At 38.5% G+C, this 72089-nt stretch overlaps 2 protein-coding genes across 2 annotated transcripts; both read right to left on the reverse strand.

Annotated features, from left to right (window-relative positions):
* Positions 1-25067: 25067 nt before the first annotated feature.
* Positions 25068-29215, reverse strand: LOC122026892. Its single transcript, XM_042585621.1, has 6 exons — positions 28993-29215; positions 28691-28909; positions 28455-28558; positions 27839-28015; positions 25844-27615; positions 25068-25506 (listed from the first exon to the last, which is right to left on the reverse strand). Exons 2-6 carry the CDS (start codon positions 28858-28860, stop codon positions 25357-25359), a joined length of 2373 nt encoding a protein of 790 aa, XP_042441555.1. The 5' UTR covers positions 28861-28909; positions 28993-29215; the 3' UTR covers positions 25068-25356.
* A 15949-nt stretch (positions 29216-45164) lies between these two features.
* Positions 45165-58972, reverse strand: LOC122026151 (oxysterol-binding protein-related protein 4C-like). The gene is made up of 7 exons (XM_042584792.1): positions 58817-58972; positions 58052-58225; positions 47020-47265; positions 46172-46268; positions 45773-46067; positions 45593-45695; positions 45165-45518 (listed from the first exon to the last, which is right to left on the reverse strand). The coding sequence occupies exons 1-7, from the start codon at positions 58817-58819 to the stop codon at positions 45261-45263; spliced, it is 1176 nt and encodes a 391-aa protein (XP_042440726.1). The 5' UTR covers positions 58820-58972; the 3' UTR covers positions 45165-45260.
* Positions 58973-72089: the final 13117 nt, after the last annotated feature.

Raw genomic sequence — 72089 nt, forward strand, 5'->3', positions numbered from 1 at the left:
CCAAGTCTCTTCTATAGTCCTGGCATCACACTCCATCCGCGCCACCTTGTCGCCTTCCTTTGCTAAATCTTTTCCTTTCCTTTATCTGCAGTAAGAGGAAATGCAATCTATAAGCAAAATGCTTAGTAAGCACTATCTAACTCACAAAAATCTCGATATGCATGTACATATATCTATAACATGAACTAACTGAATGCTTACTGAAGACTACTCATGTTCATTCAATAGTAAAGGAATCAAACAGGCTGAAATGCTAAACATGTAAAGCTACTCATGCTCTTCTAATAACAAAGAACAGTAAGCTAATCTAAATAACATGCTAGCATAAAAGAAAACTAAACTTGCTGATTTAAAACAAAATGAAACTTATTTCATTTGTTCTAAACTTATTCTTTTATTCCACTTGTTTAAAACTTATACTTTAATACTTTTATACTTATATGAAACTTAGTTTACTTGTTCAAAAGCTTATACTTATAATACTTCAAAATAGTAATCAACTTCTCTTGGGCCCAGGTGTAGTACCATCTTATGCGCGTTCCCTAATAGGTTAGGGTAGCGAGCCACCAATCCTAAAAGAGCAGACCTCGGACTACCAGGGTCAAGACCTCGGAATTGGACACCTGGATTTGTTTAACGACAACCTCGGAAGTCGGGTGCTAGCCTCTTCAAAGTAAAATATCTTATTTACTTAATTACTTCTTCTTTAAATGCCTTGGCATTTTAACAAGCACCTTGTGTGCCAAAATCTCTAAAGTCTTGACTTTGAGATCTACTTAAGGCCTTGGCCTTTTTCATTCTTATACTTTATCTTTCTTATACTTGTTAATACCTCTATTAAAAGGATGTCTCATACAAAACTGCACTAAAATGCTTATTAACATTGCACTGAAATGCTTAACAGAATTGCATTGAAATGCTTAATAAAACTGTACTGAAATGCTTAACAGAATTGCATGAAAGTACTTAATACAACTGTACTGAAATGCTTAATAAAATCTACTCTAAGATTTGAGTTCTGCATATAATACATATCAAAATCTGCAAGCAATACTTATAAAAATCTGCGTACAATACTTATAAAAATCTGCATGTCATACTTATCAAAATCTACAAGCTATACTTATAAAAATCTGCGTACAATACTTATATAAATCTGCATGTCATACTTATCAAAATCTGCAAGCTATACTTATAAAAATCTGCGTACAATACTTATATAAATCTGCATGCCATACTTATCAAAATCTGCAAGCTATTCTTATAAAAATCTGCGTACAATACTTATATAAATCTGCATGCCATACTTATCAAAATCTGCATACTACTAATAAATTTCTGCACATAGGCTTGATAAAAATTGTCATCTACTAAAATAATTCTGCTGCTATCTAAAGTTGATACGTGAATATGATGATATACTAGAACCTACAAGGAACCAAAGCATGATTGTTCTTCTTGTTATGTGCCACGGCAACAAACTAAACGGGAATCACTGCTGTACAGAAAATCCGAAGCAAGGAAAACAAGGAACGATTGCTACTCTTAAATTCAAGCCATCCTAATGCTGTAAGTAAACAATGATACACTTGCTGCTTTTAAATTTCAAGCTATCCTAATGTTGTACAGAAGAAAATCTGAAACAAGGAAACAATGAAACACTTGCTGCTCTTTAAATTTCAAGCTATCCTAATGCTGTAAGAAAACAATGATACACTTTACTTACTTAGCCCTTTTTGTGTTCTTCCCTTGGAAACTCACGGTAGCAAACAAGGTCTTTAAACTTGTTACAGTGGATATGCAAGGAAGAAGGAAAAAGAATCTTAAATCTACCCTTAACCCTCCAACATACAGATTCTGTGCAACATGATCCAAAACAAATGAATTAGATCCCTAGCAAACATGAATTCGGCTCCAACACAAACCAACACAAGAACATGCTGTGGATGGTAAAGAATGAAACAAAGTTCCAAAGCTACTCTTACTGTAGGTGAGAAGCGACTTACACTCTGTGTTCTTGGACTTACAACCGAAGAAGAAAAAAAAAGACTCCTAGGGTTTTCGGGTGAGCTCCAAATCTCGACGATTCCTCTGTGTCCGCGTGCTCCCCTCGACGAGACGACCGAGAAGGTGTGAAAGACTCCCGGAAATCTCCCTTGGTCGGCCGTCGGAGAAGCCCTAGCTCCTGCTGTGGATTTTGCCCAAGTCACCGTCGTCGCACGAGCGAGGTGAGGAGAGGTTTCGGGAGAAAGAATTAGGTTTTCGGGATAATACCTAAGTTCTCTTTTTTTATAACTAGGTATTCTATTAACTATTACCATATAAATATATTTCTATCCTTCCTACATTAGCATAGCCCACTTGCACACTTGGTTAGCCGCGTTCACCGAAACTTTTGACCGGGTCAGGGGTCGCGGGTTCGAATCACGGCTTGAACATTTTTTTGTCGAAACTTCTTTCATTTAGTAAAAATACCAAACGATCTCCAAAAATTACATAAAAATACTCTAAAAATTTCTAAAAATCTCTAGAATATTTCTAAGGCATTTTTAAATATTTTTAAATTACTTTTAGGACTCAAAATGATGAAATTTGGGTTGTTACAATTCCCCATACCTTATAAAAAGTTCATCCTCGAACTTAGAATAACTCTTGATACTTCTGTCTCATACTGTTCTCACGCTCCCAAGTGACTTCCTCATGCTTCTGGTTCTGCCAGATGACCTTCACTAGTGGTACTTCTTTGTTCCTTAGTCTCTTAACTTCTCTGTCCACTATTTGTGTAGGTCTGCTCTCATAGCTAAGATCCTCCTGGATCTGCACTGACTGAGGCTGAATCACTTGGCTAGGGTCGTGGAGACACTTCTTTAACATGGAGACATGAAATACATTATGTATTGCTGACATGTCTTGAGGTAAGTCCAGCTTGTATGCTACTTCCCCAATCCTTTCTATGATCAGGTAGGGTCCTACGTAGCGGGGACTTAACTTGCCCTTCTTGCCAAATCTCATCACTCCCTTCATAGGAGCAACCTTGAGAAAGACTGAATCCCCTACCTGGAATTCAAGTGGCCTACGTGTTAGCTAGAGCCCTAGAGCCAATCATTTGATGATTGTATTTTGGACTTATTGTATCATATTCTATATAAATAAAGGCATTTTGATTTGGTTATTATACTTACTTGTATTGGTGTCAAATAAACTAAATATAATAATGTCCTTGAGTAGACGGTTCTCACCTATATCAATCGGTTAGTTGAACCGATAGTGAGATGATATAGGGAACACTACTCTTAATCATTCCTAGTCGAGTATTAACATTCAGGGACAATGTTAATGCAATAAGACTAGCATGTAGGTCAACTCGATGACTTGATCTCACAAGTCATGGATAGAGAGATATCAAGTTGACACATGGGTATACATTAGAGAATGTATACTGAATGACCCGCCATGAGAAAGTATCATGGATTGTTATATGAGTGTCATATACTTTCTCATGTGGCTATTAGTATGACTACTAGTCCTTAGACCTGAAGTCACCATAGATCCCTACATAAGGAGTTATGTATTTTGGTTTCGTCAAACGTCACCCGTAACTGGGTGGACTATAAAGGCGATTACTGGGTATATAACAAATTATGCAGAGGGATGTGAGTGATGTAGATGGGATCTATCCCTCCTATATGACGGGAGAGACATCGGTATTCTTGATAGAGTGAGACCACGAAGTGCATGGCCATGCCCAAATGAGTCAATATAGGATATTGAGCTCATTTGATTTAGTGAGTCTACTTGGAGTTCAAGATTTAGATTGGTCAGAGGATGACACGGTCTATGCCTCACATTGATCAATCTAGATGTCTAGGATAGAAGGACACTTGTCATATTTTGTGAGGAGTCACAATTAGTAGTCACAAGGTGATGTTGGATCTCGACATTCTTGTAACTTGGGTAGTAATGATGTGTTGTTAGATACCGCTCATTACTTATGCTCCTAAATGGGTTTAGGGCATTTTCAACGTTACAAGAACCTATAGGGTCACACACTAAGGACAATTAGATGGAGATTAGGTTCATATGATGAACCAAGAGGATTAGATTCATTTGATGAATCAAATTGGATTAAGAGTAATCCTAATTGGGCTAGCTTGAGTTGGACTCAAGTGGATTCATGTATTCAATGAGTCTAATTTAGATTATGACTCATTAAATAAACTTAATTTAATGAATTAGATTCATTATATTAAGTTGGCTTGAATCAAATGGTTAGATTAGATCAACCATGGAAGAGATTTGGTCAAGTTTGACTTGACTTGAGAGAAAGATTAAAAGTCAAGTTTGACTTGACTTTATGCCACCTCATTGGTGAGTTGGCATTGATGTGGAGCAATGATGTTACTCCACATCATCATGGGTGCCACCTCATGGAAGTTACAAAGTCATTCTCTTTAATGGCTTCACATTAATTGCAATTAATGCAATTAATTTGGGGTTACACATGGAGAAGTGGCCGGCCACATTTTTGAATGAAATGGATTCATTTTTCATTCAAGTGTGATTATTGCATCTTCTTCCTCTCAAGCTCTCCCTCTCCTCCTTCCTTGGCCGAACCACATAGGTGCTAGCACACCTTGGTTTTTTGGTCACCTCCACCTAGTGTGTTCGTGTGGATACGTGTAGAGAGTTGTCTACATTGACAACTTCGAGATCCGGCGTACCGAGGACGAGCGGGATACGCAAAAGGGCACGCAACAAGGGTAAAGATCTTCATCATGTAGATCTAGAAGTTTTTGTAACTCGTACTCGTATGTTTTCGAATTTTTCTTCGCACGAGATCTGTTGGCTAGGGTGATTCGGGGTTTTCGCGGCCCGAAAAACCCAACACTACGGCGTGTGTTAGCATAACTCTTCTTTCTACTCTGGGCAGTCTCAATCCTTTGTCTGATCTTCTGGATAGCCTGAGTGGTTTCTTCTATTATCTCAGTCTAAATGCCCAACTCTACTTCCATTTCTTTTCTTTCACCTGCTTCTTTCCAGCAAATGGGTGATCTGCACTTCCTGCCATACAACGCCTCATAAGGTGCCATCTTGATGGTGGCCTGATAGCTATTATTGTGGGCAAACTCAGCTAAGCACAAATACTTGCACCAACTTCCCTTGAAATCTAGCGCACAAGCTCTGAGCATATCTTCTAAAATCTGATTTACTCGCTATGTCTGTCCATCATTCTGAGGATGGAATGCTGTGCTGAACTTGAGTTTGGTGCCTAGTGCATTCTGAACACACTCCCAAAAGTGAGAGGTGAAGCGCCCATCCCTATCCAAAACAATAGATTTAGGAACTCCATGAAGTCTGATCACCTCCTTTACATATAGCTGTGCCAACTGCTCTATAGAGTGGGACACCTTGATGGCTAGAAAATGAGCAGACTTGGTCAATCGGTCCACTATTACCCAGATCGAATCATATCCATTCGTGGTTCTTGGAAGACCTGTTATAAAGTCCATGGATATGTCTTCCCACTTCCACTCTGGTATTGGAAAAGGCTGTAGAACTCCTCCTGGTCTCTGGTGCTCCGCTTTGACCCTATGACATGTCAGGCAGGTACTGACATATTTAGCAACATCTCTTTTGGGTCCAGACCACCAGAACCTCTGTTTCACGTCTTGGTACATCTTGGTAGAACCAGGATGCATAGAGTAAGGTGTTCTATGAGCTTCTTCTAAAATTTTTTTTCTCAGTTCTTCATCATTGGGGACATAAAGGCGGCTCCCCTGATAAAGAATTCCACTGTCTGATACTCGAAACTCCAAATTTTCTTCTTTTTGTATCCCTTGCTTGATCTTCTGGATGTTTGGATCTTCACTTTGCTTTCTCTGTATATCCTCAAGCAAGGTAGACTCTAAGGTCAATGCAGAGAGTTGCCCATAAATAATTTCCATTCCAAAATCTGACAACTCCTTCTGCAGTGGTAGGGCTAATGATGACATAGACATCAGGAGTGCACTGGACTTTCTGCTTAGTGCATTTGCCACTTTATTAGCTTTGCCTGGGTGGTAGAGGATTTCGCAGTCATAATCTTTAACCAACTCTAGCCACCTGCGTTGTCTCATGTTTAAGTCTTTCTGGGTAAAGAAATACTTTAAACTCTGATGGTCTGTGAAGATTCTGCACTGGACTCCATACAAATAGTGTCGCCAGAGTTTCAGTGCAAAGACCACAGCTGTCAGCTCAAGATCATGAGTGGGATAGTTCTTCTCATAGTCTTTGAGTTGCATGGAAGCATAAGCTATAACTTTTCCTTCTTGCATAAGTACAGCTCCTAGGCCCATCTTGGAAGCATCACTGTATATGTCAAAACTCTTGTCACTTTCTGGAACTATCAGGATGGGAGCACTGGTCAGTCTCTTCTTTAGCTCTTGGAAACTCTGCTCACATTTGTCTGACCATTCAAACTTCTTGTTCTTCCTAGTGAGGGTTGTTAGTGGAGAGGCTATCCTGAAAAAGTCCTCCACGAATTTCCTGCAGTCCCAGCTAAACCAAGGAAGCTTCTGATCTCCCTAGCGTTCTTGGGTCTGCTCCAGTTGTTGACCGCTTCTATCTTGGCAAGATCCACTTGGATGCCTTCTTTAGAAATAATGTGACTTAGAAACGCCACCTGATTTAACCAGAACTCGCACTTCGAGAATTTGGCATAAAGCTGTTTCTGATGAAGGGTCTGCAGTACTATCCTCAAGTGCGTGTCATGCTCCTCTGGGGTTCTTGAATAGATCAGAATGTCGTCGATGAACACGATGACAAATTTGTCAAGGTATTCTCTGAACACTCTGTTCATCAAGTCCATGAAGACTGCAGGTGCATTAGTCACACCAAAAGGCATGACTACAAACTTGTAGTGTCCGTATCTGGTCCTGAAAGCTGTTCTAGGTATATCACTTTCCTTCACTTTCAACTGATGGTACCCAGAGCACAGGTCTATCTTGGAGAACATTGTTGCCCCTTTCAACTGATCAAATAAGTCGTTGATTCTGGGCAGTGGGTACTTGTTCTTGATTATCACTTGATTCAGAGCCCTATAATCTATGCATATCCTCATAGATTCATCCTTCTTCTTGACAAACAACACAGGAGCTCCCCATGGTGAATGACTAGGGTGGATGAAGCCTTTGTCAAGCAGCTTCTGGAGTTATTCTTGTAACTCTTTCAGCTCTGCTGGAGACATACGGTATGGAGCTTTTGAAATTGGACCGGTACCAGGAACCAACTCAATTTCAAACTCTGCTTCTCTGTAGGGAGGTAGTCCAGGTAGCTCTTCTGGGAATACCTCTGGATACTCACAGACTATCTGAACTTCCTCCTGCTTGGGTCTTTTTTTGTTCTTCTATACTCACAATGAATGCAAGAAAAACTAGTATATCCTTTAGCTAACATCTGGTGAGCTATTAGGGAGGAGAAGAATTTCTGGGTCTTCCTCTTCGGTACTCCCGTGAACTCAAAGGATGGTTCACCTTCTGAATTCTATAAACTCTTCATAATGCTTATTGGTGATCCGTTGGCGGAAGAATTCTTCATGAAACTCTGTCTCGGAGTCAGTCCAGCTCATCTGATTGACTACTCTCTTGCTCTTACTCTCTCTCCCACCACGTACGAGCATTTCCTGATAGGCAGAAAGAGGCACACTTGACCTTCTCGACTTCTTGCCAGTCAAGAAGCTCCATGGTGCTCTCCAGTGTCTTGAACCAAACCTAAGCATCCCAGGGTTCAGTCGTGCCTGAGAAACTTTCTGGCTTCAGCTTCAGCCACTGTATCAGGTATGCTTCTTGCCTTTGAGGTGCTGTGACGACTTCCTATGTAACTGGTGGGTCCTCAGTCACCAATGGAGTCCCTACATTTATGGTTGGAGGAGTGGGAGGAACTGGCTGCTGATTGGCCATCAGATTGGCAATCACTTGTTGCTGCTCTGCTACTTGTCTCTGGAGTTGAGCAACAACTTCAAAAAGATTGGTCTCAGTTGTTCTGGGCTCCTCGTTCTCCTGAGCTCGGTTCTCAGTACGAGTGGTACGGGGACGCCCTCTTCTTAACATCTCGTCATGCAGAGGGAAAACTTGAAATTATCACTATACTTTCTAGATATATCTTACTTAAGCATGATTCCTGACTTTAAACACATATGAGCAGGTACTTCTAAACATTTCTCTATACTGCAAGCACTAAAGGAAAAGCATAAAAGAAAGTATAAATATATTCTTACTTGAAGACGGCAAGGCTGGTGCTGATGTGTGATGCTGGAGAATGGGAACTGCTCTGATACCAACTATAACGACCCACCTTCCTTACTACTCTCTAAGGTGACCGTTATTTAACTACTAACTCTACTTAACCGGTATGATCGAAACCAAGAGAAGTCTCTACCGAAAAATTTTGGCAACATCTCCCCTGTACCGGTGACCATAAACTAAGATACATATATAATATGCATCAGCCACAGGTGGATGGAATATATATCAAACACCCATGCAATTAAATAAGTGTTAAATACCAAAATATACCTACTTACTAAACAGAACTCATCTTAACATGCAATCTAAAACAAGAATAAACTCAAATGACATGGAGTATAAAATACAATCTCAAATGACATGAACTATATAGTACAATCTCAAATGTTTACAGCCCACTAAAACACGGAAAACTTAATAACGTCCCAAGTCTCTTCCATAGTCCTGGCATCACACACCATTTGCGCCACCTTGTCACCTTCCTTTGCTAAATCTTTTCCTTTCCTTTATCTGCAGTAAGAGAAAATGCAATCTATAAGCAAAATGCTTAGTAAGCGCTATCTAACTCATAAAAATCTCGATATGCATGTACATATATCTATAACATGAACTAACTAAATGCTTACTGAAGACTACTCATGTTCATCCAATAGTAAAGGAATCAAACATGCTGAAATGCTAAACATGTAAAGCTACTCATGCTCTTCTAATAGCAAAGAACAGTAAGCTAATCTAAATAACATGCTAGCATAAAAGAAAACTAAACTTGCTGATTTAAAACAAAATGAAACTTATTTCATTTGTTATAAACTTATTCTTTTATTCCACTTGTTTAAAACTTATACTTTAATACTTTTATACTTATGTAAAACTTATTTTACTTGAACCAAACCTGAGCATCCCAGGGCTCAGTCGTGCCTGAGAAACTTTCTAGCTTCAGCTTCAGCCACTGTATCAGGTATGCCTCTTGCCTTTGAGGTGCTGTGACGACTTCCTACGTAACTGGTGGGTCCTCAGTCACCAATGGAGTCCCCACATTTATGGTTGGAGGAGTGGGAGGAACTGGCTACTGATTGGCCATCAGATTGGCAATCACTTGTTGCTGCTCTGCTACTTGTCTCTGGAGTTGAGCAACAACTTCAAAAAGATTGGTCTCAGTTGTTCTGGGCTCCTCGTTCTCCTGATCTCGATTCTCAGTACGAGTGGTACGGGGACGCCCTCTTCTTAACATCTCGTCATGTAGAGGGAAAACTTGAAATTATCACTATACTTTCTAGATATATCTTACTTAAGCATAATTCCTGACTTTAAACACATATGAGCAGGTACTTCTAAACATTTCCCTATACTGCAAGCACTAAAGGAAAAGCATAAAAGAAAGTATAAATACATTCTTACTTGAAGACGGCAAGGCTGGTGCTGATGTGTGATGCTGGAGAATGGGAACTGCTCTGATACCAACTGTAATGACGCACCTTCCTTACTACTCTCTAAGGTGACCGTTACTTAACTACTAACTCTACTTAACCGGTATGAGCGAAACCACGAGAAGTCTCTACCGAAAATTTTCGGCAACATCTCCCCTGTACCGGTGACCAAAAACTGAGATACATATATAGTATGCATCAACCACAGGTGGATGGAACATATATCAAACACCCATGCAATTAAATAAGTGTCAAACACCAAAATATACCTACTTACTAAACAGAACTCTTCTTAACATGCAATCTAAAACAAGAATAAACTCAAATGACATAGAGTATAAAATACAATCTCAAATGACATGAACTATAAAGTACAATCTCAAATGTTTACAGTCCACTAAAACACGAAAAACTTAATAACGTCCCAAGTCTCTTCCATAGTCCTGGCATCACACACCATTCGCGCCAACTTGTCGCCTTCCTTTGCTAAATCTTTTCCTTTCCTTTATCTGTAGTAAGTGGAAATGCAATCTATAAGCAAAATGTTTAGTAAGCGCTATCTAACTCACAAAAATCTCGATATGCATGTACATATATCTATAACATGAACTAACTGAATGCTTACTGAAGACTACTCATGTTCATCCAATAGTAAAGGAATCAAACATGCTGAAATGCTAAACATGTAAAGCTACTCATGCTCTTCTAATAGCAAAGAACAGTAAGCTAATCTAAATAATATGCTAGCATAAAAGAAAACTAAACTTGCTGATTTAAAACAAAATGAAACTTATTTCATTTGTTCTAAACTTATTCTTTTATTCCACTTGTTTAAAATTTATACTTTAATACTTTTATACTTATGTGAAACTTATTTTACTTGTTCAAAAGCTTATACTTATAATACTTCAAAATAGTAATCAACTTCTCTTGGGCTCAGGCGTAGTACCATCTTATGCGTGTTCCCTAATAGGTTGGAGTAGCGAGCCACCAATCCTAAAAGAGCAGACCTCGGTCTACCAAGGCCAAGACCTCGGAATTGGGCACCTAGATTTGTTTAACGACAACCTCGGAAGTCGGGTACTAGCCTCTTCAAAGTAAAATATCTTATTTACTTAATTACTTCTTCTTTAAATGCCTTGGCATTTTAACAAGCACCTTGTGTGCCAAAATCCCTAAAGTCTTGACTTTGGGATCTACTTAAGGCCTTGGCCTTTTTCTTTCTTATACTTGTTAATACCTCTATTAAAAGGATGTCTCATACAAAACTGCACTAAAATGCTTACTAACATTGCACTGAAATGCTTAACAGAATTGCATTGAAATGCTTAATAAAACTGTACTGAAATGCTTAATAGAATTGTATGAAAGTACTTAATACAACTGTACTGAAATGCTTAATAAAATATACTCTAAGATTTGAGTTCTGCATATAATACATATCAAAATCTGCAAGCAATACTTATAAAAATCTGCGTACAATACTTATAAAAATCTGCATGTCATACTTATCAAAATCTGCAAGCTATACTTATAAAAATCTGCGTACAATACTTATATAAATCTGCATGCCATACTTATCAAAATCTGCAAGCTATACTTATAAAAATCTGCGTACAATACTTATATAAATCTGCATGTCATACTTATCAAAATCTACAAGCTATACTTATAAAAATCTGCGTACAATACTTATATAAATCTGCATGCCATACTTATCAAAATCTGCATACTACTAATAAATTTCTGCACATAAGCTTAATAAAAATTGCCATCTACTAAAATAATTCTGCTGCTATCTAAAGTTGATACGTGAATATGATGATATACTAGAACCTACAAGGAACCAAAGCATGATTGTTCTTCTTGTTATGTGCCACGACAACAAACTAAACGGGAATCACTGCTGTACAGAAAATCCGAAGCAAGGAAAACAAGGAACAATTGCTACTCTTAAATTCAAGCCATCCTAATGCTGTAAGTAAACAATGATACACTTGCTGCTTTTAAATTTAAAGCTATCCTAATGTTGTATAGAAGAAAATTCGAAACAAGGAAACAATGAAACACTTGCTGCTCTTTAAATTTCAAGCTATCCTAATGCTGTAAGAAAACAATGATACACTTCACTTACTTAGCCCTTTTTATGTTCTTCCCTTGGAAACTCACGGCAGCAAACAAGGTCTTTAAACTTGTTACAGTGGATATGCAAGGAAGAAGGAAAAAGAATCTTAAATCTACCCTTAACCCTCCAACATACAGATTCTGTGTAACATGATCTGAAACAAAAGAATTAGATCCCTAGCAAACATGAATTCGGCTCCAACACAAACCAACACAAGAACATGCTGTGGATGGTAAAGAATGAAACAAAGTTCCAAAGCTACTCTTACTGCAGGTGAGAAGCGACTTACACTCTGTGTTCTTGGACTTACAACCGAAGAAGAAAAAAAAGGCTCCTAGGGTTTTCGGGTGAGCTCCAAATCTCGACGATTCCTCTGTGTCCGCGTGCTCCCCTCGACGAGACGACCGAGAAGGTGTGAAAAACTCCCGGAAATCTCCCTTGGTCAGCCGTCGGAGAAGCCCTAGCTCCTGCTGCGGATTTCGCCCGAGTCGCCATCGTCGCACGAGCGAGGTGAGGAGAGGTTTCGGGAGAAAGAATTAGGTTTTCGGGATAATACCTAAGTTCTCTTTTTTTATAACTAGGTATTCTATTAACTATTACCACATAAATATATTTCTCTCCTTCCTAGATTAGCATAGCTCGCTTGCACACTTGGTTAGCCGCGTTCGCCGAAACCTCTGACTGGGTCAGGGGTCGCGGGTTCGAATCACTACTTGAATATTTTTTTGTGGAAACTTCTTTCGTTTAGTAAAAATACCAAACGATGTCCAAAAATTACATAAAAAATACTCTAAAAATTTCTAAAAATCTCTAGAATATTTCTAAGATATTTTTAAATATTTTTAAATTACTTTTAGGACTCGAAATGAGGAAATTTGGGTTGTTACATGGAAGACCGAAGATCAAGAGAAAAGTCCTGGGAAGCCGATCAAGGCTGAGTGAAAAGTCTAAACTAGATCTGGTTGATCAAAATTTGGCAGGTAGGTTGAGGTAAACAAACTGGAGGAGCGACAGTGAGGTCGAGTTCCCGAAGGGAACAACTTTAGGTCGTTGATCCAACTGAAGAAACCGGGAAGGTTTCAAGTTGAGATCAAGACAGTCCTACTGTCTTTATATTACTCATGCATTTTATTACTGTGGTAATCTCTGTTTTATAGGTTATTTTGGCTAACACTGTTCTGTAGGTCAGACATGATCGGTCGACCGAACCAGGTCAACTCAAAGCAGTAATAAGCACAGAATAGATCAAACCAAAGTCCGATCAAAACATGATCGGTCGACCGAACAGTAAGATCGGTCGACCGAACCTTAATGACTCATCACTGCCAGCTCATCTGCACCGTTCAGCAGCAAAGGAAAAAGAAGCTGATCGGACGACCGAACCCGGAGATCGGTCGACAAATCCAATCACCATTAATGGTGCAATAAATAAAGATCTCGGCAGATTTCAACGAACAAGGAAAAAGCTTGTTCGGTCGACCGAAAAGTTGGTTCGATCGATCGAACCATTAAAAGGCAGTTAATGTAGAAGATCGAGCCCGCGTCAGACTCCAGCCAGGAAGGAAGGGAGCGGGTTCGGTCGACCGAACAGTGGGATTGGTCGACCGAACCTTCAGTACACCTATAAAATGAGGTTCGAAGTCTGAGGCAGAACAACACTTTCTGATCCATTAAAGTTCCCCTCTGCAAGCTGCTCGTGCTACGAATTTTCATCAGTCTTACAAAGCTACTCCGTCAAAACGAGCTTCGACTTTAAATTTCTATTGTCGGTATATTTCATTTTTACTACACTTAATTTTATAAGATAGTAGAGTGTTACTATCTTACATCTTTGTACCTGTACGATCCACTTCTTTCCAAAGGTTTCGGAAAGAAGTGTTATAGTGGTTTGCCCATTGGTGCGGTCAAGGACCGCGGGTCTTCGAGTAGGAGTCGAGCTAGGCTCCGAACGAAGTAAACGCTTTTGTCTCTCTCCTTATTTTCCACTGCTTAATTCAGATTTTAAAAGATAAAAAGGAGTTTTAAAAAGAAGCGATATTCACCCCTCCCCCTCTATCGCTCTCAATCGATCTATCAGGCATAACCATGCCATTTGGCATGATCGAACCATGATTCAGTTCTAGAAGGTGGACACGACTGTGTGATTTCACATAGTCGCCCCTCAATTGGTTGTTGATGGGAGGCACGACCCGCTCCTACCTCTTTGTTGGTGTTGGGCATGGCTTGCACCTAGACTGGCATATGGCCGTGCCTCTAAGGCATGACTAGGTTGCTGATTTCCTCTATATTTGCTCCAATGTGCGTCTTTGCATCATTTCCGCTTCAAATTGCGTCCTGTCAATCAAAACAAGGAAAGAGCATATCTTCGAACAAATAGAATGGAAGTAAGACATAATAATAAAATAGGGTGCAATAAACATAAATTATATGCATAAAACTTGCATAAAATAATGTCTAAAAATATATATAATCTACGCACATCACCTGTGAAGATAAAGGAGCTTCAAAAGTAAGTTTAAGAGTTGATGAGAAAAGCATATGTATGAGAAAATTTGAGTCCTTGTGTAGTTCCTGTTTTGTTTGTGTCTAAGAAGGATGGAACTTGGAGAATATGCATTGATTGCAGAGCTATCAACAAGATTACGATAAAGTATCCACATCCTATTCCTAGATTATATGATAAGCTAAATAAATTACATAGTTCTTGTATTTTCTCTAAAATTGATTTGAAGTCTAGTTATCATTAAATTCACATACATGTGGGAGATAACTGGAAAACTGCTTTTATAACTAGGTATAATTTGAATGAATGGTTAGTCATATTATTTAGACTAACTAATGCACCTAGTACTTTCATGAGATTAATGAACTATATTTTGCGTGCTTATATTGGGAACTTTGTTCTAGTATATTTTGATGACATCTTGATTTATAGCAAAAATTTAAATGAGCATCTTAATCATTTACAAAATGTTCTACTTGTTTTACAAACTAAAAAAATTATATGCTAACCTTCAAAAATGTTCTTTTCCACTAATTAGATTGAGTTTTTTGGCAATATTGTTTGTGCCAAGGGAATAACAGCATGATGAAAAAAGGGTTAAGCCTATTCATAAATGACCAACACCAAAAATCATAACTGAGGTACGTAACTTTCATGGGTTGGTTAGTTTCTATAGAAGGTTTGTTAAGGAATTTAGTACTTTAGCTGCACCCTTGACTGAAGTTGTTAAAAAAAAATGTCAGTTTTTGTTGGGATAGTCAGCTTTCAACTTACTTAAGGATAAGCTAAGTTCTACACCATTACTTGTATTACCTAACTTTACTAAAACTTTTGAAATTGAGTGTTATGCATCAAGAATAGATATTAGAGATATACTAATACAAGAAGGTTGACTCCTTGCTTATTTTAGTGAGAAACTCAGTGAAGCGACCTTGAACTATCCACCTTATACTAAGGAGATGTATGCATTGGTGAGGGCTTTAGAGACTTGACATCATTACATGTGACCTAAAGAGTTTGTCATTTACACTGATAATGAATCGTTGAAGCATTTGAAGAGCCAAAGTAAGTTAAATAGATGTCATGCAAAATGAGTGGAGTTCATCAAATCATTTCCTTATGTGATAAAAAATAAACAAGGTATGGAAAACATTGTTGCAGATGCTTTGTTTCAAAGGTATACCTTGATCTCTACATTAAACACTAGATTGTTAGGATTTGAATATATTAAAGATCTATATTCTAATGATCATGACTTTAGAAATGCATTTGAAGTTTGTGAACATGCAGTATTTGGAAAGTTTTATATGCATGAGAGATTTCTTTTTTGGGTGAATAGATTGTGTACACCTAATTGTTTATTGAAGAGATTATTACTCCAAGAAGCTCATGGTGGGGGAATAATGAGACATTTTGGAGTAAGATAAACTTTAGAAGTTTTGGTTGAGCATTTCTTTTGGCCTCATGAAATAAGATGTAGTCAAGTTTTGTGAGAAGTGAATCATACGTAGACAAGCAAAATCTAGATCTTTATCTCATGAATTGTATACACCTTTACTAATTCCTAGTAAACCTTGAGTTAATATTTCCATGGACTTTGTTGTAGAATTACCTAGGTCAAAACAAGGTATAGATTCTATTTTTGTAATTGTGAATAGATTTTCTAAAATGATTCATTTTATTCCTAGCAGGAAAACATATGATGTTAATCATATTGTTGATCTATTCTTTAGGGAGATCGTACGACTTCATGGAGTGCCGAGGAACATAGTTTCAGATGGTGATGAACGTTTCTAAGCTAGTTTTGGAAGACATTGTGGGGAAAGTTATGCACAAAACTTTTATTTTCTACAACTTGTCATCCACAAACAGATGAACAAATGGAGGTAGTAAATTGCACTGTGTCTACTTTATTACGAGCTATCATTCAAAAGAATTTAAAAGATGGGAAGATTATTTACCACATGTTGAATTTGATTATAATAGATCTGTATATTTTACTACTAATTTTTCATCTTTTGAAGTGGTATATGGGTTTAACCCTTTAACTCCTCTAGATTTGTCATCTTTTCCTATCTTTGAACGTGCTAGTTTAGATGGTACAAGACAAACCGAGTTTGTGAGACAAATGTATGAGAAAGTTCGGTTGCAAATTGAAAAGAGAACTGAACAATATATTACTCAAGCCAACAAGGGACAAGAGAAAGTGATCTTTAAATGTGAAGATTGGGTTTGGGTTCATATGAGGAAGGAAAAATTCCCCACTAAATGTCGTATTAAGTTGCATCCATGAGGAGATGAACCATTTCAAGTCATTGCTCGAATCAATAATAATGTCTACAAGCTTAGCTTACCGGATGAGTATAACGTGAGTAATACATTTAATATTTTTGATCTTTCTCCCTTTGATGTAGGTGATCAAGATTCGAGGATGAATCCTTTTGAGGAGTGGGGGAATAATTAAAAGAACGAAAACAAGTTGCCCAATAATCCAACGATATAGATCAAGCTAAGGCTATGGAAGAAAAGGAGCAACTCACTCTAGATATTAATGATGATCCATTATGCATCAATCGAGACTCAATTACAAGGGCTAGGGCTAGGGTTAGAAAGATGAAGAAAATACTTAATGTGGTAATTGAAGATGTGAAGATCAAAGCTACAATTGAAGAAGGTTTGACCAAGAGCAAGTCATGCGACTTAGTCAACCTAATTCAAGCTTTAGATGTGCTTAATTAGTCACTTAAGTCGCATATCTATGCAGTAAGTGTTGGTGCAGAAAGCATCTGACAATCGAACCTCTGTTTTGATTATGTCAAAGGGTTCAATGTTAGGTTGTCTTTTGATCTAACATGTTTGAATGAGGTTGCAGGAAAGTCCTAAGTGTACTTAGGCAAAAGTTCTAGCTGCGGTTAGGTAGGTGGAAAACCCTAGGGGGTGGTAATCTTAGGTCCTAGGGGGTGGTAACCCTAGGTCCTAGGCGGTGGTAACCCTAAGTAAGGAAAAATCCTAGCTGCGGTTAGGCAAAGGGAAAACCCTAGGGGGCGGTAACCCTAGGTCCTAGGGGTGGTAACCTTAAGCGGAAAGTCTTGGCGGGTCGAGAGCTTGGGATCAAATCCTAGGGGGTGGTAACCCTAAGTTGAAATCTTGGTGTCACGAAACGGGTGGAAATCTGTGCGGATCGTGGAGCGGACGTCCAGCATAAAGACCGGAAGCTTCGGGTGCTGAGCAAAGGTCTAGTTGGTCTAGAGGATCAACTGACAATAGGTAAACTCTCCTGAGTGGAGTAAGTGAAGACGCGTTCCCTGATGAGGGAACAGTAGGCGTCGATTCGACCTAGGGTTTTCGGTCGGGAATCCGAAGTCAGAATCAAACAGTCAGTGACTGTCAAATAATCATATTTATTGTGTTTAATTGTGCTAACTCTGTTTTGCAGGATATGATTTTGGATTCTGGACTAACCTATTTTCCAGGAAGAAACCCTCTCACAGCAAGGCGCGAGGGCGCCCTCATGGAGCTTGAGGGCGCCCTGGACCTTGGCGTGAAGGCGCCCTCATGGAGGTTGATGGTGCCCTCAGGAGGATAAGCTGCGAAGTGGTCAGAGCTCATCCACGCTGAGAATTCGATGCGGGTGAGGGCGCCCTCCATGGTGTTGGAGGCGGCCTCCACGAGATTTATATGCAGGATTCGACCAACAGCTTAGGAGATCATCTGAAACACGATCCATCTTTCGTGTGCTGCTTAAAGAATGTTCCGACAAAGCCGCAACTCGACTCCAACAACCAGACGCTTCAACTTCACTGTTTTCTTTTGTCGTTGGTATATTTTATTGCTTTGAATTGTACTTTAAAAGTTGTAAAGATTTACGAATTGATAGTGATTGCCCACCGAAAACGATCAACGATCGCGGGCCTTGGAGTAGGAGTCACCCAAGGCTCCGAACCAAGTAAATCTTGGTGTTTGCTTTATTTGTTCTTATATCCGCTATGTTTACTCGTTAAGTTTTTCCGAAACGAAAAGTGAAAGCCACGAGTGCTATTCCCCTTAGCGCTTTCGATCTAACAATTGGTATCAGTGTGGGGTTGCTTCAAATTGGTACAACCACCATTCAAGCAATATTTTTCATGGTGATTTTCTGTTTTTTCGGAGTCGATCAGAATCGGTATAGCTTTCTGATCCGTTTTTTTTTTTTTTGCAATTAAAGTTTTTGTTCGAAGCTGGTGCAACACTACTCGAGTTCGGGTTTTAGTTTTTTTTATCCCACACTACTAATCCAAGACCAAGTTTTGGAACAAATTTTTATTTTTCTTTGTGTGCTAGATTCCAATGGTCCATCAAGAAGGCTATAGCACAGCCCGACCACCGCTCTTCTCCGAAGAAGACTTTGGCTACTGGAAGGGCCGAATGAAGTCCTACCTCCAAACTCAGTTTGAGGTATGGATGATCATCAAGATCGGTATCTCGCTTCCACTTGACGGCGTAGGAAAACCCGTATCATGAGAAGACTGGGACCCTAGCATAATAAAGAAGGTAGAAGCCAGCGCAAAAGCAACGTGTATCCTTCAATGCGGCCTTACAAAGGAGGAGATGAACCGAGTCGGCTCATTCTCAAGCGCAAAAGAATTGTGGGAGTGATCGAGCTGCACGAGGACACGTCCGACACAAAGGTAAGTAAGCGTGACTTACTTTTTAATAAATTGTATAACACCAAAATGTAGGAAGGAGAGACATCTAACCAACTTCATGCGAGAATTCAAGATCTACTGAACGGACTTCACGTGATCCGACAGAAAGTGGAGAACCGCGACGTTATAAGGTACGCACTTAATGCCTTTCCGAGGAACACCTTGTGGGCGTCCATGGTTGATGCCTACAATGTTTCTAAGGATTTGTCTTTAATTAAATTAGATGAGTTATTCTCTGAATTCGAATTACATGAGCAGACTAATGCTCGGTCGGTCGAGAAAGATGTTGCATTGTTTGCAGATACAAGCAAGACAAAGGATGCAAGAAAGAAGCGCCAGATCGAACCCGAGTCCGAAGAAGAAATCAGACTTAGAAGACGACAAAGAGATTACTGCCGAACTAGTAATACTCGTAGGTAAAATGTGCAAAAAGGAAGAAGGCAACTCAATCAAATTCGAAGGTCAAGACTGGAGTTACCTGCTACGGTTATAACCAGAAGGGGCACTACAAGCCGGATTGTCCAAACCAGAAGCAACGAAGAAAGAAAGAGTTGAAGGCAACATGGTCCAAGTCATCAGACGAATCCGAATCCGACGAAGAAGAACAAGAAAGCTTCCTCGCTCTACCAGTATAAGCACATGTTGCCGAAACCAAGTCCGATTCATAAACCGAGAGCGAATTAGAAACTGAGTTCAAGCGAAGCCACAGATTCGTATCCATTTCCGAAGGGCCTAACCCCACTATAAGCTCTCTAATTTATGGCACTAGTGTAGATAATTTAGAAAATTCAGTTTCTTACTTATTAAAGAAATTGGCCAAATCCAACGTCCGGGTCAAGTCACTTCAAAAGGAGGTAACAACCCTTAAGGAAATGACTAACTTGAGTCCTTTGACTGAGCCAGTTCAAATTGGAAGTTCAATCCAAGTCCAACAACTTGAGGAAGAAAATTCCAATTTAAAAACTCAAGTTAAAAAACTCAAAGACACATTGGAACAATTCACGTTGGGGTTCCAAGAATCTTAATTTGATTCTTGGAAAACAAAGAGTCGTTTACAACCGGTCCGGACTTGGATTCAAGGCTAAAAGAAAATATAAGTCATATTTATCACTTGTTAATAGATCAAATAGAAACATAGTCCAAGCATGGGTCCCCAAGTCGAACTTGGTTAATCAAGTTGAACTTGGACTATATTGGGTCCCCAAGGATCAAATCCACTACCTTGATAGACCCTATCGAGCTATGATTTAAGGGGAGACAATAGAAAGACCATCATTATCAATAGATACATTTTTTTGATGCATGATTTACTGTTTTGTTTGTTCTGCATGCTTAGATTAGGATAGATAAGGACCTAGGCGTGATTTACACTTGACTAATTAGACCTAGGAGTTACTGTAAGGAAATTAAATATCCAATTTCTTTGAAAAACTTTGTCTAGAAGTGGTGGATGATCTCATAACCAAGAAGATCTAGTGCCTCGCTACAACCTAGAAGCCAATCATTGAAATAATTATTTAATTGACTAATTGTAAAACTTGATCCTAACACAAATGTAAATCAATCCTTTGATGATAATTTAAATTGAAGATTAAGTTAACCATCTCACAAATCTATTAAGACTCCCTGATTGAAAATCTAGAAAAAGGTGAAAGAAACCTAGGCTTAAAGTAGTTCCAAATTAATTAAATTAACTTAATTAATTTCAAAAAAATTTAAAATGTTAATCTTAACTTCAAATGGTTAAATCATAATTATATATTTTTTAATTAATTTCAAAAATCATAATTAATTTCAAGTCACAGTTAATTTCAAAAGTAAATTATAATTATTTTATTAAATTTCAAACTTCAAAATCATTATTTATAAAATTATAATTTTCAAATCATAATCAAATTTCAAATTATTACATATTATTTAAAATCTTAATGATAATTAATTCTCAAATCATATTTAATTTTTGAAAATCTTAATGATAATTAATTTTCAAATCATATTTAACTTTTCAAAATCTTAATGATAGTTAATAGATAAGATTATAATTTCAAACTTAATTAATATATATATATATTCAAAATTTTCAAAAAATTTAAATATTTACTCATATTTTAAATTCAAACTTAGATTTTAAATCTCAATTTTAATATTTTTTATTACTAAAATTAAAAAAAAGTTAACTCCATCTCACATTCACTCATAAGCTGAACATGTTTGATAATCTAGAATAAGTGAGATGAAAAATTAGGAAATATAAAATAATTTTTTTTTAATTTACATGCTTGGACTTTAGGACCCTAAGGATTTAGTTTGACATTAATTAAGGGGGAGTGCAAAAAATTTAACACATAATTTTTGTTAAAACATTATTTTTCAAAGTTAAACTTTTCAGGCTCAAAATTATTCTAAAAGTATTTTCTAAAATGTTTATGAAAATAGTTGTAATTTTAAGCTTTTATCAAAGTTTTTTTTTTAATACTTCTAGCTAAGTTTCTTTTTTTAAAAAAAAACTATGACAATTTCAAAACTTAAATTTATCTAAGTTTTGTTTTGAAAGCTAACTATTTTTGCAAGAAAATCTTTTTCAAACCTAAATGTTTATTAAATTCTCTTTCAGCCAAGTTTTTAAGATTTAGCTAAGTAATTTTTAAAAAAAAAAACTAAACTTAGTTAAACTATTATCTAAAATTAGCTATTTAACAAGGTATTTTCTCAACATCATTTTAAAGCTAAATTCAAGCTAACAAAGGATTTTTTTTCAATTACTAAGTCCTTGTCTTTTTCAAAAGCTAGGTCCTTGACAATGTTTAGGTACCTTCGGGAGGAGTTTAAACTTTAACCCAATTTTTTTTAATTATTAAACAATCTTCTCCCTACTAATTTTTCTTTTGATTTATGTCAAAGTAGGAGAAAAAAGTCAAAGTTAAGTAAGGGGTTAGAAAAGTCAAAGTTAAGTAAGGGAGAGTATAAGGAATTTTTTTTTAAAACTTTCTCATTATTGCATTTATGCTAATGCTTAAAATTTCCTTATATTACTGTTATATTTTATTTAACTTTGAACCATGTTGTCATAATCAAAAAGGGGGAGATTGTTGATGTAGAAAGCATCCGACGATCGAACCTATGTTTTGATTATGTCAAATGGTTCAAAGTTAGGTTATCTTTTGATCTAACATGTTTGAATGAAGTTGCAGGAAAGTCCTAAGTGTACTTAAGCAAAAGTCCTAGCTGGGTTAGGCAGGTGGAAAACCCTAGGGGTGGTAACCCTAGGTCCGAGGGGGTGGTAACCCTAGGTAAGGAAAAATCCTAGCTGCGGTTAGGCAAAGGGAAACCCCTAGAGGTGGTAACCCTAGGTCCTATGGGGTGGTAACCCTAAGCGGAAAGTCTTGGCGGGTCGAGAGCTTCGGGCAAAATCCTAGGGGGTGGTAACCCTAGGTTAAATCCTGGTATCGCGAACCGGGTGGAAGTCTGGACGGGTCGTGGAGCGGGCGTCTAGCATGAAGATCAGAAGCTTCAGGCGCTAAGCAAAAGTCCAGTTGGTATGGAGGATTAACTGGCAACAAGTAAACTCTCCTGAGTGGAGTAGGTGAGGACGCGTTCCCTAGTGAGGGAACAATAGACATCGATTTGACCTAGAATTTTCGATTGGGAATTCGAAGTCAGAATTGAACAGTCAATGACTGTCAAATAATCATATTTATTGTGTTTAATTGTACTAACTCTGTTTTGCAGGATATGTTTTTGAATTCTGGACTAACCTATTTTCCAGGAAGAAACCCTCTCGCAGCAAGGCGCGAGGGCGCCCTCATGGAGCTTGAGGGCGCCCTGGATGCTGAACAGAGGACATCCTCATGGAGCTTAAGGGCACCCTGGACACTAGCTTGAGGGCGCCCTGGACATGGCGTGAGGGCGCCCTAGACATGGCGTGAGGGTGCCCTCATGGAGGTTGAGGGCGCCCTCATGGAGGTTGAGGGCACCCTCAGGCAGATAAGCTGAGAAGTGGTCAGAGCTCATCCATGCTGCAGATTCGGTGCAGGTGAGGGCGCCCTCCATGGTGTTGGAGGCGCCCTCCATGAGCTTTATATGCAGGATTCGACCATCAGCTTAGGAGATCATCTGAAACGCGATCCATCTTCCATGTGCTGCTTAAAGAACGTTCCGACAAAGTCGCAACTCGACTCCGACGACTAGACGCTTCAACTTTACTGTTTTCTTTTGTCGTTGGTATATTTTATTGCTTTGAATTATACTTCAAAAGTTGTAAAGATTTACGAATTGATAGTGATTGCCCACCGAAAGCGATCAACGATCGCGGGCCTTGGAGTGGAGTTGTCCAAGGCTCCGAACCAAGTAAATCTTGGTGTTTGCATTGTTTGTTCTTATATCCGATGCGTTTACTCGTTAAGTTTTTCCGAAACGAAAAGTGAAAGTCACGAGCGCTATTCATCCCCCCTCTTCTTCCTCTAGCGCTTTCGATCCAACAATAAGGATATGTTTTCTACTTTTATTTTGGCTATAATGGTGCTATAAGCTCAAAATAGGTAAGCAATTTTCATAGGTATTTACTAAATATGCTTTCTTTTGGCCTTTTAGGGTATTTAAGTCACCCTATAACTATAAATAAAGAGAGTGACGACCACATATGTCTTTTGACTTGTTTCAATCTAAACATGGTGAGACTCTCACTCGTTAGTTTTTCATTGAACTAGAACGTATCAAAATATCCCCTTGTGGCATTTAAGTACTTATCAATCTCAATTCCAAAGTTGTGACATCTTCCATCTCCTATACAAAGGTTCATGATTTCTTGGGTCAAAATTCCTTTCATCTATCTTATTGATATAGGATTTCCTTGTTTCTTCCTTCAATTCATTGTGATTAATGAAACTTTCTTTAGGTTCACATCCACTATTGTATGATAATCAATGATTTTCTTAAATCAATTTGATCTTAGAACTGTTTATGATCAAATGATGGCATAAAATTGAATTCAAGCTTGTCTAAAATTCCAAATACTTAAGCATGCATTAACTTAAATAAACAGAAATGATGATTCATATGAAATTGAAAAGGTAGGATAACTCTCAAACACATACAAGAGGTTACATACACACAAAATGAGCCCGCAGATGTCGCGTAGGGTGTGGGACTTAACACTGCTCGTATAGGCCTCCTATTGACTAAACACTCGGGCCATTTGTGGATTTTGACACATTGATCAAAGAAGGGCTTACTTGTGTTAGCATTGACTTTTAGTCAACATACTTTGATCATCATAGATCGGTACCAAGATTTAGTCCTAGGAAAGCAGACATAACTTTAGTAGTCGACAGAGTAACAATGAAAATAGTCTTATTTTGAAGAACAATTATTGATAAATTGTGAGGACTTATCATGCCCAGCCACTGACAAAACAATGAGCTCATCACATGGAGAAGCCCCTACACCAAATATGACAATGTCACTCAAGTCAGGACTCGAGTAGTTAACATATGTGCGTATCTCTAATATGAATGTCGTAAAATAACACACTTGACCGATAGGCATCATGAATGTTGAATCAGGGTGCGAGTGACCTACACTTGTATGGACATGTTGCACCCTAACTCTACAGATGTATTTATATCAGGCAATTTCAGCAGAAACATTCTACTTTGGTTTGGTTGAGTTGTTCTCATACAGGTAATTATTCATGGTGCTCTTCTAACCACTGTTGTCAAAAACACCACCTGTTTCTGGTGTTTCAACATCCTTTTAGATTACAAGGCATTATATGAACAAAAATGAGTTGCAAGTCCAGAGATACTTTGTAGCCAAAGATAAATTCTAATAAAATCTAACAAAAATTTACAATGCAGATAGCTTAAGATATATAACATGGTCAGAAATAATTCGATGATGATTGCTAAACTTTGTAAACTTCTGTAACTGGTACACAATCATAAGTTCAAATTAAATTTTGTAAGTTACTATTTCACAGCCATTTCTATAGGAAAAGAGAAATAATTAGAATTTGGATTCCTAATTATTACTATGACAAAGTGAAAGTAAATAAACACCTGGGAAAATAAATCACAAGGAATATACTGCCCAGGAAGTATTATTAATTCAAATCCCAAGCCTGACAGAGAAACAATCAACAGATACTGGATAGCTCCCAGTTACCTTTTAAAGTAAAAGAACTAGAGGATGGTTCATCTATAACTTCTTGTTCTTGTCTAAGTTTGCTGATGTTTACTTCCACGAAGTGGAAGAAAAATGGCCAAAAGGAGGCTTTGCTATCAAATCCCTAAAAAGAATGTACCTACTAATGTATAAATGTTCTATTCATTTCATCTTACATCTCTTGTAGCAAGTTACTAATCTTTCGGAGTTCCTTTAGAGCTGATACAGCTGTAGTCTGGCCTTTACTGCCAAGAATGTTGCTTGACAAGTTCTCGAATGTGTCAAATTTAACCTTTTCTTGTTGGAAGACTGACTCGATCACCTATAAGGGAAGGGAAGGAAAAAAGGAAAGATTATAATAACAGTAAAATACTCATAAAAACAAAGATTGTAAAAAAGCTAAAATAAGAAATTTTTTGGTATTTCAATGGCTTCAGTAAGCTGGGATCCTACTGTAATCTTGTAACTCTTCATTTTCAATAGTAATTAGTTTCAAAACTAATCTGGAAAACATGTTTTTAGTAATATCCTTAACTTGCCTGGTGCATAAAAAGATCTTTAGAATAATTTTAAAGATCAAAAGATTATGTTTGATATTACAACTAAACTTATTGAAGACTATTTTTCTTTCTTCAATATGACCCCAAAACATTTGTTACCTGAATATTGTCGAGCATAGACTGTCCGAGATTTTTTAAAGCATCCATCACTTTTGTGTCTCTTTCAATCCTCTTGTTAATTCCAAAGTAGTCGGTCTCATCAGTAATTTCATTATCAAGGTTATTCTTTTTGACATCTCCCATGGTACAGGGTGGATGTGACCCTTGATTTTCTTTATCAGAGACTCTGCTGAACGTCCATAACCATTGTAATTTACCTGCAAGTGGTCTCCAGGCATTTGGAGCTGCAAGTGATTTCTCTTCTGTTGAACCATCAACAGCAGAAGTGGTTTCAGCCTTTTGAGTGAACTGACTTTTGATGTTTTGACCACTGTGCTCCTCCAAATTGATTGTATCTTCATTGTCGCCATCAATTAACAAGCTTGTAGTTGAATTGCTTTTCTCCAATTCATTTTCATGATCAAGAGGATATGTGGATATTGGTAACACTGAAGTGTCATCATCACTCAGAATATTTTCATCAGCAGAACAATTATAGGTACTCTCATCTTCCAGTTCCACGGGAGAATCGTTTGTAGCATTCACATTTAGGATCGTAGGCGACTCATCAACCTGATATGAATCTTGTACAGTTTCAATACCAGCAGATGTTTCATTAAAAATCAGTCGACTAACTGGAGATTGAGCACGATCAATTTCTGGCTCAAGTGGCTCTGATTTTGTCCTAGATAAACTTAATTTCTCAGTCAATATCTTTGTCATTACGCTAGAACTAGAATCAAAATTTTGCATCTTGGGTTCTTCATCCTTATGCAGCACTAGCCATTTCTTTTCCCAATAACTATCAGGTACTACATTTGGCAAAGTCATAGGCAAAGCTGAACCAGATGGAAGACTGAACCTTCTGACAGCAAGCTTATTCTTTTTTAAATTTCTTTCAGATAGAGAGGAAAATATATTTGATTCAAGAGCAAGAGCCAGCAAGGATTTAGCTTTTTCGATGAGTTTCCTCATATCTGGATTTTGCGGAAAACACAGTAATCTTTGTAGACAGGTGGTTGCAGTTTCAGTAGCTAAAAGGGAAGATCTTAAATAGAGAAGCATTGAGACTGCCAAAGCTGTAATAAGCGCTCCTCTAGGGGAACATAAGACCTTGAAGTTGTATTCCGCATCATCACCTATGAATCTACTATTTGAAAAAGAAAATACTTCATCCCAGATTATCAAGAGGTCATCAAGGCAAAACTCCCGGCCAAATAGAACCCGCAACCATCGGAGGGCAAAGTACTGAGGTTCAACCCCAAGCTCAACAAGGTGGCTATGAAGAGAAGAATCCACAATGGATAGCAAATGATATAATGCTGATGAGGCTTCAACTACAGGAGGCATGTTTTTGCTAGATCCAATAACTGGAGAGTAGAAACTTGCCAACCCAACCACACCTAGAGCTCCATCCATTAGGTTCTCGAACATGCAATAAGCATCATGTTCCATGAAGCATTTTGATACAATAACACCCAACTCACCTTCTGCTCCATAAGGATCACATAACAGAAGTACATCTCTTGTTTCTGGATCAAGCTCATTGGTGAAATGGTCATTGCTCATCCCATCAAGACCATTAGTTGCTTCAATCCCAGATTCCCAATTTCTGACATTTCTAGCTCCAAAATCAAAGAGATCATTTTTAGAGAAAGAGATTCTATCAAATTCTTCATTGAGGCAATCTTTATGGAGCTTTTGCAGTTGAAAGAGGCAATTGATATCAACATGAAGCACATATAATAGAGGAGCCAACAGTTCATGCATTCCTGGAACATAATGATGGTGTCAATGCCTTGATAATAAAGCAAGGAAAAGAGTTTTTTTCATTCCAAATCCATATAAAAAAGAAAAAAGAGTTCCACTGGGAGTAGACCATCATGTTTTTTCTTAAATCAATCCCTTGACAATATGGTCAGCACAGTCATGAAGCAGAGATTAGTTAAAGATTTTCAATATTAGTTATAAATTTCATAAAGTAAGCAAGCTTGCCTTGTTGATAGCCATACTCTGGATGCTGGAGACACCATAATAACAATATTCTTCTTAGCATGGCCTGGAACAATGGTGTGTGAAAGTAGTCATCAAGTTCAGGATACAATCTAGACAAATCTTGTTCTACGGTTTTCTCTAACTCGGCATTTTTGAAGAAGCGACCCCAAATACTCTCTGCAGATACAATCGGCCATAAGTATTACTTCTAATTGTTTTGCAGCAACAAGGTTGACGAGATGATTGCATGAGAATTTCAACAAATGAGTTACACTTGTCTGAGCATATTGAAAATTTTCATGATTTCATATTTACTGAATAATTTTTATCAAGAAATTCATTTGATAGTCCAGTTTACATACTTAACAAGATAGCAAATGCTTCACATCGTCATGAGTCAATTTAGTGGGTCTTTCTGTTGCTAATTTACCTAAGGCACTAGAGAAGATAGTGGAACATGTAAAGATAACAAAATATCAGAGAACAAGTTGGAAATTCTAATTTCAGTTACGATTAACGTGTATTAACAGGGAACAACCAACTCGACTCTGCCAATTAAGATTTGTAGACACATAAAAGAAGATCCCAGAAAGCACAGATTAAAAGTTTACTATACCTGGATTCTGTGATAAAGGATTATCAATAGTAAGATCACGGGATGCATCCCCCTCTTTGGGAGGATGATGATCAAGAAGCAGTCGACGCCTTAGAGTTGCATACCTGAGGATAAAGAAAAAAAAAAACACGAGAAAAATAGAAAGGAGAGGTCGATAAGAAAGATAAGGAAATCACAACTAACTTTCATAGAAAAACAAGCAAGAAAATCGCAATTTTTTCTATACACCATCTCACCTCCTGCGGGTATCAGCAGTGACGCGTCGGAGATCATCGATCGAGGCCGTCGGCGAGGTGGGCAGCACCCCAAGATGGATCCGCCACCGGAAACCGCGCAGACTAGAGAAGCTTCTCCGCGGCGTCGAGGAGGCCTCGGAAGACGGGGCACCAGCAGGAGTCGAGCTCATCGCCAAAAGGCGATGCCTTTTCCTTTTCGGCGCAGAGAAGTTTACCTCCCTAGCGGGAAAACTAGCAATAAGTAAAAAGAAAAATCTCTGAACGTTTAGGATGAGCAAAGGAGAGAGATTTTTGTGCGAAACCCCTCAGGATGAGAATCTCCTAGCGGGAATGCATCAGAGAAGGGGGAGGAGGGTTTTAGAGGTTAGCAATGGAGGAGCTGCCGCCGCCATGGATGCGGAAGAAGATAAGCATGGAGAAGCTTCCGCTGCTTTTCCAATTATTTTGAATGGTCAAATCGACAAGGAAAGAAGAAGAAGAAGAAGAAGAAGAGGAGGAAGAAGAATCATCGTGGAAATAATAGAGCATCGGTTACTCGCGGTGAGTGGTTCATGTCGTGAAAAATTACTATTTTCTTATTTATTACTATCGGCAAAGGTTATATTACTTTCTACTGTTTATTTTTTTATTTTTAAATTTGAGAAGATATTTATTATTATTTTTATTTCTTTCCAATAATAAAAAGTATATTGGGCAAAAATTAGAATAAAATTTATTTATTTCAAAAATATTAAACTCTCGCCTATTTTATTTTTAAAATATCATTATTCCAACTCCTAAATATACTATAATATAAAATAAATTATTTTAATATAATTATATTAAATTATTTTTTAATAATTCAATTAAAATTTATCAAAAATTAATTAAAATTATAATTTATAACAGTTAGAGTTGCTATAATTAAAAATAATAATAATTAAACCTATCAAATAACGTTGAATCGAGAAAAATTCAGTTGAGTTTTAACTTATAGATCCATAATTTATAAGGGGTCTAATCTAATCATAATATCATGCATCGGGAGCTAGTTGCTATAATTAATTATTATGAATTAAGTACTTACTATCATTATTATTAGATAGAATTGAAGTTATTTTGAATAATTTTAATTAAATTTAAAAAGTATTTTAATATAATTTTGATCATATTAAATTAAAATTTATTAAATTGATTACCGCAATACGTTATATTAATAGTATGTGCTAAAACAATAAGAGATATGTTTAAGATGAAAAAAATATCATTCATTTATATGATAAATAAAATAAATAGGGTAGAAAAAATTGACATATTTATCTTAGGAGTACTGATTCAATATTAAATGATCTTATAGGAACAATAAAATTTGTGAAATTTAGTGTCGATGACTTATTGTAATATTTTAATAATTTATCTTAGGGACCGATCAAGAAATTTCTATAGGGTCCGAATTAGTTCATAAGAATTTAGGTTATAAAAATAAATAAATAAACAAATAGTTTTTTTTTTTTTTATCTAAAATTATTTATTTTTAAAAATTTTAAATGAGGGCATGGTTTATATATAATTTATTTAAAGAATTAGCATTATCAAAAGTAAAAACAACATAATTAATCTATTTAGACATACATAAATGAAAAACGAATTTAGAAACGTGAAGATTGGTGTCATTGCCAACGTGAGGATTTGGATCATTAAATGGTGACGTGTACACTATTTTTATTTATTTTATTTTATTTATTTTATTGCGGTGGATTGCAAAGTTGGAGTAGGAGTCTTTGTGAGATGAGATTGCCACGTAGGATTAATTAATTAATCAACGACAAATGCATGCTGGTGTGACAAAAGGTTGTCCCACGACAAAATATAGGTAAATAAATCAAAATACACAGCGACAAATGCATACTTGTGTGGCAACACAAGCTTGTCTTTAATCTGAGTAGGAGAGTGATTAATTAGCGATACATCTCATAATGCAGATATTACTGTTGTTGAGCTGTAAATGTATATATATTTTAATTAATTTGATTTATAGATAAGCAAATTAAAATTATATTGGAGTCTAAAATATTTTTTTTAGTTTACAATTGATTAAATTAAAATTAAATCTTTGTTAATCAACCTTGATGGTACTCAATTTGTAAGCATTGAAAAGGGAAAGAATTGTAACTAGGTCTTTCGTCGCTGTCAAAGGCAGAAGACCGTAAATGATGGTGTCAAATAGTGAGTCATAACCGCCTTTGAAGATTAAGATTTATATTGTAACTAGGTAAGCATTTGTCAAACAGCGATCATCAACCTCAAGTCTTATTGTAAGTCATTACCTATTTTTTTAGTTTTGAAAAGGTTAATTTTCTCTTCTTTCCCTTTTCGTAACTAGGTTTGAACTCACTGTTATCTCCATTCTTATGGTAAAAGTTTTCTCTCTTTTTGCACTCAATTCTCATTCGTATGAAGAGATTTGTATGATTATATTTGAGGTTTCTCCGCTTTTAATTTCTAACTAAGAAGGAGAGACTAGAGGTGTTTCGACCTTCTGGATAATAGCCATGGAATAAGAGTCCTTGGGAGGACCATTGAAGCACATAAATCTGTGTCCCCTCTTACGTTTTTCGGGACCAACAGATCCACTCTTGCTAATAAAATTGAACAAAGGAAACTAATACAAAATAGAATAATTAGATTACTGACCGAATTAATTAAATTTTTTTTAAAAAAAATAAATAAAATATCTCCCCTACCTTCACAGAATTAATCTCCTCGCATTCACAGAATTAATCGAATAAAACATCTCAAAATACATACAATGATTTACATTCTTGTATATCACAGTATTAGCCGAATTAAATACCTCAATATAAATATAATGATTTACAATCTTTAGAAAGAGATGATTATAAATTTCAATCTACATGATAGACTTCAACTTTATGTCCCTCAAATATTTAATTTACATAACCTAATCCCAAATTCTCAATTCCACCATGAACACTACAACAAGCGAGGTATCTCTTCGAGGTCAAAGGAGATGAAAGTGGAACCTTCTGAGTTCCCACACTATAATAATATGATCAAACGACGATGAAATTAGTGAAAGAATTTAAATCCGTGTCTAATTTGACGACTGATATATTATATTATTTTAGTCGCTAAATAATGAAAGAATTTAATTCTGTCAATATTTAGTGATTGAATTATAATTTAGTTGCTAGTTTAGCGGTTAAGGTGTTGTTCGAGTTCAAGGTTTAGCAATTAAAATTATTTTGGTCACTGCATTACCGACTGAATTATAATTTGGTAGCTAAATTAGAAGTTAGGGTGACAAAGGAACCTGCAATAATATTTAGGATTAAAGATTTAACGACCGAATTAATTTCAATCACTAAATTAGAGATCAAATTTTAATTAGATTGCTAATTCATGGGGTTATTAAAATTTAGTCGCTAATTAGCGACCGTATTAAAATTCAGTCGCTAATTAGCGACCAAATTTTAATTCGACCGCTAATTCACATTAATTTATGGGGTAAGGGGCAACAAAGGAACATAAAATATCATCTAGGGTTGGAGTTAGTGACTGAATTAAAATTTGGTTGCTAATTTAGCGACTGAATTAAAATTCGATTGCTAAATTTATTCCTAAATATAATCCCAACTCCTGACCCCAATGTCCCTTCCTAGTGTGATTTCGGCTAAATCCCTAACCTTCCAAACCCTTCTGAACTTCGGTGAAGGCTTCTTTCCTGCGTGATATCCTCTCCGACCCCAATAAGCTTCTCTTCCTCTCCTCTCCCCTCTCATCGCTGCAAGGTGAGGTGGCCCTAGCGGCCTTGGCTAGCGGTGGGACTGGCTGCGTGGCTACGGGGAGGTCAGCCTTGCTGCCCATGGGGTTGGCCGCGTGGATGTCGCGAGCTCGGCCCTGGCCGGTCGTGGGGTTGATCGCATGGTTGCCACAAGGTCGGCCCCACCCAGCCTGGGGCTGGCCACGAGCTCGGGCCTGGCCAACCGTGGGGTTGGCCACATGGCTACCATGAGCTCGGCACTGGTTAGTAGTGGGGATGACATAGAGTCTATTCTAAGAGGTGCGCTACAATATAACATATCATTTAAATAAATAGAACAATATTTTCCTTTTATTATAACTGAAAAGCCTTTCTTGTCTAAACAAGAAATAGCGATAGTGTTCTTAGTTAAAGCAGACACATAAAAATACACTTCAAGTTCTAAAATAAGCCCAGTGGGCAAAGATAAGGAATATGTTCTTATAGCTATAACTGCAACTCTTGCGTCATTACCTACTCGTTGGTCCACTTCGCTTTTTGTCAAAGATCTACTCTTTCTATGGTCCTACACATTCATACAAATGTGAGATTCACAACCGATATATAATACTTATGAAGAAAAAATAGATAGATTGACTTCTATAATATATATACTTAAGGCAGAAGTCTCACTTCTCTTCCATTTGACTTCCTCTAGGTACAACTTGCAGTTCCTCTTCTAGTGTCCTATCTCACTACGGTGGAAGCAGATTATTTCCTTAGCCACCCCACCTTTAGATTTCAATGCATGAGACTTGATCTTGCCTTTGGCTTGGGTCTTGCCCTTATCTTTGGGTTGTCGTTTGCCTTTGTCCTTTTGCACCATCAATATGGTACTAGACTTAGTCTTCTTAAGATTGAGTTTAGCAGTTCTCAACATGCTCAACATCTCAGGTAATGTTTTGTCAATTTCATTCATGTTATAGTTCATGAAAAATTAACTATAGCCTTCAGGCAATGACTGCAGAACAAGGTTAGTGGTAAGTTCTTAGCCCAATGGAAATTCCAATCTTTCGAGGTTCTCAACGTACCCAATCATTTTAAGTATATTAGTTCTTATAGGACTTCCTTCCTGCATCTTGCATGAAATAAAGACTTAGATATTTTAAATCTCTCATGCCTTGTCAGCCCCTGATATAGTTGTCTAAGATGTTTAATCATATTGTGAGCATCCGTGTTCTCATGTTGCTTCTGAAGCTCAGAGTTCATGGTGGAAAGTATAAGGAAGGGCACATTCAATGCATCATCTTGATGCTTCTTATAAGTATCTTTATCAGCACGAGTAATAGTAGAGGTAGGTGGTTTAGGAATAGGTTGCTCTAGGACGTATAGTTTTCTTTCTTGGTTGAGGAAAATTCTCAAGTTTCTATACCAGTCAAGGAAATTAGCTCCATTGAGCTTGTCCTTATGAAGGATAGATCGTAGAGAGAGAGAGAGTATTCAACGTATTAGATGACATGGTAATCTATAATAAGAAATACAGAAATAAATACTATATTTCAATCATTTAATTAGACCTTTAATTAAATGATTCCCCGACTAAATTGTAAAGCTTGGTAAGAGCAAGTCATGAATGTGGGCAGTTATAGTTTATCCACACTACTAGTTCTATACCCAAAACCAATGACATTCAAGTGGGACAAGATCCATATTATACCTCATTTTAAGTTAACTTTAGCTAATTGCCCAAGACTTGTATAATTTAGATAAGTAATACTTACCAATTACATCATATACAACTCTTGTGTAGTTGGGTGAACAAGACTATTTGTTCATTTTCAGCCTATTCAGTCTATTTACTTTACTTGGAAGTATATGGTTACAAATCGAAGGTTTCTTAGAGAACAATTATATTGCAGTCGGTTTACCCATTTTGTCCAGGAGTATATGCTTGACCAGTTTATTATATAGGTCAAAGGTCCTTTATATAAGAAAGACGGTTAGCCTATCATGGAAGCCTGGAAATCACCAGGGAGAATTTATTCAGCATTATGTATCACTCAGAAGATAACTATGAGGTCTACTTACTCTGATTATAATTTCTCTATGAGATTTCTTTGCAAAATATATGTGAATACTTAGATGGTTTTGAAGACAGGGAAAGCTACATAAGGAAGAATAGGTAATCATAAATTTTAATTAGTATTTCATATATAACAAATAGTGCGCAGTAAATGACGAAATAATAGGAAGATGTAAATACAAGACTCTAATTTTATTCAAATCTACTTAAAAAGTCTTTTGGAAGCTCCTTGTTAAGCCGATGGCGGTTTACAAATAGAGGAGGAGGTTCTCCAAATAAGTAACCCCCTCCCTTAACTGTCGGATAACTCCTTCAATAGAATGGGTGAGAGTTCCTACAATGCCCCGGACATATTCCTTGCTAAACTGAGGGGAGTCCAAATAGGATATGCGTCTGCTTTGCCAACACTCCTCGTCACCTGCCTTATATGTCTGAAGTTCAGACTGTAGGTTCTCCTTCCCGCCCTTCAAGGTAGCATTCTCTGCCTTAGAGCTCTCTATCTCTTTCAAGAGTAAGCTTATCTGCAAATCTTGGGCTCGTAATCTTTCTTGTTGTTGAAATAATGTAAAATCCTTAGAGGTTAATTCTTGAGCTAGCTCAAGAGATCTAGAGCCATGGGATAATTGTAGTTGTTCCAAAAGAGTAGTTTTGTCAGATAAATCTGAAAGAGCTTTGTCTTTCAGAGATTTCTCTATCTTGAGTTGAGATGTACTCCACTGCAATTGGATTTCCAATCTTTCTTTTCTTCCTCTTGAGATTGTAGCAATTGACGACAATCTTGTAGGGCTTTCTCTAGGCCAACGTTGAGTTCAGCTTGCGAATTTGCTTTGTCTCATAGCTGAGTAAGTTCATCATTAGGAAGGTTGGAGGTCTGCAATTCTTCCACTTTATCTTTCAAAACTCAGTTATCCCTTTTTAGATCCGCAACTAGCTGACCCAAGTGTAATCTCGAAGCATAAAACTAAAACAAGAAGAGAACATAGTCACACTCTGTAGCCATAGACTAAGGAAATTTAATCACAAACTTACTACAGTAGCTTGGCAATTATGGTCATCGGTACGTTCATAGATGGTGCACCGTCTCATAGGTGCTTGCGAATGCATCCATGACTCAGCTAATGCACCTTTTAGCTGATATCCCACATGAGAAAGGAATAGTTTGACCAAGCTGAGATGGTAAGCCATGAGATTGTTTAAAAAGGATGAAGGAGATGGTGAAAGTTGTAGGTTGTGAAGAAGAAGTAGGGGGAACTTCAGGAGTTGGTAGGGGAACCCGAGAAAATGAATCAGGTGGTGTATGGCTAATCGATGCAGGATCTTGTTCAGCAGGATCTTGTTGAGTAGGTGTTTCGATGGGCTTAGGAATAACTGATCTCCTGCAAGGTGTTCTCTTAGCTCGTGGCCTGGCAGGAGAGGAAGTCAGAGCCTAAAGAAGGGGCGGTGGGGGCACAGAGTTGCCTAGTGCCTCCTCAAGGGTAGGAACAACTGGAGGAACAACATGAGACATAGGTATAAGAATACCTGGTCTCATCATATTGAATGCAGAACAGGAATGAACATGTGTAGGGGACGCAGGTTCCTCACCTCTAGTGTAAGATATTTCGGAGGGAGTAATAGGAATATGCTCAAAATTAGGTATAGTGGATATAAGTAAACTCCGAGCTTCAGTGCAAGGTCTTTTATGTTTGGCAACAAAGGGATTTTCTTGTTCTGATGAGCTAGAGTTTTCTTTAGTCGATTCAGCCGAAGGAAGTAGACCAAGAGAAGAGGAGGGACGATTAAGACAACAATCTCTTAACAAGTCTTCTCCCATTCTAATTAAAACTGCTATTGTTAGGCGAGTATTTCTGTACATAAAAGCGGGGAGGATAGCATCGGCTAGAAAAGTAAGAGGCACATGTTAGGAATAATGTAAAAGTAACAATATATGCATAAAAAGAACGTACTTACCAAAGGAAACGTCTAATTCTGTGTCAGCTGGGCTACGACCAAAAGCAAACAATAACCTTCAGCGATTAATGCAGGTAGGTTAAATTTTGCACCTTTCAATTTTCCCATGGAGGAGCGAAGAATAGGATCTTCAAAAATATCACCTAAGTGAGGAATAGGGGGAAGGTTGCATTGCCAGGCTATCAGATATGGTGGAGGAGAGGGAAGGTGCATGAAAAAAAATTTGTCCCTCCACTCTCTTTGAGGTGGAATTTTATTGAACAAAATAGCTTTAGGGTGTGACTAAAATTTAAATAAGTTGTCGTCTACTTGATGAGGGACAAAGAAATAGTGGAATAAGCGAGGAGATAGAAGGAAATCAAGGAAAGAGAGACGACAACAAAACCAACCATAATAGAGAATGATTGAGGAATGATTTGATGTAGGGGCGGTCAAAATATCTATTAATATCAATGAAGAAGGGATGAATGAGAAACCTAAAACCTGATAAGACTTGTTCCCAAAATATCACCTAAGTTAGGTAGATGAACAATGCATAGGGACATTAACTAGCATCATAATAAAACCAAAATCCTAGAATCGCTCACCCCTAAACTCAACCTCACCCTCGCTCACTTGCACTCTCTCTTCTCTCAATCTCTCTCTTCTCTCAATCTCTCTCCCTTCTCAATCTCTATTAATTCTCTTATTCTTGTTCGTGACTCCAACAACCATTGATTCTCTAGATAACTTAGTTTGTAACTCCGGCTAGTACTCGATTCACAGTCTCTACAAATTTGATCTTTTATTAATTGATGACAGAATCATGCACTTGCAATTTCTGACATTAGCATGCACCTTAATTGATCAAGTGACATCGAATCTCCAAGAATGATCAGGCAAAAGTTGGATGAAACTCCCTTGATAATTCCGAAAGTGCAAGCAACTGTCACATAAGAATTTGTACAACCACCCATACATAGAGAGGAAACTTCTTTAAATTGTAGAAATTTCATCAAATCACATAATGAGGGGGTCAAAAAGAACAATGAAGTCTAGTGCAAAATGTAACGCTATCAAGTTGAGAAGTGGCAAGAATCTTGAAGAAATTTTGGAGAAAGATGTGTATCAAAATGAGGAGAAGAACAAAAGAGAACCACAAAAACTCAATTCTAACACTTTAGAAGGTGTCTATAGGCCATGGATACCTTTCCCTTAATGTTTATCGCACCAACACTGGACAAACAATTTGGATCTTCACAAGCTCAAAGAAAATTTGGGAAAAAGAAAGATCAATTCTTCCTATAACCCCCACTAAGGATTTCTTTTCCACAAAGGCTAGTGGGGGATGATAATGATAAAGATGTTCGCAAATTTTATGGTATTAATATAGTTGAGTACATATTTCTTGATGTATATAAAGATGAAGACTCTTCATATGATGATATATAATAATGCAGTGGATAGTAAATTTTTAGATCTACCTATTGGGGTTACAGGGCACTATAGTGAAATATAATTTTCATATGATGACTGTGTTGAGATTAATTAATTTAAAATTGCAAATGAAGTTGTTGATACTATAGTTATTGAATCTCCAATTGATGATATTGATGTTGGTATATTCTTTGATGTATGTGATGATGTTAATATTATGGAAGGAGGTGTAGGGAATTGTGTTGCGGAAACAATATCTCAAGAATCACTTTCTTTGTTCACACAACCACTTGAAACTATGAGAGTTGCAAGAATTGAACAAGTTGTGGATATCAGTGTAAGGACTTGTGTGGAGATGACTTTGCCCCAAGAATCACCACCTTTTGTTTCACTACCACTTGAGCTAGAGCCTAAACCATCATTTGATCCTAAAGAAGTCACACCACTTATTTAGAATTTTCAGGTAGCTTTTAGTAATGCAAGGTTACTATTTCTTTTGATCTTTTAGAAAACTTCATAGAAGTACCTATAATTAATTTTGTTGGATGTGATTCAATTTTCAATACCTGCTTCATCAAATTTAATATGGTTCTAGTTCTTTCTTATCTCATATGCTTATAAGAGATATGTTTTTCCTGTGGGTGTACAAGTTTTCATGAGGCTAAAAATTGGAAGCTCAATCTGAACCATCTCCGACCTCAAAAAAGAACTTTCGAGGAGACGAAGATGGAGAGTGTGATGCTACACTACATTTATCTCATAACAATAGTTCTCTTCATAATAATATGGGTCATTAGAAGAAAAGTCTGGAAGTATCTTATTTTGGTCAGAGCTCGATTTAGATTAGCCAAATAAGGGGGTAAGCTAATGACTTAAAACAATTACTTCTTGGGAGACACATGAATTTCTTTCTTGTTTTCATTTTTCTTTGACTCTCTTTTGTCTCTTTTACATAACCCAAACCCTCTACTTAATTTTTCTTATCTAATCTTATTTTTGTATAATTCAAGGATTAGGACGAGTGTGACTACCTAATGGAAAATTCAATGACTTTGGCATTTGACACGCACCATTTGGTCACTTCTCTTATTTTAAATCTCCTTTGTGTTATTTTTAGCTTTCATTGGGACAATGAAAAATTTAATTCTGAAGGTGTTCAGTTTAATTTTTGTCATATTTCTTTCCATTTCTTTTCATATAATATATTTTTTTTCTAGTTGCATCATACATCATAATGATTGTTTGTTCCTTAATATGAAAATGCTAGCACATTTAATTTATTCTAGATTTCATGTAGTTTATTGTTACTTATGGTGCTTGTATGTTTAGTAATATATCCTTTTTGTCCATGTTAGCATGAAGTGAGCAATGTTTTTACTATAAAAATTTAAGTATTGACCTTGTTTTAGGATCTCCCCATACTTTGCCTAGTTTTGATAGTAGATAACTTTAAAAATAGTTATGATTCATAGAACTTGATTAGTACTATTATTTTTATGGTGATTTCTCAAATTACATTTTGGTTACTAGATGAGGTTCGAATCATGTCAACTCATTTACAAAAATCAAAGTATTCCTATTGGTGCAATCGACCTCTAGGGTTTCGATGTTTGACAATATACCTAAGTTTGGTCAACTTGACCAAGGGTTTATCCAAACAGGACTTGATGTTTGGGAGAGAGAAGTCTAGTTAGGACTAGATGACTAGCAAAGGTAAGTCATAACCAAAGGTTAGGCAAAGTGGAAGTCTCGGTGAGTGAAGTCGGACCCTAGTAAGTGAAGCTAGGTAGTGGAAGTCCTATTGAGTGAAGCTGGGCCCAAGTGAGTGAAGCCAAGTCCTAGTGAGTGAAGCTAGGTAGTGGTGGAAGTCCTGGTGAGTGAAGTCAAGTCCTAGTGAGTGAAGCTAAGTTGGGGAAGTCCTGGTTGCAAGTCACACCTAGAGGAATTGAAAAGGAAGAGAAGTGAGACTTCTGCCTCATATATATATGTTATAGAAGTCAATCTATCTATTTCTTCTTCATGGGTATTAGATACTTAGTGTGCATCTCACATTTATACTAATGTGTAGAGGCTGAGAAATAATAGATCATTGACAAAGAACGAAGTAGACCTATGAGTAGGCAATGACACAAGAGTTGTTGTTGTAGCTATAGGAACATATTCCTTATCTTTGCCCACTGGATTTATTTTAAAATTTGAAGAGTGTAATTATCTGTCTGCTTTAACCAAGAATATTATCTCTATTTCTTGTTTAGATAAGAAGGGTTTTTCATTTATAATAAAGGACAAATATTGTTCCGTTTATTTGAATGATATGTTTTACTATAGTACACCTCTAATAAATGGACTCTATGTTCTAAACTTTGAAAACTCAATCTATAACATAAATACCAAACGATTCAAGTCTATTGATTTGAACCAAACATATCTCTGACATTATCACTTGGGTCACATAAATGAGAGTCGCATATCCCAACTCCATAAGGATGGACTTTTGGACTCATTTGATTTTGAATCATATGAGGCATGTGAATCTTGTCCTCAAGGAAAGATTACTAAGACTCCATTTAGTGGACACAGCGAAAGAGCTAATGATCTGTTAGAACTCATACATACTGATGTATGCGGCCCTTTCAGAATAGCAGCTAGAGGAGGCTACCATTACTTCATTACTTTTACTGATGATTTCAATAGGTACAACTATCTGTATCTGGTGAGACATAAGTTAGAATCCTTTGAAAAGTTCAAAGAATTCAAGAATGAAGTACAAAACCAACTTGGTAAGAGTATTAAGATATTTTGATCAGATCGAGGTGGGGAATATCTTAGCCAAGAGTTTCATGACTATCTTGTTGAGTGTGGGATTATATCTCAACTCACTACACCTAGAACATCACAATAGAATGGTGTATCAGAAAGGAGAAATCTTACTTTATTAGATATGATACGATCGATGATGAGTCAAATGGATCTTCCTACTTTCTTTTGGGGACATGCTCTAGAGACGGTCACTTTCACACTTAACTGCATTCCATCTAAGGTCGTCATAAAGACACCATATATGATATGAACTGGAAAGAGTCTTAAGATGTCTTTCATGAAGATTTGGGGATGTGAGGCTTACGTTCGACCATAAATCTCAGATAAACTAGGACCCAAATCGGACAAGTGCTATTTTGTAGGATATCCCAAGGAAACAAAGGGATATTACTTTTATAATTCCACACAAGGCAAAGTGTTTGTTGCCAGAACTGTGTCTTTCTAAAAAGGGAATTTGTTTCTAGAAAAACTAGTGAGAGTAAAGTCGATCTTAAAGAAATTCAAGATACATAAACTAACACTGACACCTTGATAGAAACTGAACAAGAACCACAAGATGTTGTGGATTATGATTTTGTTACACCACAAGAAGTTGTGGAGCAACAACTTGTTCAAATAGTACAAGCTCTATGCAGATCTAATAAGACCTATCGTCAACCTGAGAGATATTATTTTCTTTTGTCTGACAACGGTGATGTAGTGCTAGTTGGTCTCAATGAGCCTACATCTTATCAAGAAACTGTATAGGGCCCAGATTCTGAGAAATGGATAGAGGCCATGAGATCCAAAATGGAATCCACGTACACTAACCAAGTATAGACTTTGGTTGATCCACCTGAAGGGATCAAACATATTGGGTGTAAGTGGATCTTTAAAGTGAAGACTGACATGGATGGTCATATGCATACTTGTAAAGATAGATTGGTGGCTAAAGGATTCAAACAAATTCATGGTATAGACTATAATGAAATTTTTTCACTAGTTGCAATGTTAAAGTTCATTCGGATCATGCTTACTATTGTAGCTTACTATAATTATGAGATATGGTAGATGGATGTCAAAACCACATTTCTTAATAAAAATATACTCGAGGAGGTGTACATGACACAACCTGACTGTTTTGTAGATCCAGAGCATGCTAGAAAAGTATGTAAGTTGCAATGGTCCATATATGGATTAAAGCAAGATTCTAGAAACTAGAATCTTCGATTCGATGATGCGATCAAAGCGTTTGGTTTCATCAAGAATGAAGGTGAACCTTGTTTCTACAAGAAGGTTAGTGGGAGCACAGTCATCTTTCTCATATTGTATGTAGATGACATACTTCTCATTAGAAATGATATCCCTACTCTTTAGTCAATAAAGACTTAGCTTGTGAATTGTTTCTCAATAAAAGACTTAGGTGAAGCAGCCTACAATTTAGGCATTAAGATCTATAGAGATAGATCTAAGAGATTGCTTGGTCTAAGTCAGAGTACCTATATTAACAAGGTGCTTAAACATTTTGCCATGTAGGATTCCGAGAAGGGATTCCTGCCAATGTTACATCTTGTGAGTCTTTCGAAGACTCAATGCGCCTCTTCTAAGGAAGAAATGGACCGCATGGATCAGATTCCTTATGCATCTTCTATAAAGTATATCATATACGTCATACTTTGTACTCGCCTAGATGTCTCATATGCGTTAAGTATGATGAAAAAATACCAGTCAAATTCAGGTAAAGGTCACTGGACAGCAGTCAATAATATTCTTAAGTACTTGAGAAGAACTCAAGATTATTTCTTGATTTTTGGAGGTGATGAAGAGTTCACTGTCAATGGTTACAGCGATGTTCACTGTAAAGGGTTACAACAATACTAGCTTCCAAACTGATAAGGATGATTTCAAATCGTAGTCAGGGCATGTATTTTACTTAAATAGTGATGTTGGGGATTAGATATTCCGGTGCTTCCATCTCAATCGAGTGATCATCGATAGAGGAGACGTGAGACTATGCAGAATATTGACCGATGCTAATATTGTGGATCCTTCAACTAATGCTTTGGCAAAGAGATGGCATGATGGTTACACTAGGTCAATGGATATTAGATATTTCAATGATTGACACTAGTGACATAAGGAGGTTGTTAGTGTAAGCCCTAAGAGTCAATCAAAAGTTGATTGACTTAGGACATATTGTATCATATTTTATTTTAAAAGGCAAAGTTGGTTATTTTATTTATTTCAGTTCAGTGTCGAATGAATAAATATAATAATGTCTTAGGATAGTAGGTTCTAGTCTATCAATTAGTTGAATTGATAGTGGGAGCTTGTAGATATATATAGACACTACTCTTAACTATTCCTAGTCAAGCATTAATGTGCAAGGACAATATTAATGCATTGAAACTAACATGTACGTTAACGGATGACTTAATCTCACAAGTCATGGATATGGGATATCAGGTTGACATATTAGTATATATTAGAGAATATGTACTGAATGACCCGCCATGAGAATATTTCATGAATTGTTATATGAGTGTCATAAACATTCTCATATGACTATTGGTATGAATAGTCTTTAGACCTGAAGTCACTACGGTCCCCTACATAAGGCGTTGTATACTTTGGTATCGGTAAACGTCACATGTAACAGGGTGGACTATAAAGTCGATTATTGGGTATGCAATAACTTATGCGGAGGGATGTGAGTGATGTAGATGAGATCTATCCCTTCCATATAATGGAAGCGATATTTATGGGCCCCTTGATTAGTAGAACATAAGAAAATATGATCATGCTCAAATGAGTCAATATGAGATATTAAGGTTATTTGATTTAGTGTGTCTACTTAGAGATCAAGAAGCACAAAGATTGATAAGAGGATGGCAAGGTCTGTGCCTCACTAATCAATCTATATATCAATGATAGAATGACTAAGTAATACAAGTTAATAGACACAGAAAGGTTAAGTCGGATCTCGACATTCTCATCACTTGGGTAGCAATGATGCATTGTTAGATGTCACTTATTGCTTATGTATCTAAAATGTTGATTTGGATACATTGCTAACGTTACGAGAGCCTATTGGGTCACACACAAAGAACATGTTGGTTTGAAGATGGTATTTTAGTTTGACTAAATACTAAAGATCTTAAAAATAATGGGTTAATCCAAAGTGTTGGTGTCATCTTTGTGGTGATTGACACTAGTGCTAGTGGAAGATTGTTGGTAGTAGCCTTAAAAGTCAATTATGAGATGATTAAGCTTTTTGGATTACTCATTGATTTAAACTCAAATGAATCCACTTATTGGATTGAACACTCATTGGATTAAGTCCAATCCGAATTAGACATATTGAATTAATGAGTTAGACTCATTGGATTATTGAATTAATGGGTTAGACACATTGGGTTATTAGATTAATGGTTAATCCAACCCAATAAGAGGAATACAAAGAGATAAAAACCCTTGGTATTCATTGGATGAATATAAATAGGTTTTTAATTAGATTTTTCATTAGAGATGAAAAGTGTGACTCTTGATCTTTCTTTGTTCTTCCTCTTCTTCATTCTTGGCCGAATCACCTTGTATGGCTAGCACCACAAAGGTGGTTCTTCTCCGAAGGCTTCGTTCGTGTGACGAACGAATGACATATTCATGTGAATACCATAAAGGTGCGACCGCTTGATCGTGCTGAGATCTGCATCCAAAGAAAAGTTGCTACCATGATTGCGAAGGGCATGTAACAAAGGTATTCCTCTTATGTAAAACTTAGTATATGATAATTTTTAACTTCGTATGGATCTTCTAGAGAGGATTTAGTTAAATTTCCGCTGCGCTTTTCGCGTGTTTAGCGCACTAGATCCCTATATATTCATCTACTCTTTCGGGTCACGATAACTCGATCAGCTTTACGATTAGCTCATCGGTCTACTAGAGGACGCTCCTCGGGCCAGGGTATGTTACCATACTCATTCTTGATTCTTCACGCATTTCATTATTCTACTATTTATTTGATTTTTTATATATTTTTAAGACTTGCCTTGAACATTAGGGTACCAGGGATTGGGTAATCCGGTCATTGTTTGCGAGTAATGTTGACCAGAGACTTTCTGACAACTTAGTAAACAAAAAAGATAGCTTTATATCCTCCTCTCTAGATTATGGCATGCAACTCGATCAATATTCTAATCATATCATTTCAACCATTTCATCTTCTCAACTTCTGGATACGATGAGGACGTTGTAGGCTAAGTTTGTGCCAATTTTAAAATCAGAAACATAGACTTTTAAATTAGATTGACAGATTGTGACGTCAAAAAATAATGAAATTCACCGCTCGAATTACTTTGCAGAGATTCTTACCATGATATATTAAGAAATAGTTTTCCCAAAACAAACTTTCTTTTGATGTAAAAATTCATCAAAAATAAGTATATAATTTCATCAATATAATCAGTTTTTTTTCATCTTTTTACTAAAACATAAAAAGGAACTGAAACTTTCGCAAAAATATGGATGAAATACTTCAATTCTAATTTACTTTCACATAAAAAGACTCATGATCCGTTGTGTTAGGGGGGAACAATGATAGGAGCTGGCGGGACTAGTTGCTCCAGCGGCCAACATTCCCACCCTTCGTCCTTGGTGCGTGCCACCGAGAAATGCTTGGCAACCCAAACGTGATCCCCATTCATTTCCCTTTCCCTTCGTCGCTTCCTCTCCTCCTCCTCTATTCTCCTCTTCGCCTCGGAAGCTTTTCCCCAGTCCTTGTTCAAGATGGACCGGCTCACTTCGCCCCACACCCTCGCTGACTCAGTCGGCCACACCTTCTGCACAACCAGTTACTGAAATTGGTGTCCAGTTTTTGAATACGCGAGTTTTGGACTCAGGGCCATATCCATACCTGTGGAGCCACCAGAATTGGAGTGTTCAGTTTGGAGATCGCTTTCTTGGCGTCGTACAAGACCGTCACCTCCCCGCAGTGGACGTCTTTCAACCTGATTACTCTGCAAAAGAAAAGGCCAAATTAAAGGGATTTTTTTTTTTTGTATGGATAGAAAAACCATGAGTTGAGACAACGCACCGGTCCCACTGGCCGTCGATCTCGTAAATTGTTTTTAGTGTCTTGGAATGGCAGATGGTGCCCTTGACGGACCGGCAGCTCCCACCGAATCCGAGGAACACCTGGCTCTTGTAGTAGCAGAGATCTGCCCGGAGGCCCGACTCCTCGCACTTGATCCTGACATTCCCCAGCCAGTCAGCGCCAGTCGGTGGAAGTAGTTTTATCGATAAGTTCGGTGAGTCCATCTCGTAGTTCTCACCCGAGGCCAAAAGCCTCAGCTGCCTCTTTCCTTTGATGGTAGCTTCGATGCTTGTACCTTTGGGAATGAATTGCAGGAAATGAGTAACGATGAAAAGATAGAAAAATAGCCATGTGATCAGAGGATAGAATGGTAAGTTTGTGAGAGATAATATTACATACCTTGGAATCTGGGAATAGGGCTGTGGCACCAAATCATTTCCAGATTGTGCTCGCTATCAGTTGCATGGAGAGCTGAGACGGGAGGGTGATGGGACACCTGAAATCTCAGATATTAAAATTCCAAAGGTTGATTTGAATTGTATCAATCAAACAGTTGTAAGAGCATTGGCCCATTGATGATTTCCCTCCTCTATTTTCTTATGAAACTGTGGTATTAAGGAACATGCTTCACACATGTCAGCGAATTTGCATAGTCTTTAGTCCAGATAGCCACATATGACCTAGTTTTAAGGAACATCCTGTATTTATCAGCACTTTGATCGATTAAATTTTTTCTAAAAATTAATTAATTTATGTTTAAAAAATTATTATTCTTAATATAGTGTGTCAAATTAATGTTTAAGGGTATGAATATAATCAGAAGAACTAGATAAATACATATGATCTAATTTTATGTCATCTCGAACTCTTTAAGCCCATGAACCGATTTTGATCGAAATCAACTGATTGACTTAGAGAGTTCGGAATAACATAGAATCAGGTCTTATGTGTTAATTCTTCTGATTATATTCATATCCTCAAACATCAATTTGATATACTATATTAAGAGTAGTGATTTTTTTAACATAACAATTATTTTAAAAAATAATCAATTGTTATATTATAGCAATCGATTCGGAATTTTAATGTGCTGATGAATAGTTTTTCAAATATGTAACGAGCGATAAAATGAATATGGGATATGTAATTTAGTAATTTTGAAATTTTAGATACGTGGTTAGGTAGTTTATGGTTGGTTAAACTAGAAAAGTTTCGCATGATGAACTAGAGCAAAGATGGTGTGTCACCTGCTCGAGCAGCACGTTGAGGGATCCCTTAGAGACATGATGCGTTTCTCCTAAAATAGGATTGAAAGGTGCTTGTCCAAATATTGCTGGCCGTGTGGTTGATAGGCTCCATGCTACGACCGAGGTAAACCTTTCGAGGCTGCTCTTTCCTCGGGCACACTCTTGCAAGTAGTCCTCACCACAGCAGTAAACAGTTTCTCCATAGCATTGAAGCTGTGACTTGGGCATGTTGAAGAGCGAAGATAGCTGCACATCCAAAGAAACAGTTGTCAATTTCCTTTATGTTGAAAGCCTTGAAGAGCAGCCTTTCACTTGAATGATCGGCAATTTACAAACGGACAAACTTGAATTTTAGTACTAACTAAAACACGCAGACAATTTCATATTTATCATGTTAGTCATGTTAACCATTCATTACTCAAACCACGCATAAAAAAAAAAAAAAAAGTGCATTGTCCCTTCTGTTTTGACTATGGCCCAAAAGGGCTTGAAATCATGGTTTAAAAACACACATATTTTCATAAAACTAGTAGATGCTTATATGATGTGATTTCGAACTTGTTTTCCATCAAGGTGTTTTGTCTAAAACACCTTAATAAGCTAAAAGGACCCAAAATATTAAAAACAAAAACTCTATCAAAAGACTAGTAGGGATGCAAGTGTTCATGACATGATTATGAGCTCTTTTAGGTCATCAAGTATCCAAGTCAAAACATTTTGATCCCCATATGAACACCATTGCAACTCTACCAGTTTTATGATAGTGTTTCTATTCTTTAACCATGATTTCAAGCATTTTAGGCTATCAAAGTATTCGGTCAAAACATAATGATGACCCAAAAGGGCTCAAACTTATATCATATAGATATTATTGCATCCCTATATTGTTTTTTTTTCAACCATGATTTTGAACCTTATTGGGCCATCAAAGTGTTTTGGATCATTAAGGTCTTTTGGTGATCAATCATGATTTTCACCCCTCATGGGTCATCAAGTATTTTGACCAAATCATCTTGAAGGTTAAAAGGGGCTTGAAACCATGTCATTTGGACACTATTATATCCTTGCTACTCTTCTTCAAGTATTTCTATTCTTTAATCAAAGTGCTTTAGCTAAATATCATGATGATGCAATAGGACCCAAAATTATGTCATATCAAAATCATTGCATCCCTAGCCGTCTCTTGTTTTGTTTTCGAACCATGATTTGTACCCTTTTGAGACATCAAATTTTTGTTTACCAAAATACTTTAATGGCCAAGAAAAACTTGAAATTGTACCATATAAAATTTATTGCATTCCTACTAGTCTCTTAATAACGTTTTTGTTTTTGTTTTTTTTTTTACCATAGCATCAAGCATTTTTGGCCATCAAGATATTTTGATCAGTGAGTGGTCATGTGTCAGTGCCGAGCGAGCGGCTATGGGTAAATGATGAGTGAGCGGCTAATTGTCTAAGTACAGAGGGAGCTATTGTTTGTAAGTGCCGAGTAAACAACTGTTTGTAAATGCTGAGTGAGCGGCTATGTAAGTGTCGAGCGAGCAATTATGTGTATGGATTTTACCGACCGAAAGGTCATTGGGCACATGGGACCAAGCGTATAACTCGGTCGCGTGAAAGTCTGGATTTGACCGACCGAAAGGTTGTTGGGCGTATGGGGGCCATACTTATAACTCGATCGAGATGCGGGAGTCTACATTTTGCTGACCGGTAGTGTTGGTGCAACCTTAGGTCAAGGTTGACCTGGTTGACCTGACTCGAGTTGACCTGACTCGAGTTGTGTTTTGATGTTTGACGATGTTTGATGAGAAGAGAGTTGGATTCTTGATGTTTGACAAGAGTAGGTGTTTGGGAGATTATAGGTGCAACCTTAGGTCAAGGTTGACTGACTGATTCGGAAAAGTCAAGGAGAGTCGGCGAAAAGTCAGTGAGACTTGACGATGCACTTGCATCGGAGGGAAAGAGGGTACTGGCTGTATGGAGACTTGCGCACGGAGAAACAAGTAGTGGTACACGCGGAAAGTCCCACAGTTGGAATCGAACAGGGAGGATTTGGGCCGGTGAGGTGTGAGTGAGCCAAGCCATCGAAATCTGGTGAGTGAAGCGGTGAAAACCCTAGTAAGTGAAGCTAGGTGAAAGTCCGGTGAGTGAAGCCGAAAATCCGGATGGATCAAGGGTGATCGGACATCGGTGATGGGAAGTCCAAGTAGGTCATAGGAGACCGGATGCTTGAGAGGGAGAAAAAGTCTAAGTGGGTCAAAGGATTGACCGGACACTAGCAGGAGTCCTAGCAGTCAAGGAAGTGACCGGATGCTGATGGCCATGTCATGAGTCAAGATTGACCGATGTTGGTTTGGACTTGGTAAAACCATTCTGGGTCGGATCGATCTGATCCGATATATCTGACCCCGTCAATCAAGTATAGATGGCAGTGATAACCGATCGGCATCGTGACCAAGGAGTCGAGGAAGCCGCGAGCGGCCACGAGGGCCGCTTCGGGCGGGACCGCATGATATGTCCGATCGGTCCCCGCATCGGGAAGAGCCGACGTGCGTGGACCGATCAGAGGTTCCTGATTGGTCCATGGACCGATCGAGACAGAACAAACAAGCGAAGGCTGGAATAGGATCGACGGGACCGAACTGATCGGTCCCGAGATCCACATCGAGCGCACTAACCGGTGCTGATGCAACGGCTAGATTTCTTCTGTGTTTCTTCGTTTTCTTCGCAGGTTATAAAAGGAGGGCTGCTGCTGCGAGCCTGCTTCTTCTCCTTCTTCTAGCTTGCTGCTGCTTGCGATCTGAGCTTTGTTGAGCTCTCCCCAGTAAGCTTCGTGTGAGCTTCCAGTCGACGGTCAGCTGCTGCTGTTGTCCGAGAAGTTGTTGCTTCACAGGCAGTCGACGAGAAGGCGAGTTAGTGTTTGTACATTGTTCTTGTCTTTCTACTTGTATTTCTTGTACTCCTTCTTGTTGTTGCAAGTTTTGTGGCGAGGTTTCTCCACCCAGAAGGAGTTCATATTAGCCGGTTTTCCGGGGACTCATCCACCGACGGATTGATTGGACTCGTCCACCTTACGGACACGCCGAGGAGTAGGAGCCCTAATCTCCGAACCTCGTTACATCGGTTTGTTTGAGGTTTGTCTTCTTTTCCTTCGTTTCTACGTGTTATTTTCCGCTGCGCTAACCCTAGTTTGTAGAAACGCGACGATTTGGGGTCGGCTATTCACACCCCCCTCTCTAGCCTCCGTACGAAGGATCCTAACAAGTGGTATCAGAGCAAGGTTCGCTCTTCGTCGGATTAACACCCGTGGGAGCACAAGCTAGAGAATGGATCGACTCGGAGAAGACATCACGTTTCCACCCTTCTACGAGTGCTGCGACTTCGCGTATTGGAAGGTAAGAATGAGGTATTTTCTTATGACTAACCTTGAAAATTGGAGTTGTGTTCAATTAGGTTTCAAGCCTCCGATGGACAAGGAAGGAGAAACCCTAGAGAAGAAGGAGTGAACCAAGGAGCAAATCCACCAATCAACCATCAATGATGAGATAACGAAAATCATTGAATTCTCTTTACCTAATGATGTTTTGTGTAGGATAGGAGGATATAACGATGCCAAGGAGTCGTGGAATAGCGGAATAACTTGGCAAAGTTCCATGAGGAGAACTCCACTTCAAGTCATGAAGAGGAGTCAAGTGAGCCAAGGAGTTCACATCATGGAGGAATGGATTTAGAAGTTGAGGGCCACTCAACATCTAAAGAAGAAGAGGAGGAGAGTTCTTCTTCAAGTTCGGAGCAAGAAGAAGAAGCTTCTACCTCCGGAAGGGATGAAGGAGAGAGCGTTCATCCATCCTCAAACCTAGGTAACTCAAGCATTTTAATTTCTAGCAAATTACACATAATGTGCTTTGAGTGTAGGGAATTTGGGCACTACAAGAGTAAGTGTCCAAAGAAGGTTAGAAAGACCCCACCGGCGCCAAAGGTCAAGAAAGCCGGAATCCCGATACGCAAAGGCAAAGAGCACGTGGTGTGCTTCCAATGCAAGCAACGGGGACACTATAGGAGTCAATGTCCAAGGGGGAGACAACCTCGCAAGGACAAGAGACAAAGCACGTGTATAGGGGGAGCTAAGGCAAACCCTAAGGTAACATTTAAATCTCATTCTTGCAATCCTAGTAGGATGCATGCTAGTAGTCTTATTGCCATTGTCAATAATGATAAGCATGTTAACACTAGAAATCGATACATGTGCTTAGGAGCCAAGCATGTGAGCCTAGATAAGGATAACACTAGGAAAGCCAACCCTAGAATTAACTCATCTAAGGCTAAGGAAAACCTAGGTAGGAATCCCAAATCAACTAGACACATGCCTAGGAATGCCTCAAAGAACAATGACAAATTAAAACTTGAGGTATTAGAGAAGGAGAATCAAGTCTTGAGGTCAAGACTTGATACTTTGGAAAAGGCTCTTAAGAACTTGGAGAAGTCATCTCTAGGGTTTAAGGGTCAAAAATCAATGTCCAAGGACAAGAGAGGTTTGAGTCACAAACCTAAGTCCCAAGTGGTCAAGCCCACTTATCATAATGTTCCATTCGATTATGGAACAAAAACTAGGGCTAGGAAGACCACCACCAAGGTCACAAGGGAAGTCACCCCTAGAGTTGATCTTGATGAGTCCCAAATGACCAAGGCTTTAAAGCCTAGGAGAGTCATTAGGAGGGTTGCTAGGGAAGTTATCCCTAGTGAATATTTAGTGAACCCAATGAGCTCAAATAGGTATTGGGTACCTAGGAGCATCTTCTCTACCCCATAGATGGGTTAGAGAGTGTCAACTCAACTTTGAGGAAATTGACACTCAAGGAGCATTTTCAAGGTTTTTGGGAACCTTTGAAAATGAAATGGAACAATCATTAATATTTACTTCTTGGAAGAGTAAAATGTGTCATTATGGAAAATGATGATGTTAATTTCAATTGGCACAATTTGGGAAAATCTAGAGAACTCTTGAGGAAAAATGAAACATGCCAAGATTTGAGGATAAATTTGATCTTTAAGTGACATGAATGAATCTAGAGTTCAAGAAGTGTCAAAATTAGGATTTTGGCATATTAGGGCAATCAAGGGTTAAAGCTTAAGTATTAGCTAAGGCTAAGGATACTTAGATAGGTAATCTAGGTATGTCTTATTCATGCTAAATCTTGCCATGATTGTTTTCCCTCACATGTCATGACATCATATTTAAGTTTATCTTTTGAAATGTCATGATAATGCTTAGGTTAGTTTTATGTCATGTTTTTTTAAGTTTCAAACTTTATGCCATGACATCATGACATTGACACATGCTTCTATTTATGATATTATTTCATGCCATGTCATCATCTCTTGCATTAATAATCAATGAATTTGATTTAAGGATAAAAACACATTTTGATATTGAGATCAAAGTGTAGTTTAGCAAATGCATGAGAACTTAGCCTAAGATAACCTAAACCCATATCTCACATCAAAATTGACTTGAATGTGTTTGATACACTTTAGATGTGTGTGAGATATTAGGATCATGAGTTAGGATCAAGGTACATAGTTCTTGTACCTAGATGAGCCTAAGTCAAGAGATTGGGGATCATAGGGAAAGCTTGTGTACAAGTCATGTGCATATAGCCCTAAGATTGTGGTCCCAAATTAAAGGGTTTAAAATCATTTCAAAATTGATTTGAAAAACCTTGGTGAAGTTTTTCTAGTGATAGCATTCATCATTGAACAAAGTGATACAAAGTTTTTGAAACTTTGAGCTATTTCAAAATTTCTCGAACTTTGTATCAAGATTTGAAAATGGAAGTTATTTTCATAGAAAACTATTTTTCCTTGATAGTATATGTTATGAGGAATATATCCTCAAAATTTTATGATTTTTAGAATTTTCTGGAATTTGTTGTGAGTTTAATTTGGGAGAAGGAAATCGTAACTCAGGTCATCGGTCGGTCCTTGGATGGACGGACGACCCGATCGAACGGAGGATCGATCAGGGACCGACGGATCTGATCGTCCCCGTGAGCAATGAATTCTTGATTTAATGAAATTTCCAGAGATTGAGTTTCGGTCTCTAAGGTTTGAACTCCAAGACGTGTTGGTGCAATGGTCAAGGTGACCTGAGGTCTTAACTAATTGTCAAGGGGAGTTGACTTTTAGGGGAGTTTTGACTTTTGAGGATTAGTGATATGGAATTGTCACTAAGTTGAGTGTTGAGTTTAGTATCAGGGGGAAATTAAGGATGAAAGGTATGAGACTTTCATTGGGAAGAAACTCTTGACCTTGATTCTCTTTTGATGTGTGTCAAAAGGGGAGAGATGTCCCAAGGGGAGAGTGTAGGTTTTGGAAGAATGTTCAGGAAGAACATTGAAAACCTAAGTTAGGTTATCAAGTTAACCTAATTGATTTTGGATTTTGTCAAACATCAAAAGGGAGATTGTTTTGTGTTAGGTTGACTTGGTTGACTGACTCAGTTTTTGTTGTGTTTTGATGTTGTGACGATGTTTGATGAGAAGAGAGTTGGATTCTTGATGTTTGACAAGAGTAGGTGTTTGGGATTATAGGTGCAACCTTAGGTCAAGGTTGACTGGTTGACTGATTCGGAAAAAGTCCAAGCAGGGAGCTTGGCACGAAAAGATCAGACTTGTATGGAGCTTGAGAGACTGAAAAGTCCATGGTGGACGCGCAAGATGGTCGGATGGAGACTTGCTGGGACGGAAGTCAAGCAGGAGTTTCACGGAAAGTCTAGTATGGAGAAGTGAAGTCGAAGGGAGAAGTCTGGTGAAGCTAGCGATTGGAAATCGGTGAGTGAAGCCGTGTGAAACCCTAGTAAGTGAAGCTAGGTGAAAGTCCCGTGAGTGAAGCCGGGCAAGGGAAAATCCAGATGGATCAAGGGTGATCGGACATCGCGGTGATGGGAAGTCAAGTAGTTCATAGTGACCAGAGACTGATGCGGAGAGAAAAGTCTAAGTGGGTCAAAGGGACGGGACACTTAGGGAGTCCTAGCGAGCCGAGGTGGCCGGATGCTGGGCGCCAGTCAAGATTGACCGATGTTGGTTTGGACTTGGTTTGGCGAAACATGAGTTTGGATCGATCGTGATCGATCCGGTGCGATAATATGAATATTCGATCGATCGGTGATGTGACCGATCGTGCTGCTCGATCGATAACACTGATCGAGTGTCGGCCAGGTCCCGAGTGATCAGGATCGAAGCAAGCGGGCAGGCAAGGGGCTCGTCGATGCGGGGCCGGTCAGCCCGGTCGGCTGCATCCGTCGAGTCTCGTCATCATCGATCGTGGACCCAGGATTCCCGATCAGAGCAACGGGTTAGAATAGGATCGTCGGCCGATCATGGGCCGGTCCAGCATCCCGCGACTAGCTGCACTCGATATGAAAGCTTGGCTTCTTCTGTTTTTCTTTCTTCGGGTTATAAAGGGAGTGCTGCGAGCCTCGATTCTTCTTCTCTCCTACTTCTAGCTTGCTGCTTGCCTGCTGCGATCGAGCTTTGTTGAGCTCTCCCAAGAGCTTCATGTTCGATGTCCGGTCAAACCGGTCACTACTGCTGTTGTCAGTCTTCTGCATCAGCGGTCAAGTTAGTGTTTGTACATTGTTCTTGTCTTTCTACTTGTATTTCTTGTACTCCTTCTTGTTGTTGCAAGTTTTGTGGCGGTTTCTCCACCGAAGGAGTTCATGGCGAGTCGGGACTCATCCACAGACGGATTGGTGGACTCGCCCACCTTACGGACATCGAGGAGTAGGGCCTAATCTCCGAACCTCGTTACATCGGTTTGTTTGAGGTTTGTCTTCTTTCCCTTTCGTTTCGCTGCGCTAACCCTAGTTTGTAGAAACGCGACGATTTGGGGTCGGCTATTCACACCCCCCTCTCTAGCCTCCGTACGAAGGATCCTAACAGGTAGGTCGTTGGGTGCATGTGGACCACTCTTATAACTCGGTCGAGAGATACAAGAGTCTGGATTTTGCCGACCAAAAGGTGGTTGGGCATGTGGGAACGACACTTATAACTCGGTTAAGAGACGCGAGAGTTTGAATTTTACCGACTGGAAGATTGTTGGGCATGTCAGGCCCATTCTTATAACTCGGTTGAGAGATGCGAGAGTCTGGATTTTGCCTACTGGAAGATCGTTGGGACCATGAGGACCACGCTTATAACTCGGTCGAGAGACGCAAGAGTCTGGATTTTGCCGACCGGAAGGTTCTTGGGCATGTGAGGACCATGTTTATAACTTGGTCGAAGACGCGAGAGTCTAGATTTTACCAACTGGAAGGTTGTTGGATGTATGGAACCATGCTTATAACTCGATCGAGAGACGCGAGAGTCTGGATTTTGCTGACCAAAAAGTCATTGGGCGCATAGGGACCATGCTTATATCTTAGTAGAGAGACGTGAGAGTTTGAATTATCTTTGTTATGGTGAGCGAGCAACTGAAAATCCCCCTTATTTTATAAGAGCAAGCATGCTGATATTTTTACTAAGAGAGAAAAAAGATATATACAGTAGTAAATACTTTTGGGAAAATACCCTCAAGTTCGATAAGGTTGAAAATAGTTGGCGCTCCATGGCTGATTCAACCTCTTGCCATTGAAATCTTGAAAGGTAGCAGAAGCCAGAAACAAGCTTCTGAACAACTTCATAAGGCCCGCTCTATTGGGGTTCCAACTTGCTAACATTTCCAACCAGCTTGATTCTTTTCCAAACTAAATCGCCCTCTTGAAAGAATCATCGATAATTGGGCACAGGCACAATGACTTGGTTGTTGACTGAAAGAAGACCTTTTATTCTACGGAGAGACTTCCTTTCGATCTTGCGTACACTTAGACGAGCAAATAAAACGTCAGCGCCCAGAAACCAGGAGGGAGTCTCTGGCGAAGGCCCTCCAATGCTTAAGTCAGTACAATTCAGGACGGGTGAACAAAGAATAGTAGAGAACGTGCGCGCGAGAGTAAGCTTCAGATGTTCAGAGAACGTACCTTGCCAACGGAAAGGACCCCCCTTTATATACCACCTCTCATAAGCTCCGCAATCATGAGGTGACTTAAAATGTCAGAGATTGTTGGGTAATGTGCAATAATTGTCCGAAGAATCTTACAATACCTATATGTATATATGTATACTTCTTTTGTCGTTTATAGCTTATACCGTTGCTAAAGCCCTTGAAGGAATATACTGTTATAAGTGGTAGGCTGATGAGAGACACAATAATCCTTAAAGAAGGTTCCAGCAGAATATTCTCTGACATGTGGTTGTTATTCTGACAGGTTATTTGGATTCTCTACTCATGCTATCGGCTGAGTATATCCCGGTTGGCCCATAAGACCGGTCATCTCTATGTCTGTCCTTACATTAAGCTGCTTTATTATGTATTGAATGCTATTAGAAATTCATTCGGAGAATAATATAATGCATTAGGCGTAGTGGAAGTCCATTCAAGAAGACATATGACGAACTGTGCGTACTGAAAATCCATTTGAGAATTAATATGAAACTGAGTGTCTTAGGCCCGACATGCCTTTTATTTGACCAAACATGTATAGAGAGATTTATGAGACTAAGTGTCTTAAGCCCGGTTGATATTTTATCTAGCCGGACATGCATAGAGAGATTTATGAGCCTCGGGGAAGTCGACCCTTATTCTGATCATACCTATGACTAGTCGATTGTGAGGTGGGTCGAACATTCCGGCCAACTTCAAATGTCGTCTTTAAGCCCGATTAGCTATTGAATGATTGGACATACAATCTTTTCATTTCGAGAGTAAAACACTAAACCCCTTATGTTCGACTAACTTAAGGATTGGTCGTCCTTCTCCCGAACGACTTATAATCCGGTCGGACTGGATCTAAAAGTCTTAGCACTATGCGAATAACGAAGTCAGATGGGGAATGCTCTCTTCCCTTGACTTTGACCGTCACATTGACCTTCACCACTGTGTCATCTTTCCGGTTCACTCATTATAATCGGTATCATTAGTCATGCAACCTTGAGGAAGAAAGAACTGCAAGGATGATGGCCAAATATTGTCCGAGGTTGGGGATTATAAACTAATTCGAGAATTCATGCCATAATTGAAAAAAAGTTGAAAAAAATTAAGAGCCAAAGGAACCATTGTCAGGAGCTCAACATAGTTCCTATCGATTTATGCTCTTTCGTCGCATCGATCAAGCCGAATGCATCACTAAAGAACTCGATCTGCTGGCCAGTCTTGTACCTCATCCTAATGTTGACAAACGAACGTGACTAGGCTCACATGATTTTATAGTCTTTTCATGGTTAAAGAGACAAAGAGGTAGCCTTGGGAAACCCACAGCTTACTCAGCCCATATGTTAAACAAAGATAAGTAGGCTCACAGGACAACGCAGTCCCACTCATACTACAAGCCCCTACAACTACTGGTTGTTTCAACTATGACTTTTCTCAGGGGAACCCACCAAAAGAGCATTAAATGCCAATTAATTAGCTTACGGTAGAAGGTTAACGTCACCAGGTCAGGCATAAAACACTAAATTTGGGTAGTCATACAACAAGTTCATAAGCAAAAGAAATCATAAATGGCGTCTCAAACAAGGCTAGCTTACAAACTAGCATATCTCAATCAAAACCAATCAAAACCAAGTTCTATAAAACTTGAAGTTGATATGTCCTACTCTCTGCTCCACGTCCCTTTGCACTCTTTTGTATAGTTGGCAAAGTTTTAGAATTCTGGTTTTAAAAGAAGGAAAAAAATAGTGCACTTATCAAATTGATCAAATAAAAAAAATAGTTTAAAATAAAATTAGGATGAAATATTTATTATTTTTGATATTCAACTTTTCTTGGTCGATGACATTGTTTAATTCATTTGTTTGGGGATTGAGGGCTCCTTAAATATTTAAGCATATGTATACCGCTAATTGATTCAGATGGTAAGGAACATACTATACTAATCTGCATATCAACCAACCCTATTTATAATCACATCCCAAATACAAATATGGTAATAGACATGCCTGGAAGCGTGTGAGGTCGGATCCTGGCCGTACGTTGCGGAAGAGGCTGAAGACTTGCTTGAGGAGGTTGGGCGGGCGGTGCTCCGCCGCCAGCCCTCCCTCCAGAGCCAGCGGCGCTGTCAGCACAACCGCCTTCCGCTGCGCTTTTGCTTCCTCTTCCGCTTCATCCATAATCTGCACCGTGTGTAGATAGAAAGATTCTCGACTTGGTTTATTTGCAAATTCAATCCGCACGGGGAATAAGAAATATTATAAAAAAGAAAGGACTAACTAGTTTACCGGATTTTAAGTATAAAAAAAAACGAAGAATAGTAGGATAATTACTTCATTATTGCTTCGAGAAATCGTAAAGTGGAATCGAATAAATCAATGCATCGGCTAACTTTTTACCTTGGCATTCTTCTCCATTACGGGAGAGTCGTTTGCACGTTTCGATCACAATCGATTTAAAGAAAAAATAAAAGGCGAAGGAGGATCAAAACACCACGATTTGGGAGTATTCGGGAATGAAGCAACTCATGAGTATCGCCGCCGTTAATTTCCCAATAAGTTTGCGCTTCTGATCACAGGGGAGTAGTCTCAAATCGCTCGATATCGCTTTGAGAAACAGAAAGCAAGAAAGAAAACCACAGGCAGAATCAGTCGATTGTTCAATTTGCACAAAAGGAGCATCGAACCGATCTCGATAGTTACTCGCGGCATCAAGGTGATCCAATCCGACCGAAAAAAGGAATAAGACGAGGAGGAGATTGAGATGATACTTACCATCAGTTGAAGTCGGATGAAGTGAATCCAACACGAGGCGGCGCTCCGATCTGGAAGGGGCGCTCTTTCTCCGTCGCGATCGCCGCCCTGTGGCGCTCTGTCGAGTGCTCGATCTCCGACGGAAGTTGCTATATTTCTACAATCTGCCAAAAATGCTCCCAGTTATTATCAATTTACCCAAAACGGTACCCGATAAGCAACAGTTTCTACTGCCTTTTCCTTTCAAAAGCTAATCAACTTTCAAATATTGGAAAATAAATTTAATTTGCAACTGGTTATTTTATTTAATTCAAAAGTATTTTAGAATTTAGAATTTAGAATTTTTATGGAGATTTTTTATATGGAAGTTATTTTGGTTGGCGTATTTTTTTAACGTTTTTATCATTCAAATATAAGGATAATTAGTTATTTTCTATTTATTCTATTTTATTCAAATATTTTATCTTATCATTTATTTGTCATTTAAATTAATTCCTGAGACATAAATTTGATTAATTGAATAATTAATCAATTACTTGATATAGCATTAAATTTGATTAATTAGTCAATTAAATGATGAATAATTTGAATAATATTTTTTATATTGAAAAACTGATACACCACATGTCTCTTTATCTGTTGCAAGAAATTTTACCTTTGGGGATAATTTTATTCCTATTAAAGGAATGCCACTCCTTTTGTTCAAATTATTCAAATCAACTCAACTTGTGAAATTTTACCTTTGGGGATAATTTCTTTTCTCTCTCATCTCTCACAAGTTTTAAGGGTCTAAAACACTGCAAGGAAAATAGCACTGGGCGGTTGAATAATTTAATCGTAAATTTTTTAGTCGACGACGTCTATTAGTGGTGACGAAGTATTTATTTTCGTCATTAAAGTTAACAATGAAAATTTATTAACATAGTTAAATTTAGTGATAAAAATTTTAAATTCATCCCTAAATCTAGCAATGATATTTTATATCCGTCGCTAAATTAATGACAAAAATAAAAAAAGAATCGCATAGATTTTTTTACTTCCATTGCTAATTTAAGATAAAATTTTGACAACAACCCCTTAATTCCATGATTTACATCATGTTATATCCCAACTTTTAATCATACGATACAACATTACAATGTTGGATTGAGACGCACATGAGAGAGGAATGAATCACGTGTTTTTCAAAAAAATACTTATTTTCTTGGTTTTAAAATCACAAGTACGCGCGGCGGAAAAAAAAATAGACGAACAAAAACGAAACAGATAGAACATAAGCGGTTTACTTGGTTCGGAGCCTTCTATGACTCGTACTCCAAGACCCAAGTCCCGCGGATCTATCGATGGGTAATCCACTAAAGGGCTCTTCCGGTATCTCCGGAAGAGAGAATCGAGTACAAGAATAGGGACAGTGTAACAACCTACACTTCTCTTTTAAAGTAGTAAAATTAAGAATGCAACACTACTAAAAAAGTTGCCAACAAAATGGAGAGCTCGGTGTGTTGCTGTTGGTCTGCCGGAGATGATTTGGACGTCCCGGAAGCGTAGCTTTAAGGCAGACAGACTTTCTAGAGTAACAGCATGAAACAGAAGCAGTCGGAAGCTCAAACAGATGCGTAGTAACTCATATGTGTGTTCTATGTTGAAGCTTTGAGTGAGTAGACTTATAAGGAGCATGGAAGACGCCTTCCATAGTCATTGAAGGCGCCTCTATCCTGAAAAACTCCATCCCGAATAGTCCGACACTTATCCACGACAAAGTCCAAATTTCATCCTGCTGAAGGCGTCTTCCATAGCCATGGAAAGCGTCTTCTATGAACAGTATGAAGGCACATTCCATCAATCTTGAAGGCGTCTTCGGACATTATTCATCCGAAGGCAATTTTGCTCCGTTGTCTTGCAAAACCACATTAGTCCAATAAACAAAATAATAACCTGCAAGACAAATATTAGCATAATAATAATGAACAGTATGAATTAGTTCCTGTCATCCCAGGACCAAGAACTAGTCAAGGTCTCAGATTAGGGATCTGAAATGGATCTAACTTGGACCGACGCCTACTGTCCCTCAACCGGGACGCATCCTCACAAGGTCACTCTCCTCCAGTGACTTACCTTAACTTACCAATTTGCCAAACATCCGGTCAGCCCGTCGACCTGTCTAGACTTCATGCTAGCTATCCAGTCAGCCTGTTGACCTTGCTGGACTGGCCAGATACCTGGTCAGCCCATCGACCTATTTGGACTTTGTAACAACTATCCGGTTAGCTCATTGACTTAGTTGGATTTCTTGTCAGATATCTGGTCAACCCATCGACCTATCTAGACTTCTCCTACACACTTAATCAAGTAGTTAGATCACAACAAAACCTAACTTAACTTGTCATTCATCAAAACATGAGTTAGACCGTTAGTGCAAACTACACCAACATACAAACCATTCATTACACATTCAACATTCACAAACCATCATCATTGACAAACAATCAACACATTCACAAATAATTCAAAAACATCCACAAACAATTCAATAAAAAATTCACAAACCATTCATGATCCATTTAAAAAACAATTACATCATTCATTTAAAGCATCCTACAATATTCTAAAACAATTCCATCACAAAAACAAATACATCCATCTTACTCAAAACCAATACTTCCAAATCAACACATCCTATCCTAATTAAAATCATTCAATCCTATAATAAGTAGGATACAATAGGAGGTTATTAAAAAAATAAGGGTAAAATTACTATATATGAAAAAATCATACTCATATGGTAAACCTAAAGTTAAAATAAATATACACAAGGGTAAAACTACTTATTAGAAAAATATACAAACTGATAAATACAAGTTTGACATGTTTTTAAAAAAATATACCTTAATCAAAGTTTGAATATTTGTTACTTGCGATAGAATATACATTTATTTACATTGTACTAGTTGTAGTAATTTGGAACAAAACTATTTTTACCTAGATGTACTTTGATGATATCCTCATCGTGGAAAGTTATATTTTTACATTTATAATGATTACATGGATAATGTAATATGTCACTATTCATACAGTTTGAATGACGCTTAGTAAAGTTTACAAACTCTTTAACTCCATCAAAATATTCTTCAGTAATAATTTATTTTTTAACCTATTGCACATCCAAATTTTATTCAGATCTATTATAATCTAGTGAGAAATAAATGTATAACATTATTAAATAGGTAAAACTAAGTATTCATGTAGTTTAAACTTAAACTTAATTAAAATATTAAAACCTAATACTATCAATAAATAAGCATTCATCATATACCTAAAGTCAGTGTACAAATAAGCTTGTCTTCAAATAAGAAGATTTCACAAAAAATATTATAAAGCCAACAATCAAATATATAGAGGGGTACACAAACAACAAACAATTTTTTTGATAGTTTTTATGATAAAAAATAGAGGTATGAATGCAACGCATCATGTATGCACTCTGTCACCCGATCAAAGTTGCACGGCAAGCTACCTATGGCTACACTATCGCTCGGTCAGGACTGAGTGTAGGATCGTTACGCACGTGAGAGGGGGGATGAATCATGTGATTTTAAAGCAGCGAAAATAAGGTAAACAGAAAATGAAAAAGCAAGAACTTGAAGAGTTACTTGGTTTGGAACCTTCGGCGACTCCTACTCCATGACCTTCGATCCCTCAGACCGTATTGACCGACAATCCACTATAATCCTCTTCCAGAATTGTCAAAAAAGGGAATCAAGTACAATAGTAAAATAAGGACAAGTGTAACAACCTACACTTTCCTTTATGTAGTAATTAAGTACTTTGATTACAACTTTAGTTACCCAACACTTTTGAAGATAATCAGATCGAGTTCGGTATTCGATAACTTCTCAGAAGTAGTCGAGAGCATCAACGTCACAACACAGCAGGAGGATGAAGTCCAAGCAGCCGGAAGCTCAAAAGATCGCTTATAGAAGTCATGAATGAGTTGTGTTGAAAACTTGGACGAACCTTCCTTTTATACACTGTTGAGGGGGACTCCCATCCTTGTCAGAGGCGCCTCCAAGTGCAATATTGATCTCAAACATCTTGATCAAGATAACCACCGCTTACTATGATTTTTATCTATGCGAGGGTGCCTCCAACCACTTTGAGGTGCCTTCAATGCACCTTGGAGGCACCTCCACCGCCTCCAGGGCGCCTCCGTGCCTCGAAACTTTATCTGCGGTTCTTTTCGCATTGAGGGCACCTTTGACTCATCCAGGACGCCTCTAAGCTTCAATCCGAGGCACCTCAGAGCACCTTTGAGGTGCTTCAGATACTGTTCATTCGAGACTAATTTTTGCTCCTTTCATCTTGCAAAATGTGTTAGTACAAAAATAAACTATACCCTATAAAACGAAGTTAAAACAATAATAAAATAAGCAATATTAATTAGACCCTATCTAACGAAGACTAGGATCTAGTCAAGGTCTCAGTTTAGGGATCTAAAATGGACCTAAACTGGACCTATGCCTAAATTCCCAAAAAGGGACTCATCCTCACTAGATCACTCTCCTCCAGTGACTTACATTACTTACCATGCAGAATCACTTGACTCTACTTTGGTCCACTTTGTCTTCCCACTGGTTGTTATGTTCGCAAATCCCACCATATATCAGGTCACTTCTTGACCTATCTAGACTTCTACACCAGCTATCAGGTCCTCCAGACCTTACTGAATTTCAACCTGGTGTCAGACCAGTCAAGTCTTACACACTTGGTAGAAAGGCTAGATCATACAACACCTAACTTTAATCCATTTTTTATTAATCAAAACTCAAGTTTAACCATTGGTGCCAACTATACCAACAATCTCTCCCTTTTTGATACAATGACAACCTGGGTTAAAGTTAAAAAAAATATGCAAACATATATAGCAATAAAAATGTTTTAAGATTAATCTAAATGATTTTAATTTTTTGTTTATTCTCTTAATCATTTTAGGGTTAAGTTTTTTAGATTTTCCTTAGTTTTTCTTATTTAAACCCTAACCTTTCCCCTTTGACATTTATCAAAAAATATAACTTATCGGGTATACAGCAAGCAAAAAAAAAAAATTCAAAGGTAAAATCTTTCACAAAAACTTGCAGGCCTATTTCAGGGAGGAATTGATGATTTCAAGAAAATTATCAAAATTTGCAATGGATTTTAAGTTTTTTTTCAAAAATAAAACATTTTGTAAAGCATCTCAAAAAAAAAAAAAAAAATCAAAAGATTAACTTTGTAAGAATTTTGCAAACCATTTTTCAAGACAAATTTTAAAATACTTTTCAAAAGTAATTTTTAGAATAGTTTTCAAAAGTAATTGTAAAAATAATTTTCAAGGTAGTGTTGCAAAGTAATTTTTTAAAGTTAAATTTTCAGGGCAACTTTTGAAAACAAGTTTATAAAGAAAATTTTCAAAATAGTTTTTAAAGATTGTTTTTCAAGAAATTAAGCAAAATAGTTTTGTGAAGCATTTTCAAAAATATTTTTCAAACAAGGTTTGACAAAGTTAAAAGTTGTGACAAAGCATTTTACAAGGGTGTCTCAAAGTAATTTTAAAGCAAGTTTTTGGATAAACTTTCCAAATATGTTCAAGAACATATTTTTAAAAACTTAGCAAGCTATTTTCAAACCATAAAACTCTGCATGAATTTTGTATAATATTTTTCAAAGTGTTTTAAAAAAAGTCTTATAAATTTTAAAATATTTTTAAATTGGTCAAATAGATCCTCCCCTTAACTTGATATTACTTTGGAAATACTATTTATCTAAAAATAGTTCTTAAATATCTAACATTTAGTTACTAACTATCTACCAAAAGATAATAACGTTCACTTGGTTAGTCAAGTTAAGTATGTTAATTCAGCTAGTTATTCACTAAGATATACTACTTAACTTGATCAATGTACTTTGATATTCAACGTCCAAACTTATTTTGATGTACTGACATAAGCATCTAAAGTCTAGGCATAGTCCTAAGCATCTCACACCATTCTATATTTTTGAGTACACAAGCAAAGTAATCTAGTTTTGTGAGATGCTGGCTGGCTAAAAACTATAGGTACATGATTTCTAGGGGAAGTCCTGAGCTAAGTCCATAATAGTTTTGAAAAACTAGAAAACTGGGGATTTTGAAAAAAAAACATAATTAAAGAATTTGCCTAGAATTTAAAGATTGTTTGTAGAAAAAAATGAAGTAAGAGATTAAGTCATAATCTATTGTAAAATAAAATCATTAGATTATCAAGGGAAGCTATCCATCAGGAAAAATATGATCAATAAGTAGGTCAATCAATCAAACAACATATCTAAGTACAGTCATAAAACATAATAATGTCTAAGGATCATCAATAGGTGGAGGAGGGGGGGGGGGGGGGGGGGTAAAAAGTGATATGTAGAGCTTGGAGGATCGCCTACATCTGCTGGTCAATCCTCTAAAATCTAGTAGTCATCTTGTCTTGAAGGGTGGTGTACCCCTGTGAGATGGACTGCTCGATCCGGGTGGAAGAATCCTCTAAGTCGACGAGGCACTCATCTATGGGGAGTGAGGTGGAAGGCTGGGTTAGGGTCGGAAGAGGTGAAAAGAACTCATTAAACATAAACTCCAGCATCTCCCCTTCCATGGAGGTAGTCACCTCGTTGATCTCAACCGGAATGACTGGTGGGGCCGGGTACCCTCATCTGTTGGTGCAACCTTAGGTCAAGGTTGACCTGGTTGACCCGACTCGAGTTGACTTGACTCGAGTTGTATTTTGATGTTTGACTTGGGAAGATTGTTGAGGCAACCGTAGGTCAAGATTGACCTAGTTGAGTTGCATGTTGATGTTTGACACTCGTGAGAGAGTTCTATTCTTGATATGGGACAAGAATAGATGTTTGGGAGATTATTGGTGCAACCGTAGGTCAAGGTTGACCTGGTTGACCTGATTCGGGAAAAGTCCAAGTATGAAGACTTGGCACGGAAAAGTCAAGAGGCTTGCGGCTGGAAAAGTCCAAGTATGGAGACAGCGCTGGAAAAGTCCAAGCAGGGAGCTTGGCACGTGAAAAGTCCAAGTATGGAGACTTGGCACGGGAAAGTCCAAACAGGGAGTTTGGCACGGGAAAAGTCACAGTGAGTGAAGCGAGGCAGGGGGAATCTGGTGAGTGAATCCGGTGAAAATCCTAGTGAGTGAAGCTAGGTGAAGGTGAAAGTCACGGTGAGTGAAGCCGGGCATTGGGAAAGTCCCGTGAGTGAAGCCGGTGAAAATCTAGTGAGTGAAGCTAGGTGAATGAGAAAGTCCTAAGCGGGATGTTAGGCGGTGTGGAAAGTCCGGTGAGTGAAGCCGGGCAAGGAAAATCCGGATCGATCAAGGGTGATCGGATGCAGTGTTGAGAAGTCAAGTGAGTGAAGCTTGGCATATGGAGTCGGAGAGGGCTCGGAGCTCGTTCTCCGAACTAGGTTAGAGAGGGCACTCTAGGCCAGGAGTTGGATCGGTCGGTGACCGATCGATCATGTTCGTCGGCCCGATCGATCGTGCTCAGGTGGCAATGATCGGTGCCGTCGCGGGAGTCATCGTCTACATCATCTGGATCGCCGGCATCGTCACCAGCGCCTCCAACGGCGTGAACGTCGCCGACGGTCTCGACGGCCTGGCGATCGGGTGAAGACGATGGCGAGAGGAGCCGAAGACTGATCGGTCTATGGACCGATCAGGAGGTTCCCTGATCGGTCCACAGACCGATCAGGGCTTCGATCGCGACACCTGATCGGTCTGGGGACCGATCAGGTGACAAACAGAAGCTTCACGCGCCTAGGCTGATCGGTCTGCAGACCGATCAGTGTTCTAGCCGTTGCGATGCAACGGCTAGTTTCTTCGCTGTTTCTTCTTCGCAGGTATAAAGGGGCTGAGGGCTGCTACAGGGATTCTTCTTCCTTGCTACTAGAACTTTTGTTCTTCTGCTGCTGAAGTTTTTGCTTCAACTGAGCTTTGATTGAGCTCGCCTCCGAAGCTTCGCGTGAGCTTCCAGTCGTCGACGAGCTGCTGCGTTTGGGTTGTGAAGTTGCTGCTTCACCTCCAGTCGACAAGAAAGCAAGCAATTGGTAGAGTGCTATTGTATTCATATTGTATTGCTTCTCTTACTGTTCTTGTACTCTTTGTTTGCTGTTGCAAACGTTTGTGGCGAGGTTTCTCCACCCACAAGGAGTATATTGTATTAGCCGGTTTTCCGGGGGCTCATCCACCGACGGATTGACTGGGCTCGTCCACCTCACGGACACGCCGAGGAGTAGGAGTATCATCTCCGAACCTCGTTACATCGACGCGTTGAGGTTTGATCTTCTTGTTTTCGTTTCCTTGTTTATTTTTCCGCTGCGCTAACGAATTGTAGGAAGAAACGCGATCGATTTGGGGCGGCTATTCACACCCCCCTCTCTAGCCGAGTACGAAGGATCCTAACAAGTGGTATCAGAGCGAGGCCGCTCTTCGACGGATCAACACCCGGGGGAGCACGGGCTAGAGATGGATCTCTATGGAGAAGATGTCACGATTCAACCCTTCTACGAGTCTCACGACAACTTCACATATTGGAAGGTAAGGATGATGTATTTTCTTAGGACTAATATGTTAAATTGGTTTTGTGTACAAGAAGGGTTTTCCCCACCGATGGATGAGGAAGGAAAACCTATCAAGAAGAAGGAGTGGACGAAAGAGCAAATCCACCAATCCACAATCAACGACGAGGTAACGAAAATTCTTGAATTTTCATTACCTAGTGATATCTTGCATAAGATAGGTAGATACAAAGATGCCAAGGAATTGTGGAACAACTTGGCAAAGTTCCATGAGGAGAGCTCAAATTCAAGCCATGAAGAGGAGCTAAGTGAGCCAAGTAGCTCACATCATGGAGGGAGCGAATTGGGAGTTGAGGGCTACTCAACATCCAAGGAAGAAGAGGAGGAGAGTTCCTCTTGTTCAAGTTCGGAGCAAGAAGAAGAGACATCTACCTCCGGAAGGGATGAGGAAGAGAGCTCACACCCATCTCCAAACCTAGGTAACTCAAGCAATTCAATTTCAAATAAGTTACATATAATATGCTTTGAGTGTAGGGAGTGTGGACATTACAAGAGCAAATGTCCAAAGAGAGTTAGGAAGACTCCACCGGCACCAAAGGTCAAGGAAGCCGGAGTCCCAACACGCAAAGGCAAGAAGCACGTGGTGTGCTTTCAATGCAAGCAACGGGGACACTATAGGAGCCAATGTCCGAAGGGGAGGAAACCTCGCAAGGACAAGAAACCGGGCACATCGATAGGGGGAGCTAAGGCAAACCCTAAGGTAACCTCTAAGGTTCATTTTTGCAATTCTAATAAAATGCATGCTAGGAGTTTTATTGCAATTGCAAATATTGATAAGCATGTTAACTCTAGGAACCAATACATGTGCTTAGGAGCTAAACATGTTAGCCTAGATAAGGAAAACATTAGAAATACCAACCCTAGGACTAAAACACCTAAGGTTAAGGAAAATCTAGGTAGAAACCCTAAATCAACTAGACACATGCCTAGGAATGCCTCAAAGAAAAATGACAAATCAAAAATTGAGGTATTAGAGAAGGAGAATCAAGTCTTGAGGTCAAGACTTGATACTTTGGAAAAGGCTCTTAAGAACTTGGAGAAGTCATCTCTAGGGTTTAAGGGTCAAATTTCAAAGCCCAAGGACAAGAAAGGTTTGGGTCACAAACCTAAGTCCCAATTGGTCAAGCCCACTTACCATAATGTTCCATTCGATTATGGAACAAAACCTAGGGCTAGGAAGACCACTACCAAGGTCACAAGGGGAGTCACCCCTATAGTTGATCTTGATGAGACCCAAATGACCAAGGCTTTAAAGCCTAAGAGGGTCATTAGGAGGGTTGCTAGGGAAGTCATCCCTAGTGAATATTTAGTGAACCCAATGAGCTCTAATAGGTATTGGGTTCCTAGGAGCATCTTCTCTATCCCATAGATGGGCTAGAGAGTGTCAACTCCAATTAGAAGGGTAGTTAACCCAACTTTGAGGAAATTGACACTCAAGGAGCATTTTCAAGGTTTTTGGGAACCTTTGAAAATGAAAGGGGATAATCTTTATCATTCACTCCTTGGAAGAGTAAAGTGTGCCAAAGTGAGAATATTTTAATCTTATTTGGCACAATTTAAGGAAACCTAGAGAAATACCATAATTGGGATTTTGGTTTTCTCTTAGGGATATATGGGCAATCTAGGGTTAGATTTTAAGTTAGCTAAGGCTAAGGATACTTAGATAGGGAATTTAGGTATTTCATTTGTGCTAACTTACCATGATTGGTTGCCATATGCCATGTCATGACATCATATTTAATTTAATTATCATTTGAAATGTCATGATAATGCTTAGGTTATCTATATGTCATGTGTTAGTTTAGTTTCAAACTTTATGCCATGACATCATGACATTGGCACATGTTTTCATTTATGATACCATTATATGCCATGTCATCATCTCTTGCATTATAATCAATGAAATTGATTTAAGGACAAACATATAATTTGATATTGAGATCAAATTGGTGTTTAGAGAATGCATGAGACCTCAGTCTAAGATACCTAAACCCATATCTCACATCAAAATTGACTTGGATGTGTTTGATACACTTTAGATGTGTGTGAGATATTAGGATCATGAGTTAGGATCAAGGTGCATAGTTTTTGTACCTAGATGAGCCTAATTCAAGAAAAGGAGGATCATAGGGAAAGCTTGTGTACAAGTCATGTACATTTAGCCCTAAGATTATGGTCCTAAATTCAAATGGTTTTAAAAGCATTTTAAAATTGATTTGAAAAACCTTGATGAAGCTTTCCTAGTGATAGCATTCATCATTGAAGATTGTGATACAAAATTGACTTAACTTTGAACTATTTCAAAGTTTTCAAATTTTGTATCAAGATTTGAAAATGGAAACTATTTTCATAGAAAATTATTTTTCCGTGATAGTATATGTTATGAGGAATGTTTCCTCAAAATTTCACATTTTTTTCGAATTTTCTGGAATTTTCTAGGAGTTTCTGAATTTCGAGAAGGAAATTTCAGAAAGCTCAGACCGATCCAGTAAGAACCAGAGAGCTTGGTGCGATCTGGTGAAGGCCTGATCGGTCTGGGGACCGATCCATGGGGTTTCTGATCGGTCTGGGGACCGATCAGGGGCGTGCCGAATTTCTGATTTTTCAGCTGTTGTCTGAAATTTCAGTTATGGAAATGGTGTTTTTTGGATTTCTAAAGGTTTGGAACTCACAAAGACATTGTTGGTGCAATGGTCAAGGGGAGTTGACCTTTAGGGGAGTTTTACCTAATTGACTTTTAGGGGAGTTTTACTCCTTAAGACTTTTGAGGATTAGTGATATGGGATTATCACTAAGTTGATTGTTGAGCTTAGTATCAAGGGGAAAATAAGAGTTTCAATGAAAGGTATGGGACTTTCATCAGGAAGAAACTCTTTTTCTTTTTGATGTGTGTCAAAAAGGGAGAGTGCTCATTGGAGAATTATTGTAGAACTCAAGCTAGGTTATCGGGTTAACCTAAGCTGGGGAAGAATGTCAAGGAATGTTGGAAGAACATTGGAATACTTTTGATGTGTGTTATGGAGAAGTTAGGTTATCGGGTTAACTAAGGGAGAATGTCAGAATGTTCAAGGAAAGAACATTGGACATTGGAAGATGGTTGGAAAACCTAAGTTAGGTTATCGGGTTAACCTAACTTGATTATGGTTTTGTCAAACATCAGAAGTTGTTGGTGCAACCTAGGTCAAGGTTGACTGGTTGACACCCGACTCGAGTTGACTTGACTCGAGTTGTATTTTGATGTTTGACTTGGGAAGATTGTTGACCGTAGGTCAAGATTGACCTAGTTGAGTTGCATGTTGATGTTTGACACTCGTGAGAGAGTTCTATTCTTGATATGGGACAAGAATAGATGTTTGGGAGATTATTGGTGCAAGGTCAAGGTTGACCTGGTTGACCTGATTCGGGAAAAGTCCAAGTATGAAGACTTGGCACGGAAAAGTCCAAGCAGGGAGCTTGGCATGAAAAGTCCAAGTATGGAGACTTGGCAATGGAAAAGTCCAAGCAGGAGCTTGGCACGCGAAAAGTCCAAGTATGGAGACTTGGCAGGGAAAGTCCAAGCAGGGAGTTTGGCACGGGGAAAGTCCTGGTGAGTGAAGCACGGTGAAATCCTGGTGAGTGAATCCAGGTGAAAATCCTAGTGAGTGAAGCTGTGAAGGTGAAAGTCCGGTGAGTGAAGCCAATTCGGAAAGTCCTGGTGAGTGAAGCGGTGAAAATCCTAGTGAGTGAAGCTAGAATGAGAAAGTCCTAACTGGGATGTTAGGCGGTGTGGAAAGTCCGGTGAGTGAAGCGGCAAGGAAAATCCCGGATCGATCAAGGGTGATCGGACGCAGTGTTGAGAAGTCCAAGTGAGTGAAGCTTGGCATATGGAGTGGAGGGCTCGGTAGCTCGCTCCCGAACTAGGTTAGAGGGCACTAGGGGGAGTTGGATCGTGCAGTGACCCAGATGATCTTCTGTTGCCCTCGGTCCGGTGACCGACGTAATTAGATCGATGGCTCATCGGTTGCAATCGATCGGTGCCGGAGACCGATCGAGGCAACGCAACCTGCGAAAAGCCGTGGATCGTGCTCGCCACACCCATGATTTATGGCGGGTCGGGGTGGGATGGCGAGAGGGCGCGGTCGATGTGTCGGGAGGTTCCGGTCCACGAGGACATCGGCCGATCGCGACACCTGGACCGATCGGTGACAAGTAAGCTTCACGCCGTCGGGCGCCGCACCGGTTCTACCGTGCGATGCAGCCAGGTTTCTTGTTTCTTCTTCGGTATAAAGGTGAGGGCGCTAAGAGATTCTTCTTCCTTGCTACTAGAACTTTTGTTCTTCTGCCTGAAGTTTTTGCTTCATCGAGCTTTGATTGAGCTCATCCGAAGCAGCTTCGCGTGAGCTTCGTCCGAGTCGGCCTGCGTTTGGGTTGTGAAGTTCTTGCCTTCACCTCCGTCGACAAGAAAGCAAGCAATTGGTAGAGTGCTATTGTATTCATATTGTATTGCTTCTCTTACTGTTCTTGTACTCTTTGTTTGCTGTTGCAAACGTTTGTGGCGAGGTTTCTCCACCCACAAGGAGTATATTGTATTAGCCGGTTTTCCGGGGGCTCATCCACCGACGGATTGACTGGGCTCGTCCACCTCACGGACACGCCGAGGAGTAGGAGTATCAT

Source organism: Zingiber officinale, chromosome 10A (assembly GCF_018446385.1).
Source record: "Zingiber officinale cultivar Zhangliang chromosome 10A, Zo_v1.1, whole genome shotgun sequence".
Lineage (NCBI taxonomy): Eukaryota > Viridiplantae > Streptophyta > Magnoliopsida > Zingiberales > Zingiberaceae > Zingiber > Zingiber officinale.

Excerpts from the sequence above, each read along its gene's own strand:
- LOC122026892 (XM_042585621.1), bottom strand. The coding sequence starts at position 28,860 with ATGAGCTCGACTCCTGCTGGTGCCCCGTCTTCCGAGGCCTCCTCGACG. Across the intron at positions 28,559-28,690 it reads ACTGCTGATACCCGCAGGAG|GTATGCAACTCTAAGGCGTC; the intron begins GTGAGATGGTGT and ends CTTTATCCTCAG. Across the intron at positions 28,016-28,454 it reads TCCTTTATCACAGAATCCAG|AGAGTATTTGGGGTCGCTTC; the intron begins GTATAGTAAACT and ends TTGTATCTGCAG.
- LOC122026151 (XM_042584792.1), bottom strand. Across the intron at positions 45,696-45,772 it reads ATCGACGGCCAGTGGGACCG|AGTAATCAGGTTGAAAGACG; the intron begins GTGCGTTGTCTC and ends TTTCTTTTGCAG. Across the intron at positions 45,519-45,592 it reads CAATTCTGGTGGCTCCACAG|AAGGTGTGGCCGACTGAGTC; the intron begins GTATGGATATGG and ends CTGGTTGTGCAG.